The sequence below is a fragment of the Corythoichthys intestinalis genome, chromosome 10 (genome assembly GCF_030265065.1).
Source record: "Corythoichthys intestinalis isolate RoL2023-P3 chromosome 10, ASM3026506v1, whole genome shotgun sequence".
Lineage (NCBI taxonomy): Eukaryota > Metazoa > Chordata > Actinopteri > Syngnathiformes > Syngnathidae > Corythoichthys > Corythoichthys intestinalis.
The window spans coordinates 48,786,824-48,858,912 of record NC_080404.1 but is presented as its reverse complement, the minus strand read 5'-3'; the positions used below and the strand labels follow the sequence as shown (position 1 = coordinate 48,858,912).

Below are 72,089 nucleotides of genomic sequence, written 5' to 3'. Positions count from 1 at the left end.
CCGATGCGGGGCATGGACAATTCGATTCGATGCGGGCAACAAGCCGAATCGATTCAGCGCATTTTAAAATATATAAGTACGTTCAAAAATCTTCCTTGCGCAATTCCGGTGATGCAACGGATTTGGTTTCCCCATTTGTTTATTATTCTCATGTTTCATTTTTTACACACTGCATAACTCTGGTCAAGTTATGCGGTGGATGATTTCGGGTCGGGTCGGGCTGCCGCGCCGGACTAGTACATTATAAAAAATAAAAAAAAAAAGTGGGATAAAACCGAGAGCAGGCTCGTTGTATTGTGTATTTGCTTGTGCACGCACATGAACGCCGTGGCCCGCATGTTTTTTAAAAAATTTTTATATTAAACTTTCCCAGCGTTATTTCGTTGTGTAAATGCTTTTATAATGATCATAAAAATATGTAGACTATTTAAACATTAAGAAAACTTGCGTTTTTTCTGCCAACTGAGAATTTGTTACGAAAGACACTTATTTATGCACACAAAGGCAACACAAATGTGATCCTTTTGAATCTTCTCTGTGTGTCTGCAAAACTGCTTTTTTTTTTTTTTTTAATATTAAACTTTCCCAGCGTTATTTCGTTGTGTAAATGATTTTATAATGATCATAAAAATATGTAGACTATTTAAACATTAAGAAAACTTGCGTTCCTCGAAGAAATGAAAATAAATTGCTGCTGCTGACGTTTTTTTTTTTTCCCCGTCACTTCAACAAAAAAAACAACAACAAAAAATGGGGGGTTTTCGGGCTGGGCCTGCAAATCTAGTTAATTGATCGGGCTCAGGCCGGGTCGGGCTTCAATACCAGCGGGCAGTGTCGGGTCGAGCTGGATTTTTAAGGCTCGATCTAACCTCTATTGCACATATATAGTGGGCTAGGCCTACATTCTACTTTTGTTCTACATTGAAATTTAGTTGATGTTGTGTTTGCAACTGAACTGATCCCTGGATTGATATTGCGATAAAGATACTGCTGCACTACAATATTTTCTTTGTCGTTTTCTTTAATATTTACTAAATATTTTTATTGATGGATCGTTGTGACTAAAATACAGTGACTGTTATTACTGATTTTGCACAGGAGTTCAGATGTTGCACTGTGTGAAAGGCTGCGACTGTGTGTAAAAAAAAGAGAAAGCCCTGGTCTCATTCAAAGCACTAATTAAATGCTGTGTTCTGTTTTTTTTTTTTTTAATATATATATCTGAAAGTATTTTCATTTGACTTAGACCAGGAGTGACACAAGAGCCAATAGAAAGTTGTTTAGTGTGTGACCGCTTGTGTTGCCTCATGATTCACTAAAAATATGCTTTGCTTTAGAATTTTAATGCATCCCAGGCTTTAATGCATCGCGATGCATTGCCAAATCGAACCGAATCGAATCGTGACCCCTGAATTGAATCGAATCGAATCGAATCGTGGCCCTCCGAATCGTACTCGAATCGAATCGTGAGGGCAGTGCCGATGCACACCTCTAAATATTAGAAGTTTTTTTTTGTCCAGCAGCAGCCACTGTAAGTAATTTAAAAAGACACCAATGTTGTGGAGGTGGGAAACACACCACTAATTTTGCTACTGGAAGTCCGACCTGTATCAGAGTTAGCATAACATCAAACTGTGTGAACTTGCTAACCTGCAAAACTCGAGTAGGAAGTTGCTTAGAGGTAAGTGTCCTACTGTTAGTTTTCTACTGTTAATATTAAATAAACCGTGAGAAATGTAGCGAACTCTGCTCACACAACACAACATACACACCACATAATCATAATTAACTCATTTGCTCCCAAAAGCATATAAATACGTTCTATTTTTAATTGTTTCAGTGTCCCAAAGACGTATTTATACGTCTTTTATGTTTTTTTTGTTGTTGTTGTTTTTTTTTCAAAAAAGACATATCTGGGTCATGATTCAATTTAACTCCAACGCACAAAGCTCAAAATCCATTTTAAAGCAATAAAAATGGCCACTGGAGGGCAGTAGCGCATTTGGTAAGACCCGCAACCCGATTCAACAGCAACGAACGGCCAAGTCGCACGGCCGGGCGCCGGCGGAAGACGACCGAATGGATGCCAGGTGGTGGACGACCAAGCAGAACAACCAGTAGGACGCCCGGGATGCCAGGCGCTGGACGACCAAACAGAACGACCGGGACCACTAGTGCAGCGGACGATGCCTTTGAGTCTGTGCTGTTCGCGAGCAGAACCTGCAGAGACTCAAAAGGATTCATCTTCATGAGACAGACGGCCCAGCTGTCACAGCCAAAACAGCGTCATCTTTCAGTTAGTTATGTGTAAATAAATTGTTACTTTGCTATCAAAAGCTCTATTTGTCTTGTTGTTTATGTTGGTTATGTTGTTTTGTAAAAGGAAAACATTATTCAGATATTTGGGATGTAACTAAAGCAAAAAATAGCTGTGTATAAGTCAAAGTTAAATTTGAAATGTATTCTTTCACAAAAAGCTCAATTTTTCAGTTTTTTCATCAGAAATTGGAAAATTGCTCAAACTATGCTATTTTCTAATCCTGATTTCTAAAGAATGGAAAAAGATATGAACTAACTTTTTTTCTGCTGAAAGAAGAGAGTCTAATCTTTCTTTTGGTGGGTTTCATGTTTATATAGCAATAGAACAAAATTTTCTGTGGGCCTTGCAAAATCAGTCAAAATCCAGTAAAACGGCCGGAAGCGAAGGGCCTTGATCCGGTGAAAATGGCTGGGAGTGAATTAGTTAACTACCGTAATTTTTGCACTATAAGGCTCACCTGACTATAAGCCGCCACCCACCAAATGTGACACGAAAACGGCATTTGTTCATAGATAAGCCGCACCTGACTATAAGCTGCAGCTGTCCTCACTGAATTATGGGATATTTACACGAACATATTAACCGGTAACATTTTATTTGACAGCGGCATTATACAACTGTCACAAGACCAGATGAACCACCATGAAGCTTCAAACCAATTGGCTGCAAAGAATTCATTGCTTCAAGAAGCTTCATTTGGCTATGACTGCTCCCTTGGGGGAGAAAGTCAACCTCTGCTGCCACCTGCTGTTAACAGTAAATAACAAACAAAATTCATGTTCTGTGCTAATTATTTCTTCAGTTACTGTTCCAGTTGTTCCATTACTTGCTAGTTATGGTATTTGGTAACACCTTATTTGTCAACAGAGTTATAAGACCGTCATAATTATGACATGACACTATCATGGGTGTCAAGTTCAAAAAGAGATCCTTAGGTAGACATTCGTAAAATTACCCAAAAATAAGGAGAGAAGACACTCAGTTTTCTTGGCCAAGGAGAGCAAAAGAGTGACCAGACAGAGAAATGCTAGATTACGCTGTATGGTCACCAAAATTGATCTAAGGAAAAACCCTCCTTGGTATTTTTATTTAGGGGTTTGTCCCAACACAGAAAAGGTGCCGCCCTGAGGGAGGGGGAAGCAAGCTGGAGACACCCATGTGACTTTGATTGGATATGTGTGAGCATGTAGGTGGAACTAAGTAAGTACGCGTATGTAAGCAAAGGCTCATGTAAACAATGGTCAAAATGACCCAGACACTTCGGTTATGCAACGCTGCGGCCATGGAAGATGTCCTCGGATGGAAAATTATCCTCGAAAGTCTAGACAAAAGTCCAGACGCCAGGTGCTGAAGATGTCTCGGAAGGTCTAGTTACGCAATGATGCGGCCATGAAGCAAGGCAGTTGTCATCCCGACCCTCTTTTACTCTTTGTAACACTTAAGCATTATATTACAACCGAGTATAGCAAGCAATAATCATTTACTGGCTATATCAATAAGAAAAATATGGCAATATGTATTATTGATGGTATATAGGAGCACAAGCAAATATTCAATCAATCAATCAATCAAGAAAATATTTAATCAATCAAACCTCGATAATTACCTCAACAATGGGCATAACTCAATGCTTATGACAGATGTCATTAAGTATCATCCGGCAAATTATGTCTCTAACTCCATTTATGTCCAGCTCGGATCTTTTATATCCATTCAAAAATGAGATCATTTTTCATAAATGACATCTTTTATAAGCATTCATTAAATAAATGATTAGCACAGAACATAATTTTTAATTGCTATTTACATCTGTAGCTCTGCAATGCATGCTAGGAGGCATGTGTTACCTAGTTACCCAAATGAATTGACGAATAAGCCGCACTGGACTATAAACCGCAGGATTCAAGATGAAAGAAAAAAAGTAGCGGCTTATAGTCCGACAATTACGGTTTGTACGTTAAAAAAAAGAAAAGTTTTTTTTGGAGGTGGGGGATGCCATGAGCTACCCACACTAGCGTTGCGATCGATTGGTCGATCTTGATCGACATAATGAGCACCCCTGATTTAGCATATCAATTAATTAGGTTCATATTCGTGAGAAATGTAGCCCTGCAAATCATCCCGATCTGTTTGGTCTAATAATGTCCTGTCCCGAACAAAAAGTGTACATGCAGGTTATGCTGTTATATTGTCCCTACCAATGTTGAGACCAAACCTACGCCCTTGTCCCAAAATAATCCAGTTCAGTCACAATATACTGTGGCACTTCATTTCCTGCTCAAGTCAACAGTATAGCCGAGGGTGTGAGTAATTTGACAATTTTATAACAGCGCTTTCCACAAAACCTAGAAGACCTGTTCAAAGTATGAAACGACAATCAAGCTGCACTTCTTTTTCCTTCTCTCCCCATCAACTCACATCTCAGATTGTGTGACTGGAATATATATCATGAGGACCATGAAACGTGAACAACTATTGATTTTCTATGCAATGTTAGAATTCTTGAAGATTTGAAGCTAAGCTCTTACTTTCTGCTGAATTGTGGTTTCAGACACACTGGCAGATCTGCAGTAAGTGAAGCTACCGTCTTCACTTAAATGCAAAAATAAACAATATTCTCCCAACAGAAAACAGACTATAAATACATCACATCTAGTGTTGTTTTCGTCAACGATGACCATAAAAAAATATTTTGTCAACAAAAACATTTTTCATGATGATGACAAGATGATAATGAGCTAAAATTATGTTTTGGGAGACTAAAACATACCGAGACGTATTCCAGTTTTCGTCTGACGGGACGAGAACGAGACAAAAATGCGCAATAGTTTCCGTCACATGTTCACAATGTGTGACATTTTATGTGTAGTTAGCCTGCATCATAGCAGTGTCTGATTTTGTCACTCATGTGTCGTGCTGCTTCTCTCTAGTCTCCAGGCGTTCACACCAGTGTTGTTAATCTTACTTTAAAAAAAGTAATTAATTACAGTTACACATTACTTCTCCCAAAAATTAATTGCATTAGTAACTCAGTTACCTGAATGTAAGAGTAATTAGTTACTTGGCAAAGTAACTGGTGATCATTTTCACACAATGTGATGTTTAAAGGTTTTTTGAGACAATTGGCCCTAGCCCAATTCTTTACCCTAAACTTAACTAGGCACAGGGGTATTGCGGATATTGCGATAACTAGATAGTAACCTTTGCTATGTGTGGAAGTCATTTAATGTTGTGACTCAACCGTTAAAGTTGTTAAAATTACTCCCGTTATTGCATTAGTTCCCTTCTGTCTACTTTCGACGTGTAAGTTTAAAACTGTTTCATCATTTAAAGATAGATTTAAGTTAAGTTTTGCCGATTTAGGAGCATTTTAGATAAAAAATTACATAGGTTCGCTTGGAAGGTTCTCTACAACAGATCCTTCCTGATAAGTCTACTGCTTTAAGATGACGGCTGTTTACTAACGCATCTACAGTAGTTCTTTATACATGTTACCAATGCCGCAGTGTCTATCATTTGCATCTAGTTCTGTATATATGTGATATCTACCGTAGCATCATGTGGGCGTAGTTTGTAGGCTATCGGCTGCAGTCAGGTTTTATTGGAGCCACCTGGCATAGTAGCATCGCATTTGCAACGGCGTCCTAACTCCCTTGCCTCCTCCCCACTCCTGCTCTGCTGTCTTCTCCGTGAGTCCGTCTCTCTGAGACTTCTCTCGCGTCAGTCAAACAACATAGTAACACATAGTAATGCACGCCTTTCCCGCCTCAGTAACGGTAACGACGTTGCCAAGATGAGAGAAGTAATTAATTAGATTGCTCACTACTGAAGAAAATAACGCGTTTCGTAACGCCATTATATTCTAACGCCGTTATTAACAACACTGGTGCACACATAATAAGATTTGTTTTCTTATCTTCTCCAGAGAGAATATGCAATGTTACTTTAGCCTTTAAAGGTCAGTGCTGAATGATCATCACAAAAAATGTAACTCGTAGGGTTAGCATAGCATTCATTTATTCATTAATTTTCATTACCATTAGGCTATGCTAAAGGCGAGCGTCCTCTATTTTTTTTTCTAACGTACAGTTAGTGGTGTCCAGGTGGGTATAATTCATTGAAGATGGTGTGCTTTTTTTCCTGCTGAGTGTGAGTCTGAGAAAAAAATGGGGACCATATATATATATATATATATATATATATATATATATATATATATATATATATATATATATATATATATATATATATATATATATATATATATATATATATATGTATGTATATATGTATGTATATATATATATATATATGTATGTATATATGTATGTATATATGTGTGTATATGTATAGCACCTATATTGCACCACTATATTTATTGCTGAAATCAAAATAGTGCAAATATCATTTTTTTGGATCAAGTGAATGTGCAAGTGCAAAGAGCCAATAAGGCACTGCCATATCACATATGGCTCACACAGTGCTTCTGGCTCAAAATGTTAAAAAAAAGGCACACAGCTTCAGTACTGTGGATGAGGTATGCAATGAGTTTATAATTCATTCTTTTTCAATTATTTATTGTTTATTTAATTTTTGCACCATTAATGCAAACAGTATGCTCACATAACAAATCCTAAGCATCTTAGTTTGGAGACATCTCATGGTCAATAAGCATAACTGCTGTGCTGAGATGTGACCAACCCTTGAACAAAGGCTTCTACATTCACTTTGAAGGCATGATGCATATTGGCCCAGATGTCGATATTATCCGAATCGATAATATCGGACAACTCAATATGTAAGTCATGTTGAGGGCAGTGCTCCATACCAAATACTTCATTTTTTACGGTGCTTTAAAGACACCACATGATTGAACAGGCTGGCGTGAAGATACAGTGCTGGCCAAAAGTATTGGCACCCCTTCAATTCTCTCAGATAATGCTCAATTTCTCCCAGAAAATGATTGCAATTACAAATGCTTTGATTGTAATATCTTTATTTATTTTGCATGCAATGAAAAAACTCCAAAGAGAATGGGAAAAAAATTCAATCGTTATCATTTTACACTAAACTGGGCCCGACAAAAGTATTAGACACCTCAGCCTAATACTTGGTAGCACAACTTTTAGACAAAATAACTGTGAACAACCGCTTCCGGTATCTATCAGTGAGTTTCTTACAATGAACTGCTGGAATTTTAGACCATTCTTCTTTGGCCAACTGCTCCAGGTCTCTGAGATTTGAAGGGTGCCGTCTCCAAAATGCCATTTTCAGATCTCTCCACAGGCGTTTAGATATCTCCAGTGCTTTCTCTCAAACCATTTTCTAGTGCTTTTGAAGTGTGTTTGGGGTCATTGTCCTGCTGGAAGACCCATTACCTCTGAGGGAGAACCAGCTTTCTCACACTTTGCCCTATATTATGCCGCAGAATTTGTTGGTAGTCTTCGAACTTCATAATTCCATGCACACGGTCAAGCAGTCCAGTGCCAGAGGCAGCAAAGCAACCCCAAAACATCAGGGAACCTCCGCCATGTTTGGCTGTAGGGACCGTGTTCTTTTCTTTAAAGGCCCCGTTTTTTCCCCCTGTAAACTCTATGTTGATGTCTTTTCCCAAAAAGCTCTAATTTTGTCTCATCTGACCAGAGAACATTCATCCAAAACATTTTTGGCTTTCTAATGTAAGTTTTAGCAAACTCCAGCCTGGCTTTTTTATGTCTCTGGGTCAGAAGTGGGGTCTTCCTGGGTATCCAACCATAGAGTCCCTTTTCATTCAGACGCTGACATATTGTACGGGTCGACACTGTTGTACCCTCGGGCTGCAGGACGGCTTGAACTTGTTAGGATGTTAGTCGAGGTTCTTCATACACCATCCGCACAATCTTTCGTTGAAATCTCTCATCAATTTTTCTTTTCCGTCCACATCTAGGGAGGTTAGCCACAGTGCCAAGGGCTTTACACTTATTGATGACACAGGTAGCCACAGGAACATTCAGGTCTTTGGAGATGGACTTGTAGCCTTGAGATTGCCCATGCTTCCTCACAATTTTGCTTCTCAAGTCCTCAGACAGTTCTTTGGTCTTCTTTCTTTTCTCCATGCTCAATGTGGTACACACAAGGACACAGGACAGAGGTTGCATCAACTTTAATCCATTTTAACTGGCTGCAAGAGTGATTTAGTTATTGCCACTACCTCTTATATGCCATAGGTAAGTAACAGGTGCTGTTATTTACACATATGCGAGAAGCATCACATGATTTTTCAAAGGGTGCCAATACTTTTATCCAGCCCAACTTAACTATCAAGTTGACATAATTGTAATGCATCGAATATGTAGTTTATTGCTTTTTTAAGGCCTGATATTTGACAGTCCATTTAATGACGTTTAATGCTTTTTAATGACACGCAAAACCCCCGTTGTGAACAAGTAAGAGAGTAACAGTATAAGTCGTATTTAAAATAAAATGAGCATTTTTGTGAAATCCATACATTGGATGAGGGAAAACATAGTAAAGAAAGTCATTTGCCCATGACTATCACAGATCAAAGCAACTGTCTTGTAGCGGATGCAGTCTTGTAAGAGACTAAACACAGTATACCACAAATATGGTGTGTAAGTGACCAGTTATTGCAGAACTTTGAGGTATTTTGAGTAAATTATCTTTAAATGTTTCTAACGTGTGAAAAATCCATGTCTCCTTTAAGAGGAAATCCACATCCAGCCTCCTAAAGGAATATATGCACGTGTGTGATTAGCATCTTTTCTTCCGAAATGGAGCAATGAGAGCGGTCCAGGCAAATGATGCCATATTTCTAAGCTCTTCTGTTTTTTTATCTTTTGTTTTCATTCATTCAAGACTCATTGTGTATTTGTGTATACAGTAGGTGTATGTGTGTGTGTGTGAACACAAATCAATGTCTTTTCCAGGAATGTGATCTAGCACACCCTCAAGGGAGGTTGCAGGGTTGGGGGGTTATAGCGCTAGATAGTGAGAGCATCTAATTTCATTCCCTGACATGAGTCATGATTTTAAACAAGTGCAGGAAAATAGAGTATTGCCTAAAAATAACATCAGCAATTTGAAATAGCTCTTTATCTTCTAAGCCTTTCTCATCTTATGATATGTTGCAGTCAAATAACAGAGATTTATTTGTTTTCCCCTTGTAAATAAATAAGAATCATGGGTGGACCATGTGGTTCATTAACTCAGAGGAAGTTGCTGTGTGTGAGAAGAGACAAAATGCCTGAATCAAATTGGGCCCAGATGAATGTTTAATGGGACGACTACCTAACGGCACACTAAACAGTGAATACGGCTCGTGCAACACTGCCGAATGAGCTCTGCAGCATGCTTGGAGGAAAGCATGAACTCTAAAAAATGGCTGCCATTCCAGTATAGAACAGTGAAGAAGCCTTTTAACTCATTCACTCCCAGCTATTTTCACCAGTGCAACCCCTTTCGCTCCAGGCCGTTTTAATGGATTTTGACAGATTTTGCAAGGCCCACAGAAAACTCTGTTCTATTGCTTTATAAACATAGAACCCACCAAAAGAAAGATTAGACTCTCTTCTTTGCGCAGGAAAAAAATTCATATATTTTTTCTAGGGGTGTTCCGATCATGTTTTTTTGCTCCCGATCCGATCCCGATCGTTTTAGTTTGAGTATCTGCCGATCCCGATATTTTCCGATCCGAATGCTTTATTTTTTTGCTCCCGGTTCAATTCCAATCATTCCCGATAATTTTTCCCGATCATATACATTTTGGCAATGCATTAAGAAAAAAACGAATAAAACTCGGACGAATATTCAACATACAGTACATAAGTACTGTATTTGTTTATTATGACAATAAATCCTCAAGATGGCATTTACATTATTAACATTCTTTCTGTGAGAGGGATCCATGGATGGAAAGACTTGTAATTCTTAAAGGATAAATGTGACTTTGTATATTGTGACTAAATATTGCCATCTAGTGTATTTGTTGAGCTTTCAGTAAATGATACTGTAGCCATTTAACTGTTCTACCAAAATGCATGATGGTAAGTGCAACCATGACTGTGCGTAGTGGTACCAATTGATATATCTTCTCTGCGTTGGGAAATAACATAAGGTGTTAAGAAAAAGATTGCTTGCCACGATATTTCTAATCGTAGGAAGAGGGATTGTAAGGCGTTAGCCAATTAAAAAAGGGCTCCAAAGGCTGCCAAAATTCACTCTATTTGTTTTACGCTGCCTTTTAGCACTATATATAGATAAAACAGCGCCGTTACAGATTGAATGCAACAATCCGTGAGTGGATCGTTCAGCGTATGCGTTAATTGTGTTAAATATTTTAACGTGATAAATTTTTTGAAAAATAATGGGATAAATTTGATAACCCTACCTTAAGCCTAAACTAAAGACTCTGGATGAGTGTAACATATTATATCTGTAACGTTAAATACAATTAGAAAACGATTTAATAAAAATATATATATATATATATATATATATATATATATATATATATATATATATATATATATATATTAAAAAAAGGCAAAGTCTGATATTTTTTTGCCGATTCCGATACTTTGAAAATGACGTGATCGGACCCGATCGATCGGGACATCTCTAATTTTTTTCCATTCTTTAGAAACCAGCATTAGAAAATAGCTTTGTTTGAGAAATTGTCCAATTTCTGATGAAAAAACAGAAATTGAGCTTTTTGTAAAAGCATACATTTCAAACATAGCTTTGACTTTAACACAGCTATTTTTTGACATCCCAAACATCTGAATAATGTTTTCCTTCAACAAAATAAAACAAAAAACAAGACAAATAGAGCTTTTGATAACAAAGTAACAATTTATTTGCACATGGCTGAACTGTTGGGCTGGGAGATGGTGCTGTTGTGGCCGCCGCGGCTGTCTCGGCGGATGGGGTGGGCTTTTCCCTCATCACCGCCTGTAGTGTCTCATCAAGATGGATTTTTTTGAGTCTTTCTTTTGTGGTGACCACTGCTTAGTGGCGGAGTTCGCCTGGGGAACTTGTTTGGGGTTAAAGTTCCTGGGGGGGAACTGGTTTGGCCGTGTGCATTTCCGGCTGAGTCGCGGGACATTGGAGGGTTCGGGGGATGCGAGCGGCCGAGCACGGCGGCGCGGGCTCTGCTCGGCAAGCAGCACGGACTCAACGGCATCGTCCGCTGCACTGGTGGTCCTGGTCGTTCTGCTCGGTCGTCCAACGCCTGGCAAGCTTTTTATCTGAGTTTGTTCTCCATGATAAAATGTCCGAGTGAGTGCTCGTCTGAAACTGGTAATTCCATACTTTTTGCTAGGGGTTGTATATACACATGAGTTTTGTGTTTTTACACATTACTGAATCCATTGTTGTACTAATTGATAAATTAAAAGAGAGTCAGTTAAAACACCTATGAATAAGCATTGCTTAATATATACGTAACGTGATTAAAACTTTTAGAGAGGTATTGTTCATTGTATATACACATTAGATATGTGTTTTTACACATTACTCCATCCATTGTTTTATTATGTCAGAGAGTCAATTAACACACTTATGAAAAAGCGTCACTTATATATACGTAATGTGATTAGAGTAAATAAAATTTAATTTTAAATAGGTATTTTCAATTATATATACATATTAGCTTTGTGTTTTTACAAATGACTGAACCCATTATTGTATTTATCATGTAAGAGAGTTAATTACCGTAATTTCCCGAATATAAGGCGCACCCGTGTATAATGCGCACCCCAAATTTACTTGTAAAATCTAGGGGAAATTATTGTACCCGTTTATAATGCGCACCCTAATTTTAGCACCAATAAATAGAAGAATACAAGAAAACAGAGCTCGTGTACAGATACAGAAATGTCATTTTACTGAATGGTGAAACACAGCACAAGCGTAGCATATTGGTAGTTAAAAACATTACCATAAACTGACAACATTTACAGTAATAATATGATTTGACAACTTCTCCAACTTACCAGAAACTAGGAGAAAACAAAACAGATGTGACTTTTCTTTTAAAGGCTGCTGTATAACTTGCTCGTTTCATCATAATGAATGAATGTTTCTTCCATGGATTGATACAGTAAAATGAAAGTGATTACGTAAGTTGGAAATCCGAGAGCGCTCATCACTGTCGACACTACAGTAACAATAGGAACTATTGTTTTTTTGGGTTTGATATATATAGATACAGTTGACGGACACACACAGGAAGTCTGTTGTTGGGTTTGGTATGGTCCGAGTAGCGGAGCTGCAATAAACTTTGACTCAAATGAGTTCAAGAAACTAAATTCTGTGCTTTATGAAGAGTGAAAAAAGCAGAATTTAACACAGACGAAATTCGGCCGATCAGAGTGAAGTATTACCGAAACAAAATGGTGACGTCATGTACCGTAATGGTCGGCAACGGATCGCTGCATACGTTTCTTCAACACAACGTGGCCGTGACAATAAAAAAAAAAAAAATCGGTTTATATACATATATATATATATATATATATATATATATATATATTAAGGCTGTCAAAATTATCACGTTAATGGGCGTTAATTAATTTTAAAATTTTCAATCAAAAAATGAACTAGTAGCCCGCCATTGTTGATGTCAGTAATTACTTACACAATGCTCATGGATGGCTGAATCTGTCTGAGCGGGTAATCTGCGTTAATTGCGTCAAATATTTTAACACGATTAATTAAAAAAATTAATTAACACCCGTTAACGCAATAATTTTGACAGCCCTAATATTTATATATATATATTTCTGTCTCCATCCATGTACCCGTTTATAATGCGCACCATGATTTTACAAGTTGATTTTTGGGGGAAAAAAGTGCACGTTATATTTGGGAAATTACGGTAACACACTTATGAAAAAGCATTGCTTCATTGCACAAATTGTATGACATTGGTCCCTCTGAGGTTGCTGTACACAGCAAAATCTGTGGAGTTGATTTTTTGGTGAAAATTATTTTTGAGTTGATTGGTGTTGATTTGGGTGTTGTTTTAACACAAGCAGTGTTATGATCGCTCTTGGCGCGGTGTCAATTCAGTAAGTTGAACATAGACACCCCTGGCAGTGTTCAATGTACTAGCAGAGTTAATCAGCCACACCCAGTTTAAGTGCACGTGTCAAAAAACAAAGCAGGCGCAAAGACTTCTGGGTGAAGTGACATCACGACTGTAAGTAGTGTTGTCTGTAAATAGCTGGAGAGTGTTCGGTTGACAAAACACATAATAGTGAGCCTGACTTCTCTGCTTACTTAAGGCATGCAAAGTCCCTATGTTACCATTTGCAAGCGCAACAGTAGGGTAACATTGCCACTGCTTTGCAATTGCAGCAGTTGCTCAGACCCATGTTCTGCACTTGGGTCCCCCACTCATCCAGAATATTAAAAACATCACAATGAATATTTGAAATTAACACTCCTATTGTAAAAAAAACAAAAGGTGGTTACACATTTTGAGTGTAAAACGTTTGAATAAGAATTGCTTAACTTGTTCAAGTAGTTTATTAAGTTTTAAATGACTTAGGCATTTTTCATTCAATGACATAACTTAATAGTTACTTAAAGCAGTTGTGTGAAACCACTTGAAATAAGTATCTTGTATGAATACCATGTTTCATTTTTTTGACTTAGTTTGGTCATTCTTTGCTAAGCTTGTCTAAGAACTTCCCAGTAGAGCACCTTAAACATTCCAATACCCATCCCATTGAAGAAAAAAACAAACACACACACAAAAAAACATTTTTTAGCACTGAATGACTTTACGAGAATAGACTCTGATGAACAAAAATAATTGAATGGCCCAAAAAAAATACAGAAAGTATACTATAACAATAGAGATTGCAATTAATATATTTCTATGACAAGGATAGGACTAAAACTATGTAATGCAGACACACAAATACACACATCTTCACATGCGCACATCACCATGCACACACCCACTCCCGTGCTCGCCGCATTCCGGCCGGGCTGCATGAGTCGCGTTGTCGTAGCGCACGACAACAACACAGACGCACGTCATCCTCCTCCACCACGAGGGACGCATCCACCGCATCCTCGCTGTCCGTGCACCGCAGCATTATGGCGACAGAGGTGAGACATTCTTCCTCTTCTTCTCCACCTGGTGCCTTGATAATTCTCCAGATTTACTAGGCTGGGAAAAGTCAGAGCTGATGGTGGGTTAGTCATAACTGAATTTGCCTTTATTTCCCTCATTTGTGTGTATTTTGAGCTCCAGTTATAACTGTTGCTATTGCTTGAGTTAAACTGCTAGGTTGTAATTAAGAGTAGTGATGAGGCAAGGAGTCGTCAGCACCATGGACAGGGGCGGGCTCACTGTTTTCTATTAAACATTAAAGGATCACGTTAAATCACTTTGTTACCATGAATAATGCAGATTGAACAAGACGGCGTAGCTTTGCTGTTTACGCTTAACCAACACATTAGGGAATAATTGCACGAGGTGCAGACAACAATCTTTTACATAAGATATGAGTAATTTTCAAAGATTCAACAATATACTTAGTACTGAGGTTGAAGCGAGCTAGCATAAACTAAGAGGTGTTTCATAGATTTGGAAACAGGTAAAAATACATCTCCAAAAATAAACATTTTAAATAAATAAAAAAACAACTCCCTCGCCCTCATAACGACGATAGATGTCCAATACATTTTTACTGGGAGGGGTGGCAGTAATTGCTCACTGTTAGCCATCCAGATTCAAAATGGATTTGATGCCAGTCCACATCAATGGCAGCCCAAGAGTTTATACATGCATATTGTGTAGATGTACACTTCAAATTTATAACGTCTTAATCAGATTTTTTTTTTTTAAATCTACTCAAATAATTTTCTCCATCTTGTTTTGAGTGTTAAAGGCTAGTTAACAAATTAATGAATCAGATTATTTCACTTAAAGTGTGTATGACACCAAAAAGCATGTTTATTTCATATTTCACGCGTTGTTTTGTGCTTCCGAATGAAATGGACCGCTTTGATGTGTGTGGAAGCGATCGTTTTATATATTAAATTTTTGAATCTTGCGCCATGAAAATGAGTGACTTCCAGCTTCAGTCTCTGGTTTAGAACGAATGCGAATGTGACGTCACCCGGGTAATCATCTCAAAATGCAGCATTGCTTTATAGCGTGCAGATGGACTGCGGAGTCAGCTGATTTTGCGGATTAATTTGTTTATTTTTCGCATCACGCCCGCCAAACGGCTGCAGAAGATTGTTGCTGCACCAGGGAGAGGCGTGTCAGCCTTTTTGGGTTTCAAAAGGTTCCCGTTCACCGTGGACATTGGCCAAAACAAGCCCTACATCTGTGGGACCATTGGATTTACGAGGAAGTGAGCAAACATCGTATTTTGTATTATGTCAAATACTGGGATCATGGCACATGTTATAATACGTAGGAGGCTTGCATTTTGTGGCTGATTATCCACCAAAAATGCCTCTTGGCCGACGACCGGCGGCTTATCGCACACCCCCCCGCTGGGAGAGCGCTATACTCGGCTTATTGCCCTCTTCGTGTGCCCGGTGTTCTGTCAAATTTTCAACACTTTGTGTTAAAAATGGCCGCCAATACAGCGATTACAAAGTAAACGCTACAAACTTTCTTTAAATAAAGGACTATTTACTTACGTTTGATCATGGACAGACATGTAGAAAAGTTCTCCTCAGACACATCCTGCCATGTTAGCTGCACAACAACTGCACGCCACTCTCTGTTTACGTCTTCGCCATGTACTAAAGCATTATTTTACGCCATCATGTTGACCATGTGGCAGCTACGCGCTCTTCCAACGTCAGCCAGTTTGTCATGCGGTACTCTCCAGCTGCTTCCCCGGTAAGCTTTCCTGTCGGTAGCAGGGGAACGAGCTGTAACTTGCTCGCCGCCGGGTGGGTTGCCGATCGGCGATGACAATCGACAAGCCTGCCGCTGTGTGACATGATCCCGGGTAGTTTTGAGTGATTTTTCGCTTCGAAAGCCGAGAATAGACTTTGAAACATCACTCGGGTTAGCATGTCGGCTAGAAATCACGCCTCTTGGTTTGTTTACATTCTCTGAAGATGAGGCAGGGAAATGACAAAAGCCTGACTAACTAGTTTAGTTTAATCATTTAGGAGGTAAAGGTGAAGTTGACAGTTTTGACCATTATGGTGTAATATTGCCATGTCGTACTGAATAAATGCATTTTTATTATTTCATATTCCATTTAATACAAGACTGTTATTTATCATGACCATACCATTTATTTAGCAATTGGGGAAAAATACTTCGATAAAAGAATATCCTGTAAAAATATTGGAGTAGAGAGACTGAAACGTTGACATTGTTCAGCTCTCTTTGTCGCATTTTCCTCGTTCTGAATAATTCCCCCTCAATGGGTTGAATTCTAAATCTGATAAAACCATGCCGACGTCATCCTCCTGGTGGGGATGCTAGAGCCCTATAATGTTAGGCGTGGCTAAACGACAAATTAAAAGACTAATTTCTCGTCATCTGCGCTTTGCCAAATTGTTGTATATAGTCGAATCGTCTCAAAATATGATTTGAATTCACATAATAATGCAATTTAAGACTTTTTTTCGAGTCGTACGCACTTTAAGTACTGTATTGCTATTTGTTCTTTTTCAGCCCATACATCTAAAAGTTGGTAATTTTTCAACTCAATCAGGGGGAATTATTCAGAATGAAGAAAATGCGGCGAAGAGAGCCACAAAAGGTCATTGTTTCAGTCTCTCTACTCCAATATTTTTACAGGATATTTTTTTTATTTAAGTATTTTTCCCCAATTGCTAAATAAATGGTATGATCATGACAAATAATAGTCTTGCGCTAAATGGAATATGAAATGATAAAAATGCAACTACGACATGGCAAAATTAATCCACAATGGTCAAAACTGTCGACTTCACCTTTACTGTCGCACCTCCCAAACGATGTTCTATGCCACCGTAGTAAATCCGGCTATTGTCATTTCCCTGCCTTGGCTTTGGAGAATGTAAAGAAACCAAGAGGCGTGACAGCTAGCCGACATGCTAACCCGAACCGAGTGACATCTCAAAGTCTTATTTTTGCATTTCGCGCGAAAAATCACACAAAACTATCCCGGATCATCTCACACGGCGGCAGAGTTGTCGACTGTCTTTGCCGATCGGCAACCCGCTCGGTGGAGAGCAAGTTAAAGCTTGTTCCCCTGCTGCGGACAAGAGAGCTTGCCGGGGAAGCAGCTGGAGAGTACTGCAGGACAAACCGGCCGACGTCGGAGGAGCGCGTAGCTGCCACATGGTCAACACGAATATGGCGTAAAATAATGCTTAACTACATGGCGAAGAACATTCACAGGGCGGCTTGCAGTTGTTGTGCAGCTAACATGGTAGGATGTGTCTGAGGAGAACTTTTCTACATGTCCGTCCATGATCAAACGTAAATAAATAGTCCTTTATTTAAAGAAAGTTTGTAGTGTTTACTCTGTAATCGCTGTATTCACGGCCATTTTTAACACAAAGTTGCAATTGCTGATGGGGTTGAAAATTTGACAGAACACAGGGTACACGAAGAGGGCAATAAGCCGAGTATAGAGGGGGGCGTGCAAACAAGCCGCCGGTCGTCGGCCGAGTGGCATTCTCAGTGGACAATCAGCCACAAAATGCAAGCCAACTCCATATTAAAATGTGTGCCATGATCCTAGTATTTGACATACTACAAAATGTTTACTTACTTCTTCGTAAGTCCAATGGTACCACAGTAGTAGGGCTTGTTTTGGCCAATATCCGCGGTGAATGGGAACCTTTTGAAACCCAAAAAGGCTCACATTCCTCTCCCTTGTGCAGCAACAATTTTCTGCAGCCGTTTGGCTGGTGTAATGCGAAAAATAAAATAATTAATCCGCAAAATCAGCTGAATCCGCAGTCCATCTGCACGCTATAATGCAATGCTGTATTGTGAGATTCTGACTCGGGTGACGTCACATTCGCATTCGTCGTAAACCCGAGACTGAAGCCGGAAGTCACTCATTTTCATGAGCGGGATTCAAAAATTGAATATATAAAACGATCGCTTCCACACACATCCAAGCGGTCTATTTCATTCAGGAGCATAAAACACCGCGTGAAATATGAAATAAACATCCTTTTTTTGTGTCATACGCATTAAAATAGGTCTTTTAAGCTTATTTTCAGTAGCTATTTTTCTTATTTCAAGAAATCGGAATAAAATTTACTTGAAGATATTTCACTTATGTCTAGTAGATTTACACTGAACGCAAGGGAATTTAACTAGTTTTAAGTAGCTGTGTTTTTGCAGTGTAACTAATGTTCTGACTAGTGTGTGTACTGTGCTTTAAGCAAATAAACACCTAGCTCCTGTTTATGACCTTTATGATGTCACTTTCAAGCTTAAGGCATAGCCACCTCAGTTATCATAATAATGACTTCATGGGGCATACGGTTAGCTAGCCTAGAGCATTATTTAACCTTGACGTACCGTATGATCTTTCTTTCAAATTTCTTTTTATTGGTGTTAAAAAAAAAATACAGAACACCCCTCCCAAACTAAACAAAATAATAATAATAATAAATAAATTAAAAAAAAAAAAAAAAAAAAAAAAAAAAAAAAAAAATTGTTTCACTCTAAGTTATCCAACACAAACAACCATGAAGTCTATGTCTAATCGTAAATGTCCAGAGAGTCATAGAAAGTTCTTCCGTGCCATCACTTCGATACATAGTGGTTACGGAATAAAAATACAGTGCAATACATTCAAATGTCCCACCAAATAGGAGCAGCATGGAAAGCGACCGTACCGTTGCCCATCCCCCATGGCTAAATTAGCAATATAACAGTGCATATGTCATTCCTGCACTTGTGTAGTGGTGTTGTCAAAGAATGAAAGAAAAGGTCCCCATGTATTATAAAATTTCTTTTCAGAACCGCGAAGAATATATCTGATTTTCTCGAGCCTAAGATTCATCAGCACATCCCTTATCCAATGCGAAGTTGTGGGTGGGGCAGCCTCCTTCCACCTCAAAAGAACTAAACGTCGCGCCAAAAGGGTGGTAAAAGCAATAACCCTACACCCCCAAGTAGGCAGCCACAGACCCTCCGGTAAAACTCCAAATATTGATATTATAGGATCAGGAGTGATTCCGACCCCTAACACGAGGGAGAGGGCTTCAAAAATACCCTTCCAAAATATTTCTAAGCTGGGACATAACCAAAACATATGGATCAGTGTTGCATCCGCCAGCTTGCACCTATCACACAAAGGGCTGATTTCTGGAAAGATTCTGGACAATCTTACCTTAGAATAGTGTACCCGGTGTACTACCTTAAATTGAATCAGAACATGACGAGCGCACATAGATGAATTATGTACCCTACCCAAAACCTTAGACCACAGTCCCTCTCCGATTGGTGTTTGAAGATCCCGTGCCCACAGGTCTTTGATTCTGGATAAGGACGGAGCTACCTTATTAGAAATTAGATTAAAAATGCGCTTAATTCCCCCTTTCTCTGTCGGATCTAAAGACATAACATCATCTAAAACTGTTGTAGGAGGTTTATTTGGGAAAAGCGATATAATACTCTTAACGAAGCTTCTAAGTTGCAGATATCTAAAATGATGAGAGTTAGGAATATTAAATCTTTGGACTAGCTGTGCGAAAGAGGCAAAAATATCATCCACAAAAAGGTCATTTAAACGTGTAAGACCCAGGCTGGACCACAAATGAAAGGCTTTATCGACTGTTGAGGGGACCAAAAAATGATTCGATGCCACTGGGCTAAAAAGACAAGTACCAACTACACCATTTTTTTTCCTAAATTGAGATAGTATCCGAAGGGAGTGAGATAAAACTGGGTTATTTCCTGATACCCCAACTTTCAAGGGCAGTGGCGCACCACACAAGGCGGCTAATGAATTTGGGAGACATGCACAAGCTTCCATCTGCACCCAAGCGGGACCATTCTCCTTAAGATGGTAATATAACCAATATGCCATACAATTTAGATTTGCGGCCCAGTAATACAACTGAAAATTAGGAAGAGCCAAACCGCCGTCGCTTTTAGCCCCTTGCAGGAATTCTTTACGTAAACGTGGCTGTTTATTATTCCATATATAAGAAGAAATAATTGAATCCAATTTTTTAAAATATGAAACAGGAATGAAAATAGGCAAACATTGAAACAAGTATAAATATCTGGGCAATACCGTCATCTTGACAGCATTAACGCGTGCTGCTAGTGAGGTATGCAGCAGTGACCAATTAGCCAGGTCAGTCTTAGTCCTGACCAAAAGCCTGTCAAAATTATGCTCACGGAGTGCCTTATATTGCTTGGTTACCGATATTCCCAAGTAATTAAAGCTACTAGTATTCACTTTAAAAGGCAGGCTGACATCACCAATTTCAAATTTGTGAACATCTAAAGGCATCAATTCACTCTTATGGAGATTGAGCTTGTAACCTGAGAATCTGCCGAATCGTTGTAGCAGGTCAAGAGCAGGTGGAATCGAACTTTGTGAGTTAGATATGTAAAGGAGTAAGTCGTCAGCGTATAATGAAACTTTATGTTCTATGCCTCCTCTATTTATTCCTGTTATATATCGGTTAGATCTAATAGCAACTGCAAGAGGTTCAATGGCCAAAACAAAAAGCAGAGGGCTTAGAGGGCAACCTTGACGTGTCCCACGATATAAATTAAATGGCTCTGAAAGCTCATTATTAGTTAAAACCTTAGCCACAGGTCTGGAATATAATAATCTAATCCAAGATATAAATGTAGCCCCAAATCCAAACTGTTTTAACGTCTCGAACATATAGTTCCATTCCACCCTGTCAAAAGCCTTTTCGGCATCCATAGCTATAACACATTCAGAGGCAGACTGGCTAGGAGTGTAAATTATGTTAAATAACCGACGGATATTGAAAAAGGAACGTCTATGTTGAACAAAGCCCGTCTGATCATGGGTTATAATATTTGGTAAAACAGACTCCAAGCGATGCGCAAGTACTTTAGCTAGTATTTTGTAGTCTGTATTTAAAAGAGAAATAGGCCTGTAAGATCCAAGTTCCAATGGATCTTTATCTTTTTTCGCTAACAATGTAATGCAAGCTTGATTTAAAGTAGGTGGAAGGTAACCTGAGGAAAGGGACTCGCCATACACAGCCGTCAGAATGGGAGTCAACTGCCGAGCAAATTTTAAATAAAACCCACTGGGGAAACCATCTAAACCAGGCGCTTTCCCAATTTGGAGCCCGGCTATGGCATTCCCAACTTCTTGCTGAGTCACCGGCTTATCCAATTCTGAGACTATTTCGGGAGATATCTGTCGAGATTCCAAATCCTTAAAAAAACTTAGCATGGCCTCTGTGTCCCTGGGAGCCTCTGAAGTATATAATTCACTATAATAATCCTTAAAAGCTGTATTAATTCCCGGCTGATCCGTAATAATTTTACCATCCAACGTGATGCCGGTGATAGTGAATTTTGATTTAACACCCTTTAGTTGCCTAGCCAAAATTGAGCCCACTTTGTCCCCATGTTCATAAAAATTACTTCTACTCCTATTCAGCAGATTCTCCACAAAGTATGACGAAACACAGTCATATTCTGATTTGAGACGAAGTCGCTCTTTATACAGAGCAGGAGATGGAGATTGTGCATAAGTATTATCAAGGTCTGCTATTCTCCGGTCCAAGTCTAAAAGTTTTGCATTGGTTTTTCTCCTTTTGGCAGCCATATAAGAAATGGTTTGGCCCCGTAAATAGGCCTTGAGTGCCTCCCAAATTACTGAAAAAGAAACCTCAGGGGTGGTATTGATATCTAAAAACAGCGTAATCTGATCAGAAAGAAAATTTACAAAAACCTCATCTGCTAGTAAAAGTGAGTTAAACCTCCAATTCCTGCTGGTAGCACCTGCTTCCGGTAAATTCAACTTCAGCACAAGGGGTGCATGATCTGAAATAACTATAGTTTGGTATTCACAGGAGCGAACATTGGATATTAGTCTATTATCTGTAAAGAAATAGTCTATTCTGCTGTATGTATGATGTACATGTGAAAAAAAAGAATATTCCCTATCTTTTGGATGTAAAAAACGCCATATATCAGAAATGCCAAGTTCTAAAAAACAAGATTGAAGGTAAGAAGCTGATTTGGATGCAACCCTGCCAGGCTTATGTGACGACCTATCGAGCAAAGGATCCAAACAAAGGTTAAAGTCTCCACCCATTATAAGTAAATGGGAGTTGACATCAGGGAGCAATTGAATAAGTCGTACGAAAAACTGGGCGTCATCCAGATTTGGAGCATAGACACTAGCTAAAATTACCTTTAAATTATAAAGGCTACCCTGTACTATAATGTATCGGCCATTTGGGTCCGCTATGACTCCAGTGGGAGTAAAAAATATATTTTTATTTATCAATATGGCTGCCCCTCTTGCTTTAGCTTGAAAGGTCGAATGGAAGAGCTGCCCCACCCACTCACCTCTCAGACGGGAATGATCTGACCTTCGAAGATGGGTTTCTTGAAGAAAGGCGACTGCAGTCCTCATTCGTTTCAGGTGGACCAATACTTTCTTTCTCTTAACCGGGTGGTTAAGGCCTTTAACGTTCCAGCTTACCAGATCATGGTCGCTGTTCATGACGCTCCTCTGTGTAATGTTATATAGACAGTAGTCAGCATTAAACCCAAAAAATATAGTAACAGTTTGACAGCATTAATGACAAAGTGACAGCAAATGACAATATTGCTGTGAGTGAAACCCCAACCCCTTAACCCTCCTCGAACCCCTAAGGCGAAACTAGCTGTCAGAGTAAACAGCACACCTTCCCTAACTAACTCTAAAACTTCCAGATAGAGCTTAACTCTAATCCCTCACCCGCTAAAGTAATAGCATAATGATCCCCATGACTGTGAAAACCCCATATTGAAAACTTTATACTTTATAACAAAAGACCCCAAGTATGGGGGGGACAAAACAAACCCGAGTTTGCACCGAAACTAGCAGGTCCATCAACCTGCCCAAAAAATAAAATATAAATAAAATATCACTATTACTTCAGTATGAGCAGGTCCTTCATATAATTAACTGAATAAATAAATGCCAACGCTAGCAACAATCAGAATCGATATGCCACGTGTCTTCAGAAGGGAAAAAAGAAACAAACAAACAAACAAAACAACAGCACGTGGTAATAATGAAAAACAAAACAACAAAAACAACGTTGTGCAATTTAAACATGTAGCTAGCAAACTGGCAGCAATAAGCAATGGTCATAAACCAAAACTGTCACTAACATACATGAACAAAACTGAATAGAGTCAATGTGCAGCACCATCAAGCTTTTGGATGTAATTATTCGCTTCATCAACCGACCCGAACCAAACGCGGGTGCCGTCAGCCTGAACGATCCGAAGCCGAGCAGGGAAGAGCAGCGAGGGCCGAAGACCCTTCTCATATAGCGCAGCCATCACCGCGCCGTAGGGTTTCCTTTGGCTCACCACCTCCGGAGTATAATCCTCATACACTCTGAAAGCGTGCCCCTGGTACTCGAGCGAGCGTCTCTTCCGTGCCTCCCGGACCAGCAGCTCCTTATTCTGGTAGCGATGAAAACAAACCAGGACGGGCCTTGGCTTCCCGTTAGCTGGTTTGGAGGTTGGATTACGATGGGCTCGATCCAACTCCGGAGCTGTTGGGAAAATTCCGCCCCCCAGCAGATCCTTCAAAAGTTTGGAAAAGAACTTCGTCGGCTGCGGGCCTTCGATACCTTCAGGTAAACCCACAAGGCGAACATTGCAGCGACGATTTCTTCCCTCGATATCATTTAGTTTAGCCGATAGCCGCTTGTTATCGAGCCGAAGTGCGTCACATGTTGTCTCAACACGTTCCAATCGTTGGTGAAGGGACTCCGCATTCTCCTCTAAGGAGACCAACCTGTTGTCGTGATCACTAACAGTTTGTTGGAGCCCGTCAAGCTTCTCACTGAGTTCGGCAAATGAAGACTTTAAGTCCTCTAAGAGAGTCGACCGGTGTTCGGCTAATATGGCTACTAGCATCGACTCGCTAACCGGCGTGGTATCTGCGTCGGGCTTTCCGACCAATTTAGTCTGCTTTGGCGGCATCGTTCCACTCCAAGCAACAAAACAGCAGGGCACAAGTCAAAAGTTAAGTTTTAGCAATCATCAGGCAGGTGGGGAATAAAGTTCGATGTATTTGCGGGAGAGCGAGGCAAACACGTCTCTACTCCATGCCTGCCCGGAAGTCTCCGTACCGTATGATCTAATGTAGTATATTTGACGTGGTCGCCAGTATGGATACTCAACTCAATTCATGAAATACACGTACACTTCAATACAAATGTGCCAGTGTAGAAACAGGTCAAATAGAAATGGCTTTAACCTATGAATTATCCATGGCATACGACAGTACTTTGTGTCCATCAGAGCTCAAAGGTGGTATCAAACACTTTCCTTCCTGTCTCCACTACTTTATCCTTTCTTATTTTATCTATATCATAAATAAAACACACTTTCACTTTTACCTTGAAGTGAGCAGTCCGCCATTTGGATGATGGCCCAAATACAGTATGTCTTTACAGTATGTCTTCAGAACCACAACCATAATCTTATGAAAAGTATACATTAGTTAAAAAAAAAAAAAAAACTCTAGTAATATTCAGAGCAAGAGATGTATAAACAATATTTGTTACAATCAACCCACATGAGTAGAATTCAGATTGGCCATTCACAGAACAGATCCATCCATAATCCGTGGTCGGGTCGCGGGGGCTGCAGCTTTAGCAGTGAAGCCCAGACTTCCCTCTCCCCAGCCACTTCAACCTGCTCCTCCGGCAGGATCACAGGGCGTTCCCAGGCCAGCCGAGAGACAGTCTCTCCAGCGTGTCCTGTGTCGCCTCTCCAGGGAGGCGTCCTGTAGGCATCCGAACCAGATGCCTGAGCCACCTCAGCTGGCTCCTCTCAATGCAGAGGAGTAGTGGCTCGTCATGTCATCGAATCTCATCCCGACCCGGAGAGGGCACGCCACCCATTTCCAAATGATGACCATGGTCTCAGATTTGGAGGTGCTGACCTTCATCCAGACCGTTTCACACTCAGCTACGAACCGCTCCAGCTAGAGTTGGAGGTCACGGCTTGATGAAGCCAACAGCACCACATCATCTGCAAAAAGCAGAGATGCAATGCTGATGCCACCAAATCGGACTCCCTCGACGCTTCGGCTGTGCCTAGAAATTTTGTCTATAAAAATTATGAACAGAATAATGACAAAGGGCAGCCTTGGCGGAGTTCGACCCTCACTGGGAACGAATTCCAAACACTGACACTGGTAGTACAGGGACCGAACAGCCCTTACCAAGAGGCTCGGTACCCCGTAGTGTCGGCGCACCCCCCACAGGACCCCAAGGCACACAGTCAACAGTGCAAACAATTGTTTGTAAGTATAAAGTGCATGGCACTGTTTTGTCAGTGCCACGATCAGGAAGAAAACGCAAGCTATCACCTGCTGCTGAGAGAAAATTGGTCAGGAGGGTGAAGATTCAACCGAGAATCACCAAAAAGCAGATCTGCCAAGAATTAGAAGCTGCTGGAACACAGATGTCAGTGTCCACAGTCAAGCGTGTTTTGCATCTCCATGGACTGAGAGGCTGCCGTGCAAGAAGGATGCCCTTGCTCCAAAAGCGGCACCTTAAGGCTCGACTGAAGTTTGCTGCTGATCACATGGACAAAGATAAGACCTTCTGGAGGAAAGTTCTGTGGTCAGACGAAACAAAAATCGAGCTGTTTGGCCACAATGCCCAGCAATATGTTTGGAGGAGAAAAGGTGAGGCCTTTAACCACAAGTACACCATGCCTAGCACGGTGGTGGTAGTATTATGCTGTGGGGTTGTTTTGCTACCAATAGAACTGGTGCTTTACAGACAGTAAATGGGATAATGAAGAAGGTGGTGGATTACCTTCAAATTCTTCAAGATAACCTAACGTCATCAGCCCGAAGATTGGGTCTTGGGCGCAGTTGGGTGTTCCAACAGGACAATGACCCCAAACACACATCAAAAGTGGTAACGGAATGGCTAAATCAGGCTAGAATTAAGGTTTTCGAATGGCCTTCCCAAAGTCCTGACTTAAACCCCATTGAGAACTTGTGGACAATGCTGAAGAAACAAGGCCATGTCAGAAAGCCATCAAATTTAACTGAACTGCACCAATTCTGTCAAAGATTCAACCAGAAGCTTGACAGAAGCTTGTGGATGGCTACCAAAAGCGCCTAACTGAAGTGAAAATGGCCAAGGGACATGTTACTAAATATTAGCGCTGCTGTATGTATATTTTTGACCCAGCAGATTTGATCACTTTTTTGTGTTCACCCATAATAAAGTCATAAAAGAACCAAACTTCATGAATATTTTTTGTGACAAAGAAGTATTTGTTCCAATCAATCTATCAGAGAAAAATCAGAGTTGTAGAAATAACTGGAAACTCAAGAGAGCCATGACATTATGTTCTTCACAAGTGTATGTAAACTTTTGACCACAACTGTACTTCCTGTTGATTTGGGGGTATGTTATGGGTCTCTTCATGTTTATTTTGAATTACAGAACAGAAAATGACCTGGGAATCACCCAAATGAATAGGCAGTGACTCAAACCCAACAATAAATGAGCTGTAAATGCCCTAAAATGAACAGCAAGTGACCTGTAAAATACCTGAAAATCGGACAGAATGACTGTGAATGCTCTGGTTTCGACACTGGCGCCTCCAGAAATTTTTCATAGGGGTGGCCAGATGGGGCCACTTAAATCTTAATCTTGGGGTGGCCAAAACTAAAAGCCATAATTTCAGGTTTTCATATTATATTATCGCAGTAAAAAGGTCAGGGGAAAACTATCAGAAAGACTTAAGGACACGGCTACTGATCTACTTTGGTGTATTGTGTAATATTTGATGTTACTAATGATTTAATGTGCATTGTCCATAACTGTCCAGTCAACATTTTGAGTTCCACAACAATTCTGTTTTATTGTGTTATGTATATACAGTGGGGAGAACAAGTATTTGATACACTGTCAATGGGTTTTCCCATTGGCAGTGTATCAAAGTTCTCCCCACTGCATTAGGCAAAGGGTATACATTTAACTAGGGCTGTCAAACGATTAAAATTTTTAATCGAGTTAATCACAGCTTAAAAATTAATTAATCGTAATTAATCGCAATTCAAACCATCTCTGAAATATGCCATATTTTTCTGTAAATTATTGTGGGAACGGAAAAAAGACAAGACGGATATATACATTCAACATACTGTACATAAGTACTGTATTTGTTTATTATAACAATAAATCCACAAGATGGCATTTACATAATTAACATTCTTTCTGTGAAAGTGATCCAAGGATGGAAAGACTTGTAATTCTTCTATGATAAATGTGAGTTTGTATATTGTGACTAAATATTGCCATCTAGTGTATTTGTTGAGCTTTCAGTAAATTATACTGTAGCGACTTAACTGTTCTGCCCAAATGCATGATGGGAAGTGGTGCAACCATGACTGTGTGAGGTGGCTGCAAATGCTATATCTTCTCTGCGTTAGGTACACTACAGGGTGTTAAGAAAAAGATCAACTCCTGTCATTCTTCCCCACATCGCTTCCCACAATATTTATAGTTGCTGTGGGAGAGATGACAAAGCTTTTGCCAATTAAAAGCACGGCCCCAATGAAAGCTTGTATCTACTCCACTCTGCCTCATATCTCTGTATATAAGTAAAACGGCGCCATTGTAGGCTTTTTGCGGGAATGCGGGAATGAGTCGTACCGCGAATGCGTTAATTGCGATAAATATTTTCACGTGATTAATTTTAAAAAAATAATTACTGCCCATTAATGCGATAAATTTGACATCACTACATTTAACAAAACAAAACAAATGCATTCATTTGGGATGAAATGCTGATGCTACAACAATATAACGATATACTGGCAAGCAGGGTGGCCAGTGGGGTGGCCAACCAATTTATAGGGGTGGCCGTGGCCACCCCTGGCCACCCCCTGGTGGCGCGATTGGGTTTCGAATGAACGAACGTTCCCAATCTAAATGGATTGGGCGTCAAGCACCGTCAATGCAGCCTTAGAATTAGCTGAGACGCTATTATGGAGGAAAATTTTGGTAGCATCTTGTCGGTTCATTTTTATTTATTTATTTTTTAGACATTGACACCTTTTCAAAACGATATCTCGATTCTAACACAATTGAAGAAGCTGAATGTTCAAAGCATTGAAGACTGGCTTGTGTGCAACTCGCGTCCAGTTATTTTTGGATCGTCTTACGTGATGTCAGCCAAAAAAGCACACATAATGCAAATCGGGACAAGAGCTACTGAACAGCAAAATCAAATGATGGATGATTGAACAACATCAATAAAACTATAAAAATGTCTCTTGACTCAATGTTCGGAAATATATTGTCATCTCTGTAAGATGTTTGCAATTCATGTTTTTAAGTGTATGGATGTAGGTTCCCCCCTCTGTTAAAAACCTCAACTTAATATACAACTTAAATTCTGCTTGCTCTGAACATTCATACATTTATTGCATTTAAAAATAAAGAGATCAGTAGGAATTGAGTAAACATGAACAAACTGTCTAAAAATGAGTTTGCTGAATAAGCACAAGTGTCGGTTTGCTTCCAGTGATAAATGATGCCATCGTTTGCCTCTGTGTCATGAAGTGTATCTATTATTAGAGCAACTTGTTCATTATGGTGGGCAGCAAGCTGTGTTATGTACAGACAGCCGAAGGGGGTAATTTATTTATTTAATTATTAAAGATATTTAAAGCTCAGGCAGACAGAGAAACCGCATTGCTTTGGCTGGAGTTTTTGAGCTGTTAGTGGACAAAAATAGCAGAGTTGGTCCTTTTCTGGTTGTCAGCGAAACAGAATTTAAAGCCACGAAAACCTTCATATAGTCCTCATTCAAACAGAATACAAGAACTAGAATAGGCTAACTCAACTTTTTCTTATTGTTGGTGGGAGACATGGAAAACAGACTGGAGAGGCGCCCCTTTCTACTCATAACCCACTGCCACCTAGAGCTGTCCCGACTAGTCGACATTGTCGACGTCATCGATGACGTAAATCCGTCGACGAGCACGACATCCCGTCGACGGTTAATGAAGGGTTAAAAAAATATATGCGTGGAAAGTTCAGAATGTCGGACGCTTGGTATGCAAGCGGGGAAATCGGCACAAAGCCAAAAACGCGCACCAGAGAGTCCAAAACATTGACTTATTTTTAAAGAAACAAAGGAGGGTACACTGTTGTGTCCTGTCTCTTCAATGCCAAGCTTGGCTGCACGTCGGACATGAATGATAACGACAGGAGATTGTAAGTCCATCTAACTAACTAATGACATGTTTTATTGAATTTGCTAAGCCTGTCGCGATATGCAATGATTCCATTTATCGCATGGTAAATAAAAATGAGGGCGGTCATTTTCACGGCTGTGTTTTATCGCTGCGCGCGCGTACATTTGTGCGTGCGTGCTTATGGCATATGAGACTCCAGTTCTTCTCTGTCATCAACACGCTGTAGAATTAAAGTTCAGACATACAAAATAAGAAAACACATCTATATTAAACACTATATACGTTAGCATTGCTACATTGAGGTGAATGGGAAAAAAGACGACCTACTTTAGCCGGCTATAAAACAGGCAGCCTTGTCCAAAACTTGCAGTTAAAAGGTGACACTTCAAACATGAAAAATCGCTGGTTAACAGCATTTGCAAAAGGACAAAAAATCTATTACTGACACCACATGCAATGACAAAAAGTGTTGTTTTTTTTTGTGGAATGTAAAGCATAAGTTAGCGGTTTAGGGAGCGTACTTCCGGTGAACATTTAAAAATAAAAGCATGTCATGTTCGTCATATAAATAACGATTTCTGGAGTTAATCCCACATAATTCAGATTCTACACTAAGAATACCTTTAAAATGACACCCTTTATGAAAAGTCTGATTGGCAATGAATAATTATTATAATACTATTATATATAGTACTACAGTATACTATAATATTAATGCTAGGTATTTTTTAAGAATTGTTTTAAATCATGTTGGAAAGGTGAAGTCAGTGTTCTGAATCTGTTTACATTCCATTCTTTTGCACAAGTTAATTCTATCAGCATTTGAACTCATTGTTTTTTATTTATTATTGTTATTTGTTTATTTGTTCTTTAATAAAGAATTTAAGTGTTCCAAAATGTTTTTGTGAATTGATAAGCGTCAACAAAAATTTCATTGCTAAATTAGTATTTAAAAAAATAATAATAAATTGAAAAAAATTAAAAGATTAGTCGACTGATCGTAAAAATAGTCGGCTGATTAATCGGGAGAAAATTAGTCGTTTGGGACAGCCCTACCGCCACCCCTATTTTTTTTCTGGTTAGACATAGTCGATGCTCACCATAGTATAAAGTGTATACCAGACAACGTATTTTCACTGCTAGTGAATGTCATTATTTACCCTGAAATAAGACTTACATCAACATCTTAAATTTCTAAACATCATAGTGGCAAAATTATGACAAGCAACCGCAGACTACTGGAAACTGGGTGTGGGGCCGCTTCGTAGGGGGCCTATTTTCAAAAACTTAAAATTCAATTATTTTCAAAGCCGCTAATGACCTAAAACCAAAACAGGCAGCTCCCTTAGGCATATATGAGTCTCCATGAGCAGCGGCATCAAAACGTCGATCAAAAAGTCATTCTCTATCAAAATCCCAATTCATTATTTTTTATATAAATATAACAAAACTTAAAATGGCTATAAAATTCTCAGATTTTACGCTAGATGCACAAAAATCAACAAATGCAGAGATATTTATCATCATATAAGTTTTTGTCACTATTGCCTTAGCACATCTTGTCGGCTATCTGACCCTCGTCGTTTTCAGATCGAAATATTACATAAAATACATAAAAGCCGAATTATTTTGTATAGATGCAAAATTGTCTAAATTACAAATTTTTGGGCTACTGTCAGGGTCCGCAAACGCGGAAACAAAGTTGGACCTCACAACAAACAACTGAGCGATACGTACAAAGGTTTAATAAAAATCAAAAAAAAAAACAACACGGGATCGCGGAGGGAAATAAAACGGGTCCGTGACAGAAGGTTGACGGGGATCAATATTATTAATGCGAGGGTAATCCTAGGTGAGAGGCAGAAAGCCAATAACACAACTAAAAATACACTCACAAACCTGCACAAGGTAGAAGAATACGAAACTAAAGCGGCAGACAACCAAAACCCAAGGCAGGGTCAGAATTACAAAATACAAGGCTACTCAAAAGTTCAAGACGTCGAATGGCGACCAACAAGGAAATACAGTGCCTTGCAAAAGTATTCGGCCCCCTTGAACCTTGCAACCTTTCGCCACATTTCAGGCTTCAAACATAAAGATATAAAATTTTAATTTTTTGTCAAGAATCAACAACAAGTGGGACACAATCGTGAAGTGGAACAAAATTTATTGGATAATTTAAACTTTTTCAACAAATAAAAAACTGAAAAGTGGGGCATGCAATATTATTCGGCCCCCTTGCGTTAATACTTTGTAGCGCCACCTTTTGCTCCAATTACAGCTGCAAGTCGCTTGGGGTATGTTTCTATCAGTTTTGCACATCGAGAGACTGACATTCTTGCCCATTCTTCCTTGCAAAACAGCTCGAGCTCAGTGAGGTTGGATGGAGAGTGTTTGTGAACAGCAGTCTTCAGCTCTTTCCACAGATTCTCCATTGGATTCAGGTCTGGACTTTGACTTGGCCATTCTAACACCTGGATACGTTTATTTTTGAACCATTCCATTGTAGATTTGGCTTTATGTTTTGGACCATTGTCCTGTTGGAAGATAAATCTCCGTCCCAGTCTCAGGTCTTGTGCAGATACCAACAGGTTTTCTTCCAGAATGTTCCGGTATTTGGCTGCATCCATCTTCCCGTCAATTTTAACCATCTTCCCTGTCCCTGCTGAAGAAAAGCAGGCCCAAACCATGATGCTGCCACCACCATGTTTGACAGTGGGGATGGTGTGTTCAGGGTGATGAGCTGTGTTGCTTTTACGCCAAACATATCGTTTTGCATTGTGGCCAAAAAGTTCAATTTTGGTTTCATCTGACCAGAGCACGTTCTTACACATGTTTGGTGTGTCTCCCAGGTGGCTTGTAGCAAACTTTAAACGAGACTTTTTATGGATATCTTTGAGAAATGGCTTTGTTCTTGCCACTCTTCCATAAAGGCCAGATTTGTGCAGTGTACGACTGTCCTATGGACAGACTCTCCCACCTCAGCTGTAGATCTCTGCAGTTCATCCAGAGTGATCATGGGCCTCTTGGCTGCATCTCTGATCAGTTTTCTCCTTGTTTGAGAAGAAAGTTTGGAAGGACGGCCGGGTCTTCGTAGATTTGCAGTGGTCTGATGCTCCTTCCATTTCAATATGATGGCTTGCACAGTGCTCCTTGAGATGTTTAAAGCTTGAGAAATCTTTTTGTATCCAAATCCGGCTTTAAACTTCTCCACAACAGTATCTCGGACCTGCCTGGTGTGTTCCTTGGTTTTCATAATGCTCTCTGCACTTTAAACAGAACCCTGAGACTATCACAGAGCAGGTGCATTTATACGGAGACTTGATTACACACAGGTGGATTCTATTTATCATCATCGGTCATTTAGGACAACATTGGATCATTCAGAGATCCTCACTGAACTTCTGGAGTGAGTTTGCTGCACTGAAAGTAAAGGGGCCGAATAATCTTGCACGCCCCACTTTTCAGTTTTTTATTTGTTAAAAAAGTTTAAATTATCCAATAAATGTTGTTCCACTTCACGATTGTGTCCCACTTGTTGTTGATTCTTGACAAAAAAATTAAATTTCATATCTTTGTTTGAAGCCTGAATGTGGCGAAAGATTGCGAGATTCAAGGGGGCCGAATACTTTTGCAAGGCACTGTATATCGAGATCCTTCTCGTGGATCGCCTGCGTCGTTATACAATTGTTGATGAGTAGGAATTAGCTACAGGTGCGATGTTGGGAATGCCCCCAAAGCATTCCCGACATCCCGTTCTGTAACAACACGAAATCTGACCAGCAGCAGAACGTGACAGCTATTGTGTATGAATACAAAATCTAACATGGCGGCCATCACAAAACAAAGAGCTTTTTAAGTTGAAAATTCTTGTAAATAAATGCGTAAATCCCGGAATTTCTACAAATATGAACGTATAACAGTCTAGATTTTTGGTTAAAAGCAAAAAAAAAAAAAAAAAAAAAAAAAAAACGGGCAGTTATCATTCATTACGTGTAAAAATTTCAAGCTAAAGTTTTTTTCCATTGGTTTATTTTTTTCACAACATTTCAAAGTGCATGTGTGGTTCTATTTTATCTAATAATCACCTTGAATCCTGGACCAAATCACTCTTGAGACACTCCTGCCTAGGGTTGGGCATCGTTTGAAATTGAACGATTCCGGTCCAATTCCACGTTTCGATTCCGGTTCCGAATGATTCCCGATTCCGATTCTTTTAAGAGGTAGGTTCTAAAAAAAAAAATTCAGTGTCCAAAAAAATTTCATAGTTTGTATTAAAGTCTTAACTTCTCAAAGTTTTTTTTAAATTAAATGAACTTCTCACAGGGCTAATTATAACTTGCATATAAATATCAGTCATTAAACTTGAGCCATTTTTTTCCCGCTCGGCGGTCAGGGCATCGAAACAAGGAATTGAAATTTAAAACTTCTAACGATTCCGGGAGCATCGGAGTGTTAGAACCGGTTCCCATCGATGCTCAATTCTTGATGCCCAACCCTACTCCTGCCTGCTTGCATGCACTAAAACTTTCGTCCTGTATCCACCTAAATCCGGCGTTAGAACGCAGTGTGTGTTTGAGTTCACAGTGAAACGTCTATGCAAGCAACATTACTGAATTTAAAAAACTGCAATTGTGGAGTCTCACATAGTTACCTGCTTTGCAACAGAAGGTTGTTACTGAAATAATCATCCTTCGTCATTAATTCAGTTTACAGAAGATTAAGTTGTTTTATTCAATATTATGCTGCATTTTTTTTGTCATATTCAGGTTACTCCCATTAAATTCTTATGTGAAATTTCCAGTTTATTTTGTCTTCGGTAGGTGTAACGGCCTAGTGTCCGAATGTTTTTGTTCCTCTTTGAATCACTGCTTTCCTCTCCACTTACTATCCTCTGGAGTGGAGTAATTGAGATCAACAGAGTGTGGGTTTATAGCTTTCCACTTTATTCGCTGTTGCAGTTTCTCTCAGAGCAAATGGCTGTTTGGACGTAAACCACTCAACACGCTTTCAACAGAACATAGTTGCTGTTAAGCGCAATCGGGCCAAGTGCTTGTAAAAGAGCTGAGAGGGCTGACGACGTATTTCTGAGTCAAAGCTGACAGGCAACATGGTGTAACTCAATTTTGAATGGGTTTGTCTCATTGAAGCTTCACAGCCTCCAGGAAATGAGGCGCAGTGCTTCATTGGTGATGAAGGTGTTCATACAGAGGGACTACAGCGAAGGGACCTTCTGCCGTTTCCAGACCAAGTTTCCACCTGAACTGGACAACCGGGTGAGCATGAATAGGTTTTTTGAAATATAATAAATATAACAATGGTATTGTCAGTGAAATAATTTCTACAATAGTTCAAAAGGTTTGATGTGTGCTATTCACATTATTATGAGTGGAATTCACCACACATGTTCACCAGCTTGCGTATCTGTCTGCCTGCTCACCGATAAGACCTGTCAAATCGTATTAGGCCAGCCATTTACCCGGTGCCAGAACTTACATTGGTCTGAAGAAGCAGAAAGTCAGAGTGGCTTTTTTCCACGGATTTGTCAAGCCTTCAATGGCACATCCTTGCTAGGCCAGTGCATCCAGCTCAGACATGGCAGCCTTGCAATTTCCAAAATACGTTTGCGCTGACATGAAAATCGAGAAATCGTTTAGGTTTAAAGTAGGGCTGTCAAACGATTACAAATTTTAATCGAGTTAATTACAGCTTAAAAATTACTTAATCGTAATTAATCGCAATTCAAACCATCTCTAAAGTATGCCATATTTTTCTGTAAATCATTGTTGGAATGGAAAGATAAGACACAAGACGGATATATACATACAACATACTGTCCATAAGTGCTGTATTTGTTTATTATAACAATAAATCCACAAATGGCATTATTAACATTCTTTCTGTTTAAGTGATCCACGGATAGTAAGACTTGTAGTTCATAAAAGATAAATGTTAGTTAGAAGTTATAGTAATTTTATATTAAAACTAGGGCTGTCAAACGATTAAAATTTTTAATCGAGTTAATTACAGCTTAAAAATTAATTAATCGTAATTAATCGCAATTAATCGCAATTCAAACCATCTATAAAATATGCCATATTTTTCTGTAAATCATATACAGTATATATATTCTGTAAAATAAATTGTTGGAATGGAAAGATAAGACACAAGATGGATATATACAGTGGGGAGTATTTGATACACTGCCAATGGGAAAACCCATTGGTAGTGTATCAAATACTTGTTCTCCCCACTGTACATTCAACATACGGTACATAAGGACTGTAGTGGGCATTTCACTCTACTGTCATTTAAATCTGTCTATGCTGTCCTCACTCCGAAGCGTCTACTTTTTTCCAAAGCTAGACAGCTAGTGAACGACGCCTTAATAATCAGACTTCTTCCTTTTTCATCTGATTTATTAATAAAATAGCCTCAAACCATTGTCCTCTTTAGATCGTCATAAAACTACAAAAAAAAAAAAAAAGTACACAAGCATTGCATTAGCAACAACGTTAGCTTAGCACGCTATACAGGTTCATTAAACATAAACAAAAAGCGTCTCATATAAAAAATATAACATTTCGCTTACTAACATAATATGTACATTCTTTACAACAACCATACTTACAGACAAATTTTGTCCAAGGATCATATAAGCACAACATTACAACGTAGGCGTCAGCCCAAGACGTCGTGCAGCCATATTGAACTGGCAAGAAAAAAATAAACCATGTCGCAAAGCGACCACAAGAGTTCGCTGTTACAGCACAAAAAGCCTTGCTGTAAAACTTACCAAAAGGCAGAATACTGTCTGAGCGGGACATGTGCGTTAATTGCGTCAAATATTTTAACGTGATTAATTTAAAAAATTAATTACCGCACGTTAACGCGATCATTTTGACAGCCCTAATTAAAACCCCTCTTCATATTTTCGTTTTAATAAAATTTGTACAATTTTCAATCAAAAGTAGAGTTAATATAAAAATAAGAAGAATAAAAATAACAATAATAAGAATTGACTGACCAAACTCTGAGTAATGCCAGTTCACTTTGCATTGTTGTTTAGCTGTGTGAGAATAGGGCCTCATTACTACAGACTGAAGTGCTTTTCTTTTAGTGAACATTCTTTTTTTTGAGAGATAGCAATATTTATTTTTGTTGTGCTTTCACTAAATGATACTTGTTTGTTGTGAAGGAGTTGCAGAAGCTTATGCCAATAAACGGCGCAGCCCAAAGAACGCCTGTGTCCACTCGCCTTTATAACAGATATATCTCTGTGCATATCTTACCCAAAATACAACAAGAGACACATAATTGCCACTAAAAGAAAGCAAACTTACCGAAATATGTGTGGAGCACAAAGCAACAGCATAAACGTCTCACAACTACTAATTCTCCCACTATTAGAAGGAATAACATTCGTATGGAATGGCGCTGCGCTGCCCCCAAGCGGCCGGTGGCATTCTCTTCACTATTAATGTCCATAAACGGCGTCATTGAAATCTGAGGCAATGCGAGAGCGGCTCATTCAGTGCATGCGTTAATTGCGTCAAATATTTTACCGTGATTAATTTTTAAAAAAATAATTAACGCCCGTTAACGCGATAATTTTGACAGCCCTAGTTTAAAGAAATTCTAAAAATCCATCTTGCCGCCTCGGGTGTACTTTTGGCTAAGCAAACCAAGGGACCGTCCGAAGGTGCTAGTCACATGGTCTGTTCGAAAAACAGTTTTGTAGGATTCTTTCTCATTTCATTCATTTTTGTTGTTTGTATGATTGCTTTACAACTTTTATAAAGAAGAGTTTAACAGCTAGGTCTTTTATTATAAAGGGGAAGTTCAGAACTATTGACATTAGGCTTTGTCATCAAGTTAGCAGGGGTTTAATTAGTCGGTGGAGTTGATTTCAACAAATTCTGTACAGTTTGACAGTTATTTGTTAGTTTCAGGGCTCCGGAGTGGCTAAGCTAACGCGAGTCAATGGTGCCTCATTAGTATGCCAATAAAAAAATGATATTAATGGATCTAACGTCGTCCAATAAATTCAAAATGCAGATCATTGTTCGAAATACCCATGCGACCAAAACGATGTCGCACCAAACTGCTGTAATTGATTTAATTCTGCAGGACCAAGGCCGGCCCAGCCTATACGCAGACTATGCAGCTGCTTAGGGCCACCACTAGGGGGCCCCCAATCTGGGAAGCGCATTTTATACGTTGTTAATAGAGCATCGTGAATAATGTGGCGTGCATTGCCGTTTATCTATGCAAAAATCCATTTTCTTGTCATTACAATCTGGCAACCTGGAGAGTGACGTTGAACTTGCTTTGCGATGATTGGTGCTCAAACTTGATAGGAAAATAGATGCACGAATATGTCGAAGAGAATTTATCCTTTGGAGCAGAGAAACGAAAGAAGAAGAAAATCAGAGAAGAAAAGAAACAACAGTATCAAGGTAATGGAGCATGTTGTTGAAGTTGTTGTTGTGCAAGACACTTCGACTTGAACGTTGTTGTCAGCTGAGCTTGTCAACATGTCGTACTGGTAAATGCCATTATCCGCAGTGCCCCCGCCGCCTACGCGCCGCCTAATATGGACTGCTGTCACCGTACAACATTCGGATACTCAGCAAGGGACGTCATGCCGTTGCTGTTTTTACTGCGGCGTGACAGCATCGTAAACAATGGAGGCGGACGATCACGATGTGGCATTCCTGCTCTTTTCTTTTCCACACATTTTTCTTGAGCTTTCAAACTACTTGACGTCTCAATAATATGCTTCCGTGCCCATTTGAGGTCCTCCCATCGCGGATGAGGTGGAGATTAGCGTTTTTTACAGAGCTCGTCTCCCGAGTTGTCTCCGGTCAGCCAGCTGCGGGGCTGGCCCCTCCCAACTCAATGCCAACCAAAAATGAGTAGCCTACTGTATATAATTGCTCGGGCCGGGTCGGGCTTTAATACGCGCGGGCCGAGCCGGGAGCCCGAACTAGGCTCTAATAAACAGTGGGGAGAACAAGTATTTGATACACTGCCAATGGGTTTTCCCATTGACTGTGTATCAAATACTTGTTCTCCCCACTGTAAGTATGTTCAAAAATCTTCCCTGCGCAACTCCGGATTTGGTTTCCCCATTTGTATTATTATTCTCATGTTTACCTGTAGAAGAAGCTACTTTACATTCAAAGCAATGCAGGAGGGACGAGGAACCCAAATCCGCTTCCTCACCGGAGTAACGTCACAGACAATCGCAGTTGCAATTGAGAGAGCAGAGAGATAGGACATAACATAACAATGGCTGAAGCGGAGAAAGAGGGAATGCTACTGTGCAAAAAAAAAAAAAAAAAAGCCCTGGTCTCATTCAAAGCACAAATTAAATGCAGTGATCTGTTTTAAAAAAATTTTTTTTTTAATATATATATCTGAAAGTATACTATTTTCATTTGACTTCAACCAGGAGTGACACAAGAGCCAATAAAAAGTTGTTTAATGTCTGACCGCTTGTGTTGCCTCATGATTCACGAAAAATATGCTTTGCTTTAGAATTTTAATGCATCCCAGGCTTTAATGCATCGCGATGCATTGCCGAATCGAACCGAATCGAATCGTGACCCTCTGAATCGAATCGAATCGTGGCCCTCCGAATCGTAATCGAATCGAATCATGAGGGCAGTGCCGATGCACACCTCTAGTTATTAGCAATTGTTTCTACAAAATGGATAAGCGACAAGACTTTTGTCAGGGACTGTAGAACCTGGGAACAAAATATGTGTTACATGGTGAAGCACAACTTCTGTTAGAATGTTTTCAAAATTCCACTAAATTCTTCCTTTCCGTGTACAAGCTTAACATCAGTTTTTTGTTTGTTTGATGACCATCTGTTATGATACAGAACACTATATCGCTGCCAAGTAAAGCAATTATTATCCAACCTTCACACTACAGTAAATGTCTGCATCACTTCACATTAAAATGTGCTTAAGCAGCTGCTCTCGGTCTTCGCATTCTCATTCAATTTGTTTCTTATTGCATGATGACTTGTGCACTTTTGTGCTTTGCAAGTAGATCGAGCGGAACTTGTTGGAGGAAACGGTGAAGACCCTAAACTCCTTCTATGCTGAAGCTGAAAAAATTGGTGGCCAGTCATACCTGGAGGGATGTCTGGCCTGTGCGACAGCCTACATCATCTTTCTCTGCATGGAGACACGCTACGAAAAGGTTAGAGAGCACCACAGGGCTGTTGACTGTACAGCATTTAAAAAAAAAAAAAAAAACACGTATTTGTACAAAATATTATTTCACAGCAGTCACTGGCCACCTGCCGAAGTTAGGAATACTAGTTTGCCTTCTTTTGACTGAATTGCGTGCTTGAATGCACTCCCGCACTTGGAGGTCACAGTTGTTTGCACCCGCATGCGTCAAAGACACAGCAGCTACATTCTGATGGCGTGATAGCTTAATAGACCTCGCTATGGGGTGCACGCACACACCTGCGTGCAACTGAGCAAAGCACAGCACGCCACACAACGTCCGTCCCGACAAAGGCCAGGTGATGATAGGATAGTTGCATGTGAAGTCTTTGATCACCTGCTGCTGTTACAGGGTCAAATTGGAGCTGCGCAAAGCCCCAGCATGCCTCGATGAGCCAATCTCTACTACCCACATCAATCATCTACGTGGTTTTGTCACTTTTTATCAACATTTCCTTATCAACAGAAGGCACTGGGCGCAGCACCAAGTTGTTTATGGCTGTTTTTAAGCCATGCAGAAAGGCTCAGGTCCAGGCTCCTTTCATGCCTTTTGTCTGCTTGTTGAGGAGATGCTATCGGCCTCACTGGAGAGTGACTTTATTGACTCGTTGACAAAATGAAGCCGACTGAACGATGATGACAACAAGTGTAGCCACCCAAGTGGATCTTTGATAAGAAGCCACACGCACCAGGGAAAGCGTGAGCAGAATCAGAGGAACGCCCGGATGCTTGTGGTGTACCCCCTCAATGGACACTGATTGCTATGAACATGTTGTGTTATGCAGTTTTGGATTCATATACAAATAATATGCCAAAGTATTATTCTGCCCTGTGTTGGGTTGTACAATATTAATAGGAGACATTTTATGTTTTAAAGGCAACCTTGGACTTAGACTTGTAGGCTCTAATGAGCCAAAATTGTTCTCTTTCACTAATAACTACCGTATGTTATTAGAAACACATACATTATTGCCATTGATTTAAAAATCTATAATATTTAGTACAGTATTTTTCAGACTATAAGTCGCACCTGAGAATAAGTCACACCAGCCATAAAATGCCCAACGAAGACGAAAAAAACTAGGGCTGTCAAAATTATCGTGTTGACGGGCGGTAATTAATTTTTTAAATTAATCACGTTAAAATATTTGACGCATTTAACGCACATGCCCCGCTCAAACAGATTAAAATGACAGCACAGTGTCATGTCCACTGGTTACTTGTGTTTTTGGGTGTTTTGTCGCCCTCTGCTGGCGCTTGGGTTCGACTGATTTTATGGGTTTCAGCACCATGACCATTGTGTAATTATTGACGAGCTACTAGTTTATCTTTTGGTTGAAATTTTTACAAATCTTATTAAAACTAAAACATTAAGAAGGGTTTTAAAATCAAATTTCTATAACTTGTACTAACATTTATCTTTTAAGAACTACAAGTCTTTCTATCCATGGATCGCTTTAACAGAACGTTAATAATGTTAATGCCATCTTGTTGATTTATTGTTATAATAAACAAATACAGTACTTATTAGGGTTGTTCCGATCATGTTTTTTTGCTCCCGATCCGATCCCGATCGTTTTAGTTTGAGTATCTGCTGATGCCGATATTTCCCGATCCGATTGCTTTTTTTTTTTTTTTGCTCCCGATTCAATTCCACTTCCAATTAATTTTTCCCGATCATATACATTTTGGCGATGCATTAAGAAAAAAATCAATAAAACTCGGACGAATATATACATTCAACATACAGTTGTTGAGCTTTCAGTAAATTATACTGTAGCCTTTTTAACTGTTGTGCCAACTGCATGATGGGAAGTGCACCCATGACTGTGCGTAGTGGTACCAATTGGTATATCTTCTCTGCATTGGGAAATATAATAGGGTGTTAAGAAAAAGATCAAATACTACCTTTCTGCCCCATATTGCTTCCCACGCTATTTCTAATCATAGGGAGAGGGATTGTAAAGCTTTAGCCAAGTAATACAAGGCTCTAAAGGCTGCCAAAATTCACTCTACTCATTTTACGCTGCCTTTACGCTCTATATATAGGAAAAATGGCGCCATGACAGATTGAACGCGACAATGCGTGAGTGGGTCATGCTGTGCATGCGTTAATTACGTTAAATATTTTAACGTGATAAATTTTATAAAAAATTAATTACTGCCGCTAACGGGATAAATTTGATAACCCTACCTTATGCCTAAACTGAAGACTCTGTATGAGTGAAACATATTATGTCAGTAACATTAAATACAATTAGAAAACGATTTAATTAAAAAAATATATATATATATATATTTAAAAAAGGCATGTCCGATATTTTTTTGCCGATTCCGATACTTTGAAAATGACGTGATCTGACCCGATCGATCGGCATCTCTAGTTCTTATGTACAGTATGTTGAATGTACATATCCGTCTTGTGTCTTATCTTTCCATTCCAACAATAATTTACAGAAAAATATGGCATATTTTATAGATGGTTTGAATTGCGATTAATTACGATTAATTAATTTTTAAGCTGTGATTAACTCGATTAGAAATTTTAATCATTTGACAGCCCTATAAAAAACTTATAAATCACACAGGAGTATTAGTCGCATTTTTGGGGGAAATTTACTTGATAAAATCCAACACAACAAACAGATATGTCATCTTGAAAGGCAATTTAAAATAAAAATACAATAGAGAACAACATGCTGAATAAGTGTACAGTATGATAATGTTACATGATGCATGGACAACGAAATGCGAACGTAGCCGGTACGTTAACGTAACATAGCTATTAAGAGTTATTCAGATAACTATACCATAAAGAACATGCTAATAAGTTTACCAAGCCATCAGTGTCACTCCAAAACACCTAAATAACATGTGAAATGATATAATAATGTGTTAATAATTTCAAACATAAGTCGCTCCAGAGTATAAGTCGCACCCCCAGCCAAACTATGAAAAAAAACTGCGACTTACAGTCTGAAAAATACGGTACATGTTTTGACCAACGCAGGGCAACGTTTTACGCGGACAATGCACGTTGGGGGTGATGACGCGGTTGGGCTGGACTGGGAGAATAGCTGTGCTAGTTCCCCATGTCGTACCTGCATCCAGTTCCAGCTCATCAGCAGTGTCTTTAGATCGATCCTAGGCAGCTTGCCAAGAAATTGACTTACTGCCATTTGACAGTTTGTATATCCCTTCATTGCGAGTTGCATCATTGCCTTGTTTTTTTTTCCCGTTTGTCTACCTCTCACCATTTTCCCTCAGTTTTTTTTTATTCACATGAATGTACGACCTGTCAACTGTCCTATCTACTTTTGACAGGCCAGAAAAAAAAAAAAAAAAAACGGTCGCACTTCAACGAACAAGCAGTAGGATTTGTCCTTCTATATCAACAGAATTGCGTCAAATTTTAGAATTAAGAAAGCCAGTCAGGGTTTTTAGAAATATGTTGTAACTCAGTGCTTCTCAATTATTTTATGTTATGCCCCTCACAGGAAGACGTAAACGTTTCGCGCGCCCCCCAACTCTCTGCCGCCACTATAAATATACTGTAGTATCATTTGTATATAAAATTCTTATGATTATAAGTACACCTCTGAATAACATTGTCTTCTTTATAATATTAAAAGAAAAAAGTAATATAGATCAACTTACAATAAGGTGTAAAAAAAAAAAAAAAAAGAAGAAAAAAAAAAAAACACATCCATACTGTAAAAATACACTCGATACATTTTTTAACGGTTTGATACTGAAAATTAAAATTTAATAAAATCAATAAATAATAATAAATTCAAATTGATCAGCAACATTAACTCATTAGGATAATATGTCAAACAATTAGACCGAAAAAACAAAAATTAATAGAACAGAAACGACAGTGTCATTGGACGGAGGGGCAATTTTTACTTTTGCAGCAGGCAGTATCAGCTCCTTTGCTATGGTGTGGGGTTTTTTTTGCACTGAGCAACTAGGTATGCCACCTTATATGATGCTGACAGTGCTTGCTGGTTTACTTATGTAACACTGACTAAGCGGGAGGACTGTTGGTAATATCCAGCGCGTTTTCGCAGAAAAAAATCATTCCTGCTGTCCGCTGTGAACATTTTTAGACAAAGTAAATAGACTGGTCTTTCCTCGACCCCCACTGTACTAAAAGTCAAAGCCAAATGCAACACTCGCTTCGTCATATTTATCTTATATCTCCGGTGCTCTTTGTTGTGTGCTCTTGTTGGTTCAGAAATACTGCGCACACTCTGAAAATGAGAGCGTCACTGCCACCCACTGAGTGGATGTGCAATTACACTTTAATCTAGTACAGCAAAAAAGTATGTTCCCCATGGTCACATGCGCCACCCTCAGCATTGCTCTGCGCCCCCCTGGGGTGGGGTCCTCCCCACTATTTGAGAAATATTGTTGTAACTGAACATTTTTCCATATACCTCTTGGGTTTCCACATCTTTTGCAAGTTTACACACAGGAAAGAAAAAAAGCACTTCAAATTTATGGCTTAAGAATTTAATTCTTCCATATCAGGATCATTATTCTGTCATCCTGTGTTGCCAAAGACAGAAAGAAGCGTTTATGACTTCAGTTTGGTCTCTGCGTTGGCTTTGCGGGGTCACTGCACACGTAGACAGCTGAGCCTGCAGCTGTGGAAGGCCTTTGCTATCTCCGAGGAGTTTTGTCAGTATTGCAGCAAAGCCTCTGTGGCTTAAATCTCTCTTGATGGAACACTGGTACGACCTTTAGGTAACTCAAGACAGCTATTTTTACTCAGGCTCCTCCAAACTGTGAATTTACACAAGAATGTAATTGTTTTGTACAACAGAGCTCAAACATGAGAGCAGTATGTTAAATTCATTAAGTAATAGCTTGTTGGCAGATAGTTGGAGGGAGCTGCCCAACTACTCATCCAGTGTGTAATTAAACCACCAAGTAATTTTGCTCAGTTCTATTTCTGAAAACGTTTCAGTAAGCGAGCCCTTCTGCTCTTCCAACACACTGTTATTTAACATTAAGAAAATTAACATAATAGCTGCCACCACCTCAACATTTTATCTCATTCACTACCATAGACGTATAAACAACGGTCTTGATGATGTTCAACTGCTCAGGACTAAAGAACACAAAAGAGTTGACGCAAACTTTTTTATGATGAAAGATAGAAATCTAATCTTTCTTTTTAAAGTTGTGTATTCGTGAAGCCATAGAAAACTGTTGTTTGGCGCTTGAAAGAAGGGGATGTCTTGTGACAGGTATTGTTAATAACGGCCTTTCTAACGGCGTTATTTTTTTTTTTTTTTTTTTTTAGTAGTAGGTAATCTAATTAATTACCTTTCCCATCTTTGCAACACAGGTATCTTTACTGAGGATGTGAAGTGCCGCGTTACTACTATTTGGTTAAATGAGGTGCAAGTTTTCTGATTTCATCACAGCTGCCTGGGAGACATTATAGCGAGATTGGGGAGGAAGGACGTGAGTGGTGACGCCGTTGCAAACGCGATGATGATTCGCGAGGTGGCTCGGAGCGTTAGCATTGCATTTGCGTTCTTAATAGAATTAGCATTTTAGCGTGGCGAGCTTCATCTTAAACTCTCGGGCAACTTTTTGTTTTGTTTTTTTTTTTACATACAATTTGTGGCGTCCAGGTGGGCACAATTAATTGAAAATAATGTAGTATTTTCCTGCTGAGTGTGTATTATCATCACCAAGTTGACGTTATCCTTGTAGATGCTACAATATAATGCATATATTGTTAAAATACCAAAAATAGTCACTAGCCCTAAAGGTTTTTTGAATTACATATACATGAACCTTTAATTAAAACAACTACAGCAAAGATAGGACCTTCTTCAATCTTTAAGACCAGAATGGAGGAATTATTATTCTATATAAACAGCAAAAGCAAGAGCTATATCATCCATGGCGACTTCAATATTGACCTCTCTAGGGATGCTAATGCTCAGAATGAATTTATAAATGTATTATATTCTTCATCCTTCTTCCCTACAATTAATACCTATACCAGAGTCACTCAATCCACAAAGTCAATTATTGATAACATCATCACAAATATTCAAAACTCTACACTTATGTCTGGAGCCGTACTCTCTGACATTTCGGATCACTACCCCATTGTATTATATTGTGACCTTCATATTAAATCATCACCCATATAACATGAAATAAAAATATTAAATGAAGAAACTGTGTATAATTTGAGTGAGGATTTGAACAGCATCACTGACCTACCCCCATACTTCACAGTGGGTATACCGTGGGACCGTGTGCTTTGGTCAGATGAGACCAAGATTGAGCTTTTTGGCAACAAACACTCTAAGTGGGTCTGGCGTGCCACGAAAGCTGCGCATGCTGAAAAGCACCTCATACCCACTGTGAAGTATAGGGGTGGGTCATTGATGCTGTGGGGCTGTTTTGCTTCCAAAGGCCCTGGGAACCTTGTTAGGGTGCATTGCATCATGAATGCTTTGAAATACCGGGACATTTTAAATCAAAATCTGTTGCCCTCTGCCCGAATGCTGAAGATGGGTCGTCACTGGGTCTTTCAGCAAGACAATGACCCTAAACATATGGCCAAATCTACAAAGAAATGGTTCACCAGACACAAAATCAAGCTCCTCCCATGGCCATCTCAGTCCCCGGATCTTGTTTTGTTGGCAAAAGGGAGTTGTGCAAAGTATTAACACCAGGGGGTGCTAATAATTGTGACACACATTATTTGATGTCAAATAATTATTTCTTTATGTGGGATTTTTTCCCCACTGAATGAATGCACTTGTATTGAAGGTTGGATTTTTCTCTTATTTTCCATTAAGGTTCCATATTATCTGAATTTTAAAAAAAATACTAGAAGCTAAAAAACACATCTTTTTCAGGGGTGCCAATAATTATGGAGGGCACTGTATATCAGAGGTGTGACGATGCGCAGAAAAACAAAAAGGCTTTTTTTCCTCACAACATCTAAAAGTTAAAATGTCAAAAATGTTATAGAATGTCTAATGTAATAATGTGTTGAACATTAAAAGTAACGTCTGTTACTTTGCTGAGAAACTAATTACTCTTACAATGAGGTAACTGAGTTACTGATGCAATTACTTTTTGGGAGAAGTAATTTGTAACTAACTAATTTTTAAAAAGTACTGTATGATTAGCAACACTGTTTTTGACAGGATGTTTGGTCGTGAATGAGTTAACTGAATTTTTTAGTATGAATTGGATGATAAATTTCTTCACAAAGACAAACGATAAATTTCAGTTATCCATCCTGAGCTCGAGAGAGAGAATTTTGTACCCCAATTTACAGCACTAGCACTATTGTTAAATGCTTCATCACAAGTGAAAAACTCATCCAGTACAGTAGACCAGTGGTCCCCAACATAGGCGGAGTTTGACTTTTGCGGCAGGGGGAGCAAAAACGTTAAGCCCCCAAAACGTCAGGAATAAAATTAACTTACAAGATATATGCTCCGATAGTAGCTTAGCCCATGCTCGTATGTACAACTTGACAGCAAATATCCTTGGTCACAGGCATAATGAGTTCTTCTCAAATCGAGAAACGTTTCTTGGCTTTAGCGTTAAGGTTCGCCACGAGGTATGATGCCTTTAGTGCATTCGCTTTTGTTAATGTGGTGGCTCTCACTAAGTGTTTCTGTCGATTGTGCGCGTGCTTTTTTTTTGTTTGTTTAAAAAATTCTAAAGGCTTATTTATCCATTAGTCCAGGGTTCCTAGTCTCTATATGCTAAAGCATCTTTGAAGGCGTTATTGCCTCGCTTGCTAACTTTTGGCCACAGGCTAGTATTATGAGGAGTGGACTTGGCGTAGGCTCATCTTTTGACTAGTCAGGAGGTCTTTTTTTGCCCCGAAAAAGTTATCCAAAGATGACCGTTTTTCACATCTTCGCTTGCGTGTGGGCTTATTAGTTCCGGGAACAAATGTGATGCACCTACGTCATCCGTCATTATTAACAACAAGCACACATACTGTAGATATATATATAAAAAAATAGATGCTAGCACCATTTGTTTTCTATGACGATATCCTATCCAGTTTTAAGATTATATCTGTTGATTAATCTAAGCAAAACGACAGGAAGTACCCCATCCTCCATTACTGAGGTGTGCCGCCCGCAGCACACAGCCAGCAGCAGCCAGCTAACGTTACTGTTTACATTGCCTGACGCTAGGCTGTTACTGAGGTGTGTAAACACCCCAGTAATGGCAGCCACTACTTGAGGGTGATGTCCACATATCTCTACTCGGATTAGTCAATAGAGTAGGCAGGCAGATTGGTGCGTCAAAAGGCAAAGGCCAGAATGCAGTTGTGAATAAATTATTTATTATTTCTGTGTGGCCCGTTAGCAGATACGCCACCGACTGGGACTGTTCCCCGGCCTGGTAGTTGGGGACCCATGCACTAGACTCTGAGCTCACACTTTATTTTGCAGTTTTCAAATTTAAAGATTTAAAAAAAGATATTTTTTTAATGGAAGAACAAAACCCTCTATCACTGGCTAAGACAGAGACACTAATGCATGTGCTTATCACTGACTGAATTGATTATTATAATGCTCTGCTTACTGGTCTTCCAAAAAACACTCTTTCAGGTTTACAGTCACCATAAACTAAGGGAACAGGTATCCTGATGAAGATCTGTAGGCAGGAGTATATTACACTGATTTTAAATCACTGCTGTGGCTCCTTGGGTGTTCCAAGATAAGTTTTAAAACGCTTGTCTTGGGCCTTCCTATCTTTAAGAACTCCTTTAAACTAATGAACCCTCGTGAGACCTGCGGTCGTCCATGTTTGGGCCTTTTTTTGGGGCATTCTGCGTGACATTGTTTCAGCACCACTGCTCCAGTTAGGGCAACACATAATATATACATGGATTGTAAGTAGTACTGCAGCTATCGAGTATTTTATGAATGAGTAGTCGATTATCAACTAGTTGTTCAAATAATTGAGTAATGGGATTGAACGTGCTGCACAATAAATTTTAGGAGATGTAAAACAAAGGTTTGCTAAGATTGCACTTTCAAAAGAGCAATAAATGTAAATACTAAATAAAATTCCTGAATGTTTGTTCAAACAAAGCAGAATTGCACTTTCATTTGAAAATAATTAAAATACCTGATCTTAGCCTCAAACGGTATAAAAATTGAATAAATAAATGAGGATCCAAGTACAGCAAAAGAACAATTGGCTAACTTGCGCCGCAAATGTCCGCTAGCTTAAATGCTATATAACGCTCACGTTTTTTAATTTTTTTACAATGCTCTTAATGAATTGTTCAAACACATATTCCTACAAAAAACGGTGTAACGCGTGACAGGTAAGATACATGCAAAAAAAAAGGGGGACAGGCTTCCACTTATGTACTTTTAAAAGAATAAGTAAATCCACCTTGACCACTCGTCACTCGGGAGCTCAGCGGTTCGCACACATGCGTTCGCAGATGAACTCCAACACAAAAGTAAGTAGCAACAGAAGAACATATTCAATATAAATAAAGCAGCGTCACCACATGGTGGATATCGGGAGGAAAACCATTTAAGGAGGCGACTGTTAGAATGGCTAATTATACCTGTAAATTACGAATGCATAAAATTTTTTTTTTTTTTTAAACTACCTTACAGTGTTATGAAAAAGTATCTGAACCTTTTGGAATTTCTCACATTTCTGCATAAAATCACCATGAAATGTGAGCTGATCTTTGTCAAAATCACACAGATGAAAAAACAGCGTATGCTTTAACTAAAACCACTGAAAGTTAAGAGTCGCCATAATGTGCTGTCTTGTGCATGTCTGCTCATACTGTAAACTCTGTTGGGCTAAATGTAGCAGAAGTAGACTGTCAATTCCGACAAAAGCAAACCATACAGCATTGGAGACAATGTACACAACTTGACTCAAACGTTAGCAAGAACTTAAAAACTAGCAAAGTCGTTAAATATATTGTAATACAGCGGTATGAAAAAGTATCTGAACCTTTTGAAATTTCTCACATTTCTGCATAAAATCCCCATCAAATGTGATCTGATCTTTATCAAAATCACACAGATGAAATAAACAGTGTCTGCTTTAACTAAAACCACCAACACATTTAGAGGTTTTCATATTTTAATGAAGATAGTATGCAAACAATGACAGAAGGTTGAAAAATAAGTAAGTGAACCATCACATTTCATATTTCATCACAGCCACCCCCCATCTCCCTTGGCAGCAGTAACTTCAACCAGACGCTTCCTGTAGCTGCAGATCAGTCTGACGCTTATCTTGGTCCATTCTTCTCTACAAAACAGCTGTAGTTCAGTCAGATTTCTGGGATGACTGGATGTCTTCACATCAAGACAATTCTTACCAAGTGTGTGTTTTATAGTGGGCTGGGCAGCTTTAAACCACTCATCAGTGATTTGGCACACACCTGACTTAAATTGTTCGGTAAAAATTGGTTTCAATTGATCTTTAAGTCTCTTTGGGCAGAGGGTTCACTTACTTATCCCCCGCCCCTTCTGTCCTTGTTTGCATACTCTCCTCATTAAAATATAAAAAACCTATAAATGATTGGGTGGTTTTAGGTAAAGCACTGTTTTTTCATTTGTGTGATTTTGACAAAGATCAGATCACATTTGATTGTAATTTTATGCAGAAATGTGAGAAATTCCAAAAGCTTCAGGTAGTTTTTCATACCACTGTATCAGTTGGTCTTAGCAGGGAGCAGCTGGATTCAACCACGTTAAATGAGTTATGTCATATTCATTGTTGCCACTAGAGGGCAATGTATTCAAACCAAATCAATAAAACTAAATGCAAACACTTTCAAAACAAACCATTACAACGCCACTTTTACTTAGCGAATCCTCAAAGTAGCAAAATTTGATTCGAAGCTTTTTTCTAATCGAATTACTCGAGTTAATTGATTAATTGTTGCAGCACTAATTGTAATTGTTTTATTGATTAATCAACAATTGATTAATTGTTGCAGCACTAATTGTAATTGTTTTAGTGCTGCAACGATTAATCGATTAACTCGAGTATTCGATTAGAAAAAAAATATTCGAATTAATTTTTTTTTGCTTCGAGTATTCGTTTAATTAAAGTGGCGTTGCAATGTTTTATTTTGAAAGAGTTGGCATTTAGTTTTATTGATTACTCGAGTTAATCGATTAATTGTTGCAGCACTAATTGTAACTGTTTTAGTGATAAATCAACAATTGATTAATTGTTGCAGCAGTAATTGTAATTGTTTTAGTGCTGCAACGATTAATCGATTAACTCGAGTGTTGGATTAGAAAAAAATATTCGAATTGATTTTTTTTGCTTCGAGTATTCATTTAATTAAAGTGGCGTTGCAATGTTTTATTTTGAAAGTGTTGGCATTTAGTTTTATTGATTACTCGAGTTAATCGATTAATTGTTGCAGCACTAATTGTAATTGTTTTAGTGATAAATCAACAATTGATTAATTGTTGCAGCACTAATTGTTATTGTTTTAGTGCTGCAATGATTAATCGATTAACTCGTGTATTCGATTAGAAAAAAATATTCAAATTAAATTTTTTTTGCTTCGAGTTTTCGTTTAATTAAAGTGACATTGTAATGGTTTATTTTGAAAGTGTTCGCATTCAGTTTTATTGATAAGGGTGGATACACTGCCTTCTGGTCTGCCTCTTTTCACCTGGCTGAATCCAACTGCTCCCTGTTAAGACCGACGTAAGCTAAGTTTTTTGTTTGAGCTAATGTTTTTTAATGCATTCATAATTTAGTTTATGGGTATATTTAGCCATTTTTTTTGTGGGAATGTGTGTCTGAACCATTGTTAAGAGCATTGAAAAAAAAAAAGTCAGCATTTTATAGCATTTAAGCTAGCGGACTTTTTACATTTAAGTTAGCCAATTGTTCTTTTGTTTTACAGAGATTCTAATTTTTTACAAAATATATATACTGTATATACCGTTTGAGGCTCAGCTCAGGTATTTTAATTTTTCATGTGCCTTATCCGATTACTCGATTATTCGAACCAACTAGTCCATCGATTAATCGACAATTAAAATATTCAATAGCTGCAGCCCTAAAGGGTTTTAACTGCCACAAATATTTTATTTATGTGCACTCGCGCTTTTCTTGACTCTTGGTTTTGGTTCTGCAAACACATGGCCACTTATTTGCCTCTTATTGCACAGTCTTCGTCCCCAACTGTCAGAGTGACATTGACATTCTCGTCATTGTAGTGTATACGGTGACGTATCAAGTAATTGATTAGGATGACGTGAACTCTAAAACCTAATGTAGATATTTTCTACTATTTCCCATTAGTACACAGATGTGCAAATGATGGCGCTGGCCTTTTCAGCAGTGCTGACAGCTTTCTTTGTGGCTGCAAGGCCCAGTGGACTGGAGTTCAGCTGTCAGACCCACTTAGGCTGCTTCCAGGGGATGCGTGGCATATCAGCATTGATGTTGTCCACAGAGGCATATAGCCCATGCTCAATAAGCTGCCCTAATTATGCCACTTAAATCTAATAGCTGTCATTTCAGCATGACTGGCCATCAGTCAGCGCAAATCCTGTGGATATCTTGCAAGATTTGTGCTGCTCCGCAGTCCGTGGCAAACATGTTTCGATGTGTGATACACAAACAGTTGAAGGCTGAACTTCCCCGTTGTTTTGTAGCAAACTCACTGTATTCTTTTCGAATTACCCTCAATACGCAGAAATAATTAGAGTGGTGGAAAGATGTTTTATTTGCAACATTTTACATTTAAGGTGAGCGTTCATGTTTTATTCATTGAAGGGTATTATTGAATTAATTCCTATGTTTAAAATTTCAGGTTTTGAGGAAGGTAACGAGCTACATCCAGGATCAGAATGAGAAAATCTACGCTCCGCGAGGGCTGCTGATCACCGACCCCGTCGAAAGGGGAATGCGAGTTGTATCCTTCAAGGAACCTGCTGCCTCCTATTTCTCCTGCCAATTAAACAGCAATAGCACACTGATCTGCACTGTAAAGCCACAACTATAAATTAATCAGCTCCATTCTGGGACAAAACCAAGGGCATAGGTTTGCATAGGGACGGTAGGGATAAAACAATACCAACTTTTCAGGAATCTCAAATTGTCTCCACCAACTTTTAAGCAACCTTATTTGGGTTATATAATGTGTTCAGTTATATAGGCCATTTAGATTGTCTTCCCTTACATTGTTACAATAGAATTGACCCTACCATTATTAGAGTGAATTACCGTAATTTCCCGAATATAAGGCGCACCCGTGTATAACGCGCACCCCAAATTTATTTGTAAAATCTAGGGAAAATTATTTTACCCGTTTATAACGCGCACCCTAATTATAGCACCAATAAATAGAAGAAGAAAAAAGAGCTCGTGTACAGATACAGAAATGTCATTTTACTGACTGGTGAAACATAGCACAAGCATAGCACATTGGTACTTCAAAACATTACCGTAAACTGACAATATGTACGGTAATAATATGACAACTTCTCCAACTTACCAGAATCCAGAAGAAAACAAAACAGATGTGACTTTTCTTTTAAAGGCTGCTGTATAACTTGCTCGTTTCATCATGATGAATAAATGTTTTTTCCATGGATTGATACAGTAAAATAAAAGTGGGGACTGAAGTCGGAAAACGGAAAGAGCGCAGAGCTGTGTGTAACAAGAGGAACTATTGTTATTTGGGTTTGAGTTTCCCGTGGGACAGATATAGTTGACGGACACAGGAAGTCTGTGTTGTGTTACGTTTGTTATGGTCCGAGTTGCCAAGTAGCAATAAACGTTGACTCAAATGAGTTCAAGAAACTAAATTCTGTGCTTTATGAAGAGTGAAAAAAGCAGAATTTAACACAGACGAAATCATTCGACCAATCAGAGTGGTATTACCGAAACAAAATGGTGATGTCATGTAATGGTCAGCAACGGATTTATATATATATATATATATATATATATATATATATATATATATATATATATATATATATATATATATATATATACACATTAGGGCTGTCAAACGATTTAACATTCTGTTAAAGCGATCCAGGGATAGAGGGACTTGTAGTTCTTAAAAGAAAAATGTTACTACAAGTTATAGAAATTTTATATTAAAACCCCTCTTAATGTTTTCGTTTTAATAAAATTTGTAAAATTTTCAATCAAAAAATAAACTAGTAGCCCGCCATTGTTGATGTCAATAATTACTTACACAATGCTCATGGGTTCTGAAGCCTATAAAATCAGTCGCACCCAAGCGCCAGCAGAGGGCGGCAAAACTCCATAAAACACAACAAGTGAGCGTTTCACTGTATTGCCATTTAAATCTGTCTGAGCGGGGCATCTGTATTAATTGCGTCAAATATTTTATCGTGATTAATTTAAAAAAATAATTAACGCCCGTTAACGCGATAATTTTGACAGCCCTAATATATATATATATATATATATATATATATATATATATATATATATATATATATATATATATATATATATATATATATATATATATATTTCTGTCTCCATCCATGTACTCGTGTATAATGCGCACCCATTTTTTTACAAGTTGATTTTGGGAAAAAAAGTGTGCGTTATTTTCGGGAAATTACGGTATTTTCATTATGTTCAGACTTAGATTTACCCCTTTTTCAGTTGCTGAATGAGCCAGTCCATGGTTTTTCCTTATACGCATGTTTGATTGGCTGATGATTTGACCCACACACACTCTCACAGTACAAAATTACATTACATGTCGACATTCAGCTTCCTCCGCCCGCTTCGAAGAGGAGGGATATTAGAAGTGTTTTTTGGCCAGCAGCCACTGTAATCTGTAAGTATTAAGTAATGTAAAAAGTCATTGTTGTGAAGGTGGGAAACTCACCACTAATTTTCCAACTGAAAGTCCGAGCTGCATCAGAGTTAGCAATACCATTACATTAAACTGTGTGAACTTGCTAACCTGAGGAAGCTGCTTAGGCAAAAGTGTCCTCCTGCATTTGTTTTCCACTATGTTAACAATAATTAAATTTAAGCTGTAAGAAAACCAAGGTTTGCCCCCACCCTCCCCAGTTTCATTTTTATTTTAGTTATGTGATCTTAAAGCAGCCCAAAGGAGCTTTCATTTTTTTGTTGAGTTTGGCTGCGCTTGTGGACAAAAGCAGTAGTGTTTTTCCTGAAGGAAGGCTCTATTTTTATTTATTTTTGTTATTCCCTGACTAATACGTTTTTTGTTGTTGTTGTTGTTGTTATTATGTTTTATTTGGACAGACAATTTTGAGTGGTATAAATATAATAGTGGTATGAAAATATAATAGTGCTACAAATGTTTATTTTTGGCATTCCTGGATACTTAAGAGATGATTAACAAGTTTTGTATTTCTTGTGAATGTTAATATAATTTGTGTTAAAATGATGCACTTTATATTTGCTAATAAAATCCAGACATTTAGTCTAGAAGTTTTCAAGATGTTTTTTAGTCGTTTTTGAAAACAAAGGTTTGAATCAAACAGTGTATCACCTGAACCAATACATATGCAATGCAAAAACAAATTTCCCTTGTTTTCAGCGTAAAGCTGCAAGAAATAAGTTAAATTATCTGCCAGTGCTTCAATTTTACTCAGATTTCTTGAAATAAAAAAATCGCTAGCTGAAAATAAGCTTAACAGGTTTATTTTAAGCAAAAAGTTTGTATGTTTAATCTTAAGAAGGTTAAAGGAAAAAATGGTCATAATTCAAGAATAGATATGAAATGTTCTTAATTCAAGAATAGATATTGTTCAAAACATTATTTGAAAGCATTTTTTCTTGATTTAGGTGAAAAATGACCGACTTTTAGATGTATAGGCCTAATAAGAACAAATTGTAATATTTACTAAAAGTAAGTGAAAGAATCTCACGCATTCATCTGTTAACTAGCCTTTAAAACTGGTCACCAGGGGTGAAAGTGGGCCAGAACGGTCAGGAACGCAGTTCCGATGTAAGATTCAGGGCCGGAATGCTGTTCCGGTATACGGTGCTTTGATTTCGAAAATATGACAGTAACTGTCAAAACGCTATATATATAAAAAAAAAAATGCTAAGCTGCCACACATGCATTTCAGCTCCAAGAAGGAAAACAATCTACCAACATCAGATTTACATACACAAGTGTCAACAACAAGCATAATAAAGTGCTTGTGTAGCGTAATGTGAATGTACGCAGCAAAGCAAAACGCCTGGACTCATTTATCCATTCAATTGGCTGACATATTGACATGTGATCAGCAGGGATGGTTAGCTCTGATTGGTTCAAATATGCATGTTTTCTGAAACAGCAAAATAAATAAAAAAAATTTTAAAAAGGGCAATGCAAAAGAAAATGGATCAAATCTTTAAGAGCAAGGAACGAGTTAAGGAGGCCTATTTCTCATATTTAGTTTTATTTGCTGTGATCGGGAGGTTCAGAACATCTTAGCTGTCAATGTGCACTTTGGACTTATATTTGTTCATTTACGTTAGGCTACTTATTCGTTTCCTTATGATTTAAAAAAGTCAATGTTTGCGCAATCTTCAAAATATATTCCATTTCACTCTTCATAATATAAGTCATTTGTACTTATTTTTCTGAAAGTATGTTACTTATAGCTTTATTATTAAAAAAAAAAAAAGTAAATGTTTACATGAACTTCAATTTTAACATACATTATATCCTATGTTCTTAAGTAGTTAAAATTGAGATTTGGCATTTAGTATGTGAGGGCAAATAAAAATTAGGAGATGAAGGTTGGGGTTATTGCTATTTTTGTTAATTTATTTTGCAAAGTATTGAAAAAATTTAATTTTGAATGAAAATCAGTTTTTTTGTTATAGAAATAACTGCTAAAAGTTTTCTTTGCATTTCAGTGGTTTAAGAGGTTTGACCCCCCCGCCCATCCAAAATGAAAGAAAAAATAAATAAAATTTCTGTCTCCGTGGCGACCATCACGTCGGGGAGTTCCGGCAAGAAATTCTAGCCACTTTCACCCCTGCTGTTCACCCAATCTGTTTAGTTTTATTAATGTCCCGTCCCAAGCAAAATGTGTACATGCAGGTTATGCTGTTACATCATCCCTACCAACATTGAGACCAAACCTACGCCTTTGGACAAAACACACAAAACGTTTTTGTTACTAATTTCAGCGCATCACATTTAGAGTACACAATTTGCAAAACTAACCTGACAACAGTATTCATTACATCTGCATTTATGTGACAAATTCAAGCATGTCGTGCAGAATTCACTCCTTAATCTCCCTCTTTTAGCTGGAGATAAGCTTGTTCGAGGACCGAGGCTCAGGCAGCTCAAGCCCTTGCAGCAGCACCATGTCGACGGGGGGCGGAACCCGATGACTGGAGGGCCAGCGCCAGGCTTATGGGTACCAACATAGGGCAATCGGGACACTCGCTAACATCCGCATGCTAAAACATGAGAGCACCCGATTCTGAGGGGTGATTCATGCCAAGACCTACAACAACACAACATCTCGGTAACAGGAGGAATGCACACCAAGTAAGAAAAATGAAAGATCATGTTAACACACCAAGTAAGAAAAATGGAAGATGATGTTTACAATTAAATGCCAGCACCGTCTTCTTTATCCAGTTACCGTTTGTCTCATTCTGACTTTTCCTTTTATTTCTCATGAGACCATCATGAGTTATTGCTGAGTTAGCAGGCTTAAACCTGATTACACTGAGTGATAACCAGTGTTGTTAATAACGGCGTTACAATATAACGGCGTTACTAACGGCGTTATTTTTTTCAGTAATGAGTAATCTAATTAATTACTTTTCTCATCTTGGCAACGCCGTTACCGTTACTGAGGCGGGAAAGGCGTGCGTTACTATGCGTTACTAAGTTGGTTGAATAAAAAAAATCTGAGAGAACCGGACTCACGGGGACGAGAGCAGAGCAGGAGTGGGGAAGACGCCGTTGCAACCGCGATGGTAGGTGGCTCCAATAATACCTGACTGCAGCCATAGCCGACAAACTACGCCCACATGACACGGTAGATATCATATTATAGAACTAGATGCAAATGACAGACACTGCTGCATTGCCAACATGTTTTAAGGACTACATGCGTTTGTAAACAGCCGCCATCTTAAAGCAGTAGACCTCTCAGGAACTTAGGAAGGCCCTGATGTAGAGATCCTTCCTAGCGAACCTAAGTATTTTTTTTTAAATCTAAAATGCCCCTAAATCGGCAAAATCTTAACTTAAATCTATCTTTAAATGATGAAACAGTTTTAAAACTTACACATGTTTAAAGTAGACAGAAGGGAACTAATGCAATAACGGGAGAAATTTTAACAACTTTAACGATTGATTCACAACTTTAAATGACTTCCACATATAGCAAAGGTTACTAGCTAGTTATCGCAATACCCTTGTGTCTAGTTAAGTGGAGGGTAAAGAATTGGGCTAGGGCCAATTGTCCCCCAAACCCTTTAAGCTTCACATTGTGTGACCTGTGTGTGTGTTTTTTTTTTTTTTTTTTTTTTGAGGGGGAAAAAAAAAATCACTAGTTACTTTGCCAAGTAACTAATTACTCTTACATTCAGGTAACTGAGTTACTAACACAATTACTTTTTGGGAGAAGTAATTTGTAACTGTAATTAATTACTTTTTAAAAGTAAAATTAACAACACTGCATGGCACTAAATGCGTTAGTAGACAGCCGCCATCTTAAAGCAGTAGACTTTTTAGGACGGCTCTGTTGTAGAGAACCTTCCTAGCGAACCTAAGTAACTTTTTATCTAAAATACTTCTAAATCGGCAAAATCTTGACTTGAATCTATCTTTAAATGATGAAACAGTTTTAAAACTTTCATATGTCGAGAGAAGGGAACAAATGCAATAATGGGAGCAATTTTAACAACAGTTGATTCAGGGTAAAGGGTAAATTTGGGTAAAGAATTGGGCTCGGGCCAATTGTACCAAAAACCTTCACAAAAAACTTCACATAGTGTGGCCAATGTTTTTTTTTTTTTTTTTTTTTTTTTTTTTTTTTTTTTTTTTTTTTTGAGGGGAAAAAAAAAAAGAAGTAATTATCACCAATTACTTTGCCAAGTAACTAATTACTCTTACATTCAGGTAATTGAGTTACTAACGCAATTACTTTTTGGGAAAAGTAATTTGTAACTATAATTAATTACTTTTTTTCAGTAAGATTAACAACACTGGTGATAACACTTAATTGACTGAAGGAGAGAAGCAGTACTTTATATGGTGGTGCAGCAATTCAGTTTTTCAACAGTGGAAATTTACCACTCGCTCTTCTCCATTCTTGTATTCAACTGTAACTGGGTTGCGCCAATACATTTGGATCACGTGGGATTAGTTTTATGCTTCCCATTTATACCAGTAACCCATGTCAACACCATGAACTATAGTGTATCTCAAAAGTGAGTAAACCCCTCGCATTTCTGCAGATATTTAGGTATATCTTTTCATGGGACAACGCTGACAAAAAGTCACTTTCACACTATGAAAAGTAGTCAGTGTGCATCTTATATAATAGAGTTAATTTATTTTCCCCTCAAAATATAGCCATTAATATCTAAACCCCTTGCAACAAAAGTGAGTACACCCCATGAGAACTACGTACATCCCTAAATGTCCAAATTGAGTACTGCTTGTCATTTTCCCTCCAAAATGTCATGTGACTCATTACAGGAGTGCTGTCAGCATTGCTGCAGAGATTGAAGAGGTGGGGGGGGGGGGTCATTCCCACCTCCATGCTTGACTGTAGGCATGACACACTTATCTTTGTACTCCTCACCTTGTTGCCGCCACACATTCTTGAGACCATCGGAACCAAACAAATTAATCTTTGTCTTATCAGACCATACAATCAAAAAAATGGGGTGTTGAACTGACATAAAAAATTATGGAAAGAATTTGCACCTGATAATATTGCTTTCCTTCAGCATTTAGCAATTGTGTGCTTTTAACATAAAGCCAACATTAGGCACTCATGTTGCGCGAACATAACGCACTCTTGTCGAGCAAACATAAGGCACTCATGTTCACCCCAAAATACATGTTGAACCGACATTAAAGAAATACATAATTTGCACCTGATTAAATTGCTTTCCTTCAGTATTTAGCAATTGTGTTCTTTTAACATAAAGCACACGTTGAGCCAACATAAGGCACAACTAGGGCTGTCAAATTTATAGGGTTAACGGGTGGTAATTAATATTTTTAATCAATCAAGTTAAACTATTTAACGCATGCCCGAAACGCCCACTCACGCATTGCCGCAAACAGACTACAATGGCGCCATGTAACGTATATACAGAGCTCAGAGGCAGTGACAAGTGAGTGGAGTGGATACAGGCATTCATTTGGACCGTGCTTTTAATTGGCAAAAGCTTTGACATCTCTCCCACAACAATTATTACTATTGAAGCGAGCGAGCTTTTTCTTAACACCCTGCATTGTACACAATGAAGAGAAGATATAGCATTTGCAGCCACCACGCACAGTCAGGGTTGTGAGATTTCATTTCCCATCATGCATTTGGGCAGAACAGTTTAGTCACTACAGTATAATTTACTGAAAGCTCAACAAATACACTAGATGGCAATATTTAGTTACAATATACAAACTCACATTTATCCTTTAAGAATTTATCAGTGGATCCCTTTCACAGAAAGAATGTTAATAATGTTAATGCCATCTTGTGGATTTACTGTTATAATAAACAAATACAGTACTTATGTACAGTATGTTGAATGTATATATCCGTCTTGTCTTATCTTTCCATTCCAACAATAATTTAGGGAAAAATATGGCATATTTTAGAGATGGTTTGAATTGCGATTAATTACGATGAATTAATTTCTAAGCTGTGATTAACTCGATTAAAAATTGTAATAGTTTGACACCCCTAATTTTAACGTAAATGGCCGTCAATGGCATCAATATACAGTATATATGCCTCAATGGAATCCAGTACATTGGCATCAATAGTAGCGACATTCATGATAGTCGATGGCATGGACGTACATAGCTGTCAGTGGTATTGACTTACTTAGGCGCCAGTTCAATGTCAATGGGCTGTGATGGTAAGTGGTCAAAAATCACAACCACCTATGTTTTCCTGTCATTGAAAATGAAAGGAAAATGCTTGCCATTAAAAATGAATGGAATTCCGGTCATTTTGATATTCAAACGGTGCCGCTCGGTCAAACGGTTTGGAGTCTCCAGTGCGCCGAAAAAACGTGGATAATAAGATTATGAAAGAAAGAAAGAAAAATAAAGTTGATGAATTTTACTAGCTGGGCCCGTGCCTTCCAAAGCCCCATCTAATTAAAAAAAAAAATCCCTTTTCACAAACAAAATAATAATCAAATGGTGACGGTTATTGGGCCGGCCGGCTCTACCAGTGAGGTGTCACTTATTTTTTCAGGGAGCTGGCAACCCTACTTTTAAATCTCGCGAGAAATGACGAGACTATTGCAATTGGTTGGAAAGGCACGTTAACATTATGTTGCATCAACATGATCTAATCTAGCTACTCATTCATTGTTCACGTTTGTGTGTGGACTGCATGGTTTAATCATGCTCACCTTGGAAACATGATGTGTTCTTGCTGAAGATGCACATTGTCTTTTAGTAAACTTTACAACCTACTGGAGTCATTTTTTTGAGTGATGGTTCCAGTAATCCATGTGCTTTGTTGACATGTCTTCAGCAAACTGTTTGCGGGCTTTCTTGTGTACCGTCTTCAGAAGAGACGTCCTCCTGGGGTGACAGCCATGCACACCAATTTGATGTACAGTACTACGTATGGTCTGAGCACTAACAAGGCTGCCCCCCCCCCCCCCCCCACCTCTTCAAACTCTGCAGCAATGCTGACAGCACTTCTGTAATGGTAAATGGCGCTTTTCCACCTTTCAAGGCGCTCAAAGCGCTTTACACTATAGTCATATGACATTTTGAAAGGGAAAATGACAAGCAGTACTCAATTTGGACATTCAGGGATGTACGTAGTTCCCATGCGGTGTACTCACTTTTGTTGCCAGGGGATTAGATATTAATGGCTATATTTAAAGTTATTTTGAGGGGGAAATAAATGAACTTATATAAGCTGCACACAGACTACTTTTCATTGTGTCAAAGTGTCATTTTGTCAGTGCTGTCCCATGAAAAGATATACTTAAATAGCTGCAGAAATGCGAGGGGTGTACTCGCTTTTGTGATACACTGTACATTGTTACCCATTTCAGTCTCAGTTTGACTTTATTTAATGTCGTCTGTGTTCTCTCAACAACAAAATATGTTTTAATAAGTTTTTTTTTTTTTTTTTTTTACATTTGGATGCTCTGCTATGCACCACTCACACCAAATTAGAAACGAAGGTGACCTTTATTTGGGTATGATAAACCAATTGGCTGCCTCGCTTCTGTCAGTCTGCCCTAGGGTAGCTGTGGTTATAATAGTAGCTTAAATAGCGACCTAGTCGAGAGTACATGACTATTGCTATGTTTACTGTCTTTGAGTGTCATGAAAAAAATATATATGTAAACGCAGTCTTTCTTAAAGCAAAGCATTACCACTTTTGTCCAGCAGTGTCGCTAAAATCAACCAAAAGTGAAAAGTTACAAAGTGTTGCTTTAAGTAGAATAACAGGTTTTGGAAACAGGAAGTCATAGTGTAAACTTGCCTATTTATTGAAATTTATTGAAACTTCTCTGCGCACACGAAACCTCTCTGAAGCGGTAGTGAATGAATATTTTACGTTCATGAAAGAGCGTGTCATTGTCAAAGTCATCACATGCATTGTCAATGCCCACTTCATCGACGGTCAATCACAGCAAAGAGCAACTTAGATCCAGTCAGCTGTATATTAATGAAAAAAAAAACAGGATTTTTCCGGAAATGCAAATAGAAGGACGAATAAAAAAATGGGTTAAAATGACATTTTGGGCATTTTCAATGCGCATTGTGGTGATAAAATGGTATCAAAGGTTAAAAAAAAAAAAAAAATCCAACTTTCGTGCCACTTTAAATAACGCAACGTGCACAACCTGGGCAGGTAATTGCCAACAAATGTTTAGGATACGTATTGATGAAATATTGAGGACATAATCCATTTGGTAATTTTACAATATTTTATTTCTTCAGTTAATTTCTGAGTAATATGTGAACACGATGATTTTTTTTTGTACACCAATCATTGTTAATTTATCTAGGCAAATATATGTAAAATAATAATAATGTATAAACAAGTCTATGCAAACATTTTAATCTAATAAATGTAGCTACAAAACACATTGATAAATATTGATAAGCTTTCTGGTGCTAAATTTATTCTTTCTAATAACTGACTGAAAAATCAGTGTATTTTTGTATACTGTCAACTGTTTTTCTTGGCTAATGCCATAATATTGTAACTTAAATTAAAATTCCCACCCACTCACTTGTTTTTCTACACAACAGCTGCAGCTCCTTCTCCCTCGCAAACCAAAATATTGCAGATGTCGCCCGAGACACTAGAATAAAGGCATGAACATTTGTTCGTGCACACATCTGTAATGAACAGCCATTTGTTACTACACACAAACACAAACATACAATTTGGCAAACATTTCAACCTGGGCCACAGTATTCTCTGAGGTTCGATATAGACTCTGCAAGACTGCACTTGTTTGTTTTGTTGTGTAGACCTCGTTCCCAAAGCTACTCACATGCAATCAGTAAAATAAATACTTTGACTTAAATTTTGGGAATAGGACTCAGACAGATGTGGACATAACTAACCTAAAATGTCAAATTCAAACCATATAAACTGTCAATGACTAGCCTGTTGCTCGACTTTTGCAGCAATGTGACAAGTTGAGGGTCATTTCAATGTTGTACTGTATGCACAGTTCTAGCGCTCTCTAGGGTTAGCTTGGTGTAACTCCTTCTTTCTATATATGCTGTAAAAATCAGTGCTTCCCAACTTTTTTTAATGCCAAGGCACATAAATTATATTTTTTTAAAAATCACAAAAATGATGTACAGTCTACATATTATTTATATTATATACATACTTTGAATTTGGGCAAAAGATAATCAGACACTTCTTATTCCTAGTGAATACAGTAAACGTTAAAATTGCAGGTCAACAAGGTGGGATTGTATAATATATCTCAGCACACTAGTGATTGGTAATTACCACCTTCGATGTTTCTGTCTTCTTTCCTTTTTCTTCTTTCTTGAGGTCATCTTCTTGTAAATACTTTTTATGGCTCCATGTCTCCAAACAGCCACTGTAATTCATTAAACTAGAATACAACAAATCCCGGAAGGTCGCGTTGTGGAAGTGTGCATCCTCCTGAGATTTTGATGCCGTCATGTTTCGCAGTGGATGGTACCCTAACCTGGTGCTGATGGACTGAGACATTTTAATGACTCTACTTCCAATGAGCAACAAACCAGCTCAATGGAAAATGTATATTGAAAAAAGAACAGGGGTGAAAAAAAATGAAGTGAATATGAGCAAAGATCTGTGCTGCATATGCTAGTTATTATGGCCTCTGTGATACTGTGCAGAAAATATATGCTAAGAGAAGATATATAATTTATACTATTGTATTCATAAATCAATGTTTTTCCATTTTGATATCCATTTGTTAAGTTCATTCACTCTAACACTGTAAAATGACTATCTTGCCACTGTTGGAATACTGTATGTGATATTATGAAACTAAAAAGTTAGTTTTCCATACTACCTCAAACATTTCGTATACTTAAAATGAACACAGAAGACACACATTTATCAAAAAAGACTATTTTCTCAAACACAAGTAGTAGCCAAAATAATGTTAGCTCTGTCACATTTTAAAATGTATTTTATTGTGGTTGTTTGTTGCAATGCGGACTGTATCCTTAGTAAATATTTGAATAATGTATGTAAAATATGTACATATATATATTGTTATGTATGTACATATATATGTATATACAGGTTACGAATGAGTTCCGTTCCTACGCTGGCAACGTAACCTGAATTTCCGCATAAATTGGAATTAACCCTTTAAGTACCCCTACAAAATTACTAATCATAAAGTCCAAAAGTATTGTACAGTGGTACCTCAACGTACGATCACTTTGACACACGATCTTTTCTACATCCGACGAAATGCTCGAAATACGACTATTTATGACATATATTTATGACAGTGTCACAATTTCATTGTTTTCCCACAAGACCGATCCACGGCGGATTTTCTTGTGAGAGAAATCAACAAGGGTTCCAAGAATGTTAATGCAGGTGGTGAAAAAAGAAAAAGGTGAGGCTTACCATTGAAATGAAGATAGAAATGATAGAAAAATATGAGCGTGGGTTACACGTCCGTGAACTTCTTGAAATCACTCCTCCGACCTCGGTTCGCCAGTCTTTATAAGTTGAGGTGACAATTATTATTGTGGTACCCTCGCCAAAGAGATCGCCAGCTTTGTCAGGTTTTTAATTATTTATTTCAGAACTTGTGCAACACAACATGCCCACTGTCCACGGCAGTTGACGCCAACAACAACAGGACGTTAAAAGAGTAAGTAATATCTCAACTGCACATTCTCTTACTCAGTCGTCAGCCACGCAATTTTTATTAATAATTTATTTGTTTTGCTCTTTGTAATTGCTATTTTCAATGGTAACAGCAGTATTTATTAAGGATTTAGTGTAGGTTTTCGGGCTGTGGAATGAATTAATTGAATTATAATTATTCTAATGGGAAAATCCTGCTCGATATACGGCCATTTCGACTTACAAACAAGGTCCTGGAAGAATTAACTTTGTATGTAGAGGTATCACTGTAGTTTATTTAATTATGGAGGACAAACTGCCCTCTGGTGGCAGTGTTGGTTCTGGCTGGACTGACGCCTTCAATGACTGAGAAGCAGATTTACACGTCAATCAATAAAGGTTAGCTGCGCTCTGGTTAGGCTCACATAAGTCCTTTCAGCTAATATTTGTTTGTGTATGCATTTGTAATTAAGTTTACAGCTACAGTTTGTGGAGTTACATGTGAGCGATTTGCTATGAGAATTGTACGTAGGTTAGCATTCATAGCATTTAAGCTAGCGAGATTTTGTTAGGGAAATTAGGCTAATTTAATCCACTAAATTTACATATTGATAAGACTAGATGGACGTTTGAACACCAATTGTTTCGTGTAAAGTGTTTTATAGTTTAAAATCCAAGTCGTTTTGAACATAAGTGAACATATGTGTGGTATAGCTTTACAAATTGTCAAAAGTGAAGGAAGTAAAAAGCTTCAAAAAGCACAATTGCCTTGTTTGCTGTCTATAAAGCTGAACAACTTCACATTTAGTGACGATAGAACACGTCATATTAATAAAGTAAAGTAAAAAATAAGACACTGTGAGGTACAATAAGGTACTGTTTATGCAACTTAAGAAAACAAAATGATGGACGAGACAGGCATTGTAAAGTCGAAATCGCGTAAATCGAGTACATCGTAACCCGGGGACTACCTGGAGATACGTACATACAGTATATATATATATAGTTATGTATTTATATAGATATTATATATAGGGCTGTCAAAATTATCGCGTTAACGGGCGGTAATGATTTTTTTAAAATTAAACACGTTAAAATATTTGACGCAACCACGCTCAGATTAAATTGACAGTTCAGTGTAATGTCCGCTTGTTACTTGTTTTTCGGTGTTTGGCGCCCTCTGGTGGCGCTCGAGTCCAAAGGATTTTATGGGATAGTACCATGAGTGAGCATGGTGTAATTATTGACATCAATAATGGCGAGCTACTAGTTTTTTTTTTTTCTGATTGAAAATTTTACACATTTTAATAAAACATTAAGAGGGGTTTTAATATAAAATTTCTATAACTTGTACTAACATTTATCTTTTAAGAACTACAAGTCTTTCTATCCATGGATCAATTTAAGAGAACGTTAATAATGTTAATGCCATCTTGTTGATTTATTGTTACAATAAACAAATACAGTACTTATGTACTGTATGTTGAATGTATATATCCGTCTTGTCTTATCTTTCCATTCCAACAATAATTTACAAAAAATTTGGCATATTTTATAGATGGTTTGAATTGCGATTAATTACGATTATTATTATTATTATTTTTTTTTTTACGATTAATTAATTTTTAAGATGTAATTAACTCGATTAAATTTTTTAATCGTTTGACAGCCCTAATTATATAACAATAATGTGTACACCCAGCACATTGGTACCTCTACATACAAAGTTAATTCGTTCCAGGACCTTGTTTGTAAGTCGAAAAGGTCGTATGTGGAGTAGGATTTTCTCATAAGAATATATTATAATCCCATTAATTCGTTCCACAGCCCAAAAGCCTACACTAAATCCTTAATAAACTCTGCTGCTGGTACTATTGCAAATAGCAATTACACAGAGCAAAACAAATAAATTATGAATAAAAATTGAATAATAATAGTAATACTCATAATAATAATACTAGTAATAGTAATAATGTAACGAATCGGGTTCTAATGTGGCGGATGTGTTTTGCTTGGTGTACCTGAATGCACCGTGTGGCTGACTTGACAGAGTGAGGGAGAGACTTTTTACTTGACTTTGTTCAGCTGTGGCGGACAGTAGGCATGTTGTGTTGCACACGTTCTGAAATAAATGATTAAAAACCTCACGAAGCTGGCGATTTTTTTGGCGATGTTACCACAATAATAATTGTCACCTTAACTTATAAAGACTGGCGAATGGAGGTCAGAGGAGGACTGTGGAGATCGTCAACATTCTACAGCCGCATTGTTTAGCCAGTTCACGTACACGCATCCCACGCTCATTTCATTTCCATCTTCATTTTAATGGAAAGCGTCACCCTTATCTTTGTTTCACCACCTGCACTAACCTTCTTGGAACCTGTGTTGATTTCTCTCACAAGAAAATCAGCCGTGCGTCCGTCTGCGGCGCTTTCATTTCGTCGTATTTCGAGCATTTCATCGGATGTACTGTAGAAACAAATGGCAAGTCAAATTTTACGTCGAATGTCGAAAAGATCGTATGTCGAGGTACCACTGTATGTAACAATAATAAAAATACTGCTGCTGTTCATATTACATTAATAAGGAGAGAAAATGCTCTCCATAAATAAGATGTTCAATGAGAATAACAATAATAATACTGGTAGTCAATATAATTCTGGTAATACTACAAACACCAACCTCAGGTTTATGGACAGGCGGGAGGCATTTTTAGTAAAGATATGTGCTATGAAGCACAGCTTTTTTATTGACGTTCATAGGCCACTTTATGAAGAAATGTGCCATAATGTATTGTTGCATGAAGATACATGCAGATACAAACATGAAGAAACATATTGTTTGACATTGAAAATAGCATAGTGTCAAGGGCATAGGTTTGTATAGGGACGGTAGGGACGTAACACTACCAACTTTTCAGGATGCTCAAATTATCCCCACCATTTTTTAAGCAACCTTATTTGCATTATTTAATGACCTCAGTTATAAAGATCATTTAGATTGTCTTCCTATATGATGTCATGATAGAATTGATCCTACCATTATAAAGTTAATTACAGTACTTTCATGATGTTCAGACTTACACTGACTGCTTTTCACTCGCTGAATGTGCCAGTCCATTTTTCCCCTCAAACACACGTTTGATTGGCTGATGACTTGAACCCCCCCCCCCCAAACACACACATTCACAGCCCGACAGAAGCCCTTCAAAGACAAGGGATACTAGAAGTTTTTTTCCCGCCAGCAGCAGCCATTGTAAGTAATGTAAAAAGACGTCAATTTTGTGGAGGTTGGGAACACTCCACTAATGTTGCTACTGCTACAGTGCTTCAAGTTGATTTTACTCACTGAGATTTCTTGAAATAAGAAAAACAGCTAGCTGAAAATAAGCTTAACAGACTTATTTTAAGTAAAAAGTTTGTATATTTAATCTTAAAATAAAAACGTGTTTGTCAGAAATGTTCTTAATTCAAGAATATTGTTCAAAACATTATGTGAAATAATTTTTTTCTTGATTTAGGTGAAAAATTACCAACTTCCAGATGTATGTGCTCAATACAAACAAATTGTAATATTTACTTAAAGTGGAAGAATCTGACACATTAATCTTTTAACTACCCTTTAACACTCAAACAAAAGATGGTGAAAATTATATGACTAGATTAAACAAAAATTATCAGATTAAGACGATTAGTATAGGTCAATACAGATTTATTTTACATTAATCATTTGGCCTGTCAATTAATTGGGTTAATATTGGTGAGAAATGTAGCCCTGACCACCGTTGACCAAATATGTTTGGTCTTAATAATGCCCCGTCCCCAGCAAAAAGTGTACATGTAGGTTATGCTGTTACATCGTCCCTACCAATATTTAGACCAAACCTACGCCCTTGCATAGTGTGTAAATAATAAGCCTTCCACAATACAAAAAGTAACACAATAACATTAACAGCACTCTTTTTTTTTTTTTTTTTTTTAAACAGCATTAGCACGTCTTCTGCTTGTAAAAAAAGTGCATGGTGTGGAAAAAAAGTGTCAGTGAGGAGATATACTGTGTGCTGATATATGGCCAGAAGTTTTCAGCTCGGTGACTTCTGATTAATGAAGACAAGAAAGTGGAGATTATCTGGAACGTGAATGTGTTGTAATGCAGCGAGAAGTTTTCTCTATCACACTCTCCATTAACGTCTGGGCCAAAAAAACCATAACACCTGCGTGCCATGTAATGATATATAGCCCACTTATATGTACATTCCCACGTTTATCTTTGTACTGTATTGTATTTAGGAGTCACCATTAAGCCATCATGTACACTACTATATATGAATAATGCATTTTGTGCTGTTTCCATTGAGAGGATTTTGTAAAATGCCTTTTTAAAGTTCTGAAAAAAAAACAAAACAAAATAAAACGAGGTGTTGAAAGTCTTTTGGAGGAATAGCAAGATGCTGACTGAGGCCAACAGAATGAATTGATGACTCGGGGTGTATGATTTAACGAAGGACATGACATGAAAAAACAATTTATATAGCATTTGCTCTTCTTGATTTAACTGGTGTGCTATTAAAAATGGTTTACATAATGATGAAAATGTATTTTCTTTTCAACAATCAATGACATGGTGCGGTAAATGACATACCCAAAACGAATGCACTCTGAGGTCATCTGAGGTCCAGGTTGGACACGCACACAAAACTCCCACACACACACCTCCACACAAGCACATATCAGTGGCTACAGAGTTGGGTTTTGTGGTTTGGGACACTCCACTCATTTACTGTCAGTGAAAGGAAGAAATTTTGCCTGCCAACCAAATAATGCTGTAATCTAGCTCCACATCTTGATTCCAACATCTGGCTCTTTGATTGTTAATTACTCTAGTATGTTACAAGTTGGCGCTATCATAAATATTGTATTTTCACATTTGAATGTTTTCAAATTACTGGATCCGGATTCAATTAATTCATTGGATCATTTTCCGAGCTGCTTACAGGGGCGTGTCTAGAAGTTTTTTCTTGGGGCCAGAAAAGGTCACAATCTGTAGATGGGTGGCATATTTCACTGTAGGGGTGTAACGATACGCAAAAATCACGATTACCTCGGTTTTGGGGTCACAATTCATTTCGGTACAGTATAGGAATAACATGTTAAACCATTTGCTTGCTCAGCATGTTCTTTATTAAACCAAAACTCACACATGATCACAGTAGCACAAATCAAGGACAAGTTTCCTCATGAATCATTAAAATCCTTCCCTAATCACCCCAATCATGAATGAATACCCTCTTGAATATTAAAGAGCCACTGCAAATGTAGTGGCAGCATGCAATCATGTCCTATGTAAACTGACTGCAGGCCAGCGTTCGATACAGCACTGTATTGAACCTAACATTCGATTGTGAGCGGTTCGATAAATAAAAATGTACCTTTACACCCCTATTGTATTGACATAAAATGGTTTAAAGTTTCCAATGACAGCCTCTGATTTTAGGTGATGACAATAATAACCAGTAGACTACATTACAAGTCATATGACTGTCTCCTTCAGCTGATCTTTTTTTCTTATTTACAATAAAGAAAGTCTCAATGTTTTGAGATCTCTTAATCGTTGTTGCTTTTATTACTACCTAAGTTCTTTCCCTAGTCCTAGTTTCCCTAGTTTTTCTCCCTAAAGTTACGTGAATGTGGAAAAAGTATTTGATTGGCTGCTTCCTTCTCGACGCCGAACTCTGTCGCGGAAAGTTCAACCAAACCATCTCCTTGGCGGTGCGTTAAATTTGACATGCGACAGTCGATTTGGCGTCATCGCGTTGCCCTGACGTGTCACGCGTGACGCGAGGCAGCATGACGCGGCTACTCGCGTTTTTACATTGACTTTCAATGGGAACCCGTGGCGCGACAAGCAAACTACTCGGCCGGGTTGAACGTAGCTTTACTGAGGTGGGGGGAGGGGGCACTTAGGGTGGCCAACCAAATTTCAGGGGTGGCAAATGCCACCCCCGGCCACCTGGCTGCTTATAATCACAAGGCTCACATGGGTGCTTTAACCTATCGCAGCTAACTATGGGAATTAGGCGGGATATATCTTGAATCGGTTGCCAGCCAATCGCAGCCGGATTCAATTCAACCCAAGCTCCAGGCCGACCTGCTTTTCATTTTTCATGAATGAATAAATGGACAGTGGTACCTCGACATACTTTTCGACAGCCGACATAAAATTTGACTTGCCATTTGTTTCTACATCCGACGACATGCTCAAAATACAATGATTTATGACAGTTTCTTTGTTTTCCCGCAAGACAGACGCACGGCTGATTTTCCTGTGCGAGAAATCAACATAGGTTCCAAGATTGTTAGTCCGGGTGGTGAAAAAGGGAAATGGTGACACTTGCCATTGAAATGAAGATGAAAATGATAGAAAAATATGAGCGTGGTGTGCGCCTCTGTGAACTGGCTCGACAATACGGCCGTAGAATGTCTACGATCTCGACGGTCCTCCTCCGACCTCCGTTCGC

At 38.3% G+C, this 72,089-nt stretch overlaps 1 protein-coding gene across 1 annotated transcript; it reads left to right on the top strand.

The window, feature by feature from the left end:
• The first annotated feature begins 14,314 nt into the window (after window positions 1-14,314).
• Window positions 14,315-59,435, top strand: golga7bb (golgin A7 family, member Bb). The gene is made up of 5 exons (XM_057848720.1): window positions 14,315-14,440; window positions 34,890-35,015; window positions 39,805-39,957; window positions 52,840-52,941; window positions 57,309-59,435. The coding sequence occupies exons 1-5, from the start codon at window positions 14,429-14,431 to the stop codon at window positions 57,393-57,395; spliced, it is 480 nt and encodes a 159-aa protein (XP_057704703.1). The 5' UTR covers window positions 14,315-14,428; the 3' UTR covers window positions 57,396-59,435.
• The last annotated feature ends 12,654 nt before the right edge of the window (window positions 59,436-72,089 follow it).

What these genes read in the sequence shown, in the direction of transcription:
- golga7bb (XM_057848720.1), top strand. An exon ending in TGGAGACACGCTACGAAAAG is followed by an intron (nt 39,958 to 52,839) that starts GTTAGAGAGCAC and finishes TTAAAATTTCAG; the next exon opens with GTTTTGAGGAAGGTAACGAG. An exon ending in TCGAAAGGGGAATGCGAGTT is followed by an intron (nt 52,942 to 57,308) that starts GTATCCTTCAAG and finishes TCCCTCTTTTAG; the next exon opens with CTGGAGATAAGCTTGTTCGA.